Source organism: Saccostrea echinata, unplaced genomic scaffold (genome assembly GCF_033153115.1).
Source record: "Saccostrea echinata isolate AGI-Se365-2 ecotype Australia unplaced genomic scaffold, CSIRO_AGI_Sech_v1 ptg000055l, whole genome shotgun sequence".
Lineage (NCBI taxonomy): Eukaryota > Metazoa > Mollusca > Bivalvia > Ostreida > Ostreidae > Saccostrea > Saccostrea echinata.
In genome coordinates this window covers 234250-306338 of record NW_026889804.1, presented here as the reverse complement: position 1 = coordinate 306338, position 72089 = coordinate 234250, and the positions used below count along the sequence as shown (strand labels likewise).

The 72089-nt window shown below is 33.3% G+C and overlaps 1 protein-coding gene and 1 long non-coding RNA gene across 4 annotated transcripts; both read right to left on the bottom strand.

Annotated features, from left to right (window-relative positions):
• Positions 1–12978: 12978 nt before the first annotated feature.
• On the bottom strand, positions 12979–31039 carry LOC133172861 (inverted formin-2-like). The gene is given in 15 exon segments (XM_061307694.1): positions 12979–13289; positions 13612–13726; positions 13848–13968; positions 14225–14406; positions 14661–14918; positions 20540–20704; positions 21554–21687; positions 21887–22347; positions 22561–22640; positions 23107–23285; positions 23522–23655; positions 23657–23673; positions 23996–24111; positions 30644–30653; positions 30656–31039. Coding segments are annotated over 15 exon segments (2412 nt in total). The 5' UTR covers positions 30995–31039; the 3' UTR covers positions 12979–13188.
• An 18928-nt stretch (positions 31040–49967) lies between these two features.
• LOC133172854 (uncharacterized) lies at positions 49968–67446 on the bottom strand. 3 transcript variants are annotated; one of them, XR_009718966.1, is made up of 5 exons: positions 67400–67446; positions 64526–64621; positions 59733–59837; positions 59418–59515; positions 49968–50378 (listed from the first exon to the last, which is right to left on the bottom strand). It is a non-coding gene; the product is annotated as an uncharacterized LOC133172854 (long non-coding RNA). The 3 variants fall into 3 exon arrangements; XR_009718967.1 differs by lacking the exon at positions 49968–50378 and adding an exon at positions 53270–53291; XR_009718968.1 differs by lacking the exon at positions 49968–50378 and adding an exon at positions 54231–54352.
• Between the last annotated feature and the right edge of the window lie 4643 nt (positions 67447–72089).

Genomic DNA, 72089 nt, shown 5'->3' with positions numbered 1-72089 from the left:
AAGTAAAGTAAACTTTAATCTTTATAAATATCTTTATTATTTATTATTCTATTCCTAGATCCACAACTGACGATATTGATGATACATTCAACAATATTTACATTTCCAAATATGTTTCCTTAAGATTCTTTGTATATAAGAGTATTGTTCATTTTCTCATGAACTACCATGGATGAACATGAATATCTCCATTGTTACGTCATAATTCCGTACTTGACGTCAAAACTATAGTGCAAACTGTTTTGCTTTAAAAATGGCAGTTGAATTGTGGCACCTAATCAGAAAAATAATGTAAATATAAGAAATGAACTTAATTTTTGAAAATTCATGAGGTACATGAACTTCAACGCTTCATGCCGGTATAATTATCATGAATCGCATTAACGCTTCATGAAATATGCCGGCGTGAAGCGTCGTAGTTCATGTCTTCATGAATCTTCAAAAATTAAATTCATTTCTTAAGTAACATGTAACAGTTAACATAAAGAATGCACAGTGGTATGACAGACAATCTAGGATTACAATGTGTTCCACTCACACGGAGTATAAAATGGACAACGAATTCATTATTTTATAGGATTAGGATTATTAGTTTTTATGGTCCATTATTTTTTAGTCCCAGGAAAACTTGAATTTATGCACTGTATTCTTCAATATTTACATTATTTCGCAGATGTTCCTCTTGCATAACAATATCTGCTTGTTGCGTTTTTAACCCTGTATACACACAGGGTTCCAACATGACCACAAGTTCATTGTTGAATTATAAATGATCGACGTGATTCACAATTTCGTCATGAGTAGTTCGACAACAAATTCAATATATACCACCGAGGTTTAACAACATGAAATAATTGAATTGTCATAAATCAGTCACAAATATTCCTATAAGTACCTATTGTACTAAGTTGTATTATTATTGTACTAAATGTATTAAGCTGTATCAAATACAAAATACAAAGTTTCGTTAAAAAATATTCAAACATAATATAATTATTCAGGTTTACTATTCAAATTGTTGTATCAAATTACTAATAAATTGCTTAATTGTTTCTGTATTTTCAGTTTAAAAACGTTTCTTTTAAAGGATTTGAATACCATTTTATTAATCTCTTTGTCTGTCTGTATCTTTCTCTCAGCTATCTGTCTGCCTGCTTTTTAAATATCCGGAGCTTTAATTTAAGAAGTTCTCTTAACTAGAAAACATGGGAAAACTCCAAGAGTTACCATATTCGATAACACAAGGGCATATATGAAAGTTTTTGCAAGTGATAGTTCATTGTAAAGGGTGGATGTTTGTTTCTCTTAGATATTGGAGCCATTCTTAAATTCTATATCATAAAAGGGTGCGACTGCAACGCGTAATGATACACCGTCGATTATGCAGATATTTGCTGTCTTATTAAGCGTCAGTGTTGCTCTGCATTTGTGACGCTTAATGATATAATTCTATCATTAAACGGCGATTTAGCATTAGCGGTTGAGAATGTCAACTATTAATGCAATAATTTATTCCATTAAGCGTTGCAATTGCAACGCTTAGTGATATTTGTATCTTTAAGCGGCGTTTCATCATTAGTGGTTTGAAAGGCATTTAAGGCATTAAGAAACATATAACAAACTCTGTAAGAATCCTAGAGGTAGAAAAAAAAAAACAGTGTTTACCTTGTGTGTAGACGTCTGTCCCCATACTGGCGGTTTTCTTTGTTGATTAAGAAAGCATTGGGGAAATACCTTATACCTTTCTATAAATATAAGCTTGTGTACGTATTTGATGGCTGCCGAAAGTACGTTGCTACACAAAACAATCTAACTTTTTATAGGACCCGCCTCCTTATATATAACTTTAACTGAGCTGCATTAAGAATATTTATGATTTTTTGGGAAAATTTCGGTACTTTCCATACGATTAAAAGAAATCGCTAGGTGTTCCGAAAAGGTGTGTATCAGTTCATCAAACTGAAGCACCTTTTTGCAGGGAATCAGTCCATTTACGGTGATTTTCAGGGAATCAGCAAAATATATCGATTAACTCTTATATGTTGAAAAATCAGTAGAGGTATAATAATTAGTCATAGCTCACAGATATCTGATGTAAGCCAGAGATTAATACTTTTATCAAATCTATATAAGGTACAAATGATCACTTTCTGTTCCTGCTGAAGAATGATTATTTCACTCCCCTATAAGATAAAAAAATATACAGAGTAAGGATCCAAGAGTGCATTAAGAAAATCTTTTCTTAAAAGTCTTTGGAAATATAGTTTTGCAGGGAGGTAAAGTTTCAGTGAAGATGAGAAATTTTTCATGTGCGCAGACCACTGGCCTTTTGCCCCTCCCCCCCCCCCCCCTTTTCAAAAATCCTGGAAAAGCGAATCTTCCTAATCAAGAATTGTTTGAGAAACATATATCCTCCCTCCCCCAGGTGTCAATATTAAAAAGGTTGATTGATTGATTGTATGCTTTACTTGTAAGTCCTATTCGAGAATTTAGAGACGTCATCATACCGGCGAAGAGGTTCAAAATTAAATTTAAATTTAAATTTAAAAGGGTTCAAATATACCCTCGGCACTCAGGGTCATTGAGCAGTAAGGGTTCTTTATCTTGCAGACGCCTAGAGACACAGGACCTCGGTTTTCAAGGTCTCATCTAAAAGACCCATGACTTTCACTTCTAATGCCGGGCGCTTGGCGAAAGAAGAGTCACTGTCTTTGGTTACGTCTTTTTGGTTTAACGCGGCGCGCAGAAGGAGAATCGAACCGGGGCCTCCCGATCACGAAGGAAAGGCCTTAACACTAGGCTACCGTGACCGGTGTAATATTAAAAAGGGAAAAACTTTAATTTAGAATGCCTGTAATGACATTGAAAGCAATTGACCATCTGGTAGTCAGTGGCAAACATAATACTAAGTTTGATCCCTATCAGACATTAAGACCTCCATATATTATTAGGGGTAATGTGCATAATAGAGGGATTACCACTGTATCAGATTTGACGTTTTCAAGCAAAGGGTTCTCAATATATTGAAAATTCAATAAATTCCCAAGTCTGGTTTACCCTTGACTTTTTTCGTGTGTCCTTATAAGCAATAGGGGTCATCAAGGGGAACCAGTGTATTAAGTTTGTTATCTGTCAAACAAAGAGTTATTAAGATATTGAGCTGTCAATATATTCCTATGTCCAGTTCGACGTATGACCAAATACCTTGTAACCTCAAACTCAGGAACCAATGTACCAATTTTGATGTCTCTCAAACAAAAGGTACTCAAGATATTGAACGGACAATATCTTCCTATCTCTAGAGAAGTTTTACCTTGTAACTTTGACCTTGTGACCTCAAAATCTACAGTGGTCATTTATTCCTCAGGGGGAACCAGTGTTCTTAGCTTGATGTTCGTCAAGCAAAGGATTCTCAAGATATTAGCAGAAAAATCTTCATATGTCCTTTTTTACCCTTCGCCTTAGACTTCCTAACCTCAAAATCAACATCGGTCATCTACTCCTCAGGGTAACAAGTGTACTGAGTTTGATGTATGTCAAACAAAGGGTTCTCAAGATATTGAGTTCTCAATATATTTGTATGTCCAATTTGCCTATAGACTTCTGACATTGTGACATCAAAATATAGTGTGTTCATACATGTTCATACACTCATGAGGGGAAACAATTGTACCAAGTTTAAAATCTGTCAAGCAAAAGGTTCTTCAGAAACTGAGTGGTCAATAACATCCTACGTATCATTTGACCATTTACTTTTGAACTTAACTCACAAATAGAAGATTAATTTCTCATGAGAAATCAGTGTACTAAGTTTGATGTCATGTCTATCAAGCAATTGGTTCTCAAAATACTGAACGACAATATCTAGAGTCGTTTGACCCTTGACCTTTAACCTCGTGATTTCAAAACCAATAGGAGTTATTAACTCTTCACTGGGTATATGTACCAGTGTACCAAATTTTGTCAATCAGAGAGTCTTCAAGATATTGTGTGACAACACTTTGTCTACAAACTTACAAATTGACAGATGCAAAGCAATACCCCTTTTTTCAAGGGAGGGATGGGACATAATTATACTGCAAGTGTTTAATTGTCTGATATTTGTTTCAGCAATGCACAATTTCAAATTCACAAGTCATTTACACCCCCTTAACAAACTCAACAATGAAAATCATATGACATGTGAATGTAGGTCTGTGAGACGTAATTAAGATCTTTAATGCGTTCAAAAACATTTAAAATTTAGAATAAAAAAAAATATTGTGTAAAATTACGGACTAACATAATCTTTGCCTTCGGCAAACGGGAAACTCGAGTTTTCTTTGATAACTCTTTAAGTGATATGGTCCATTAATTTGCGTATCTTTAGTAAAAAAAAGTTGACTTTGTTGAAGAATTACTCGTAAGAAAATTATTACCAATCAATACGGTCGCCCGCGTGGCGCAGTGGTTAGAGCGTCCGCTCTAGAGTCGCGAAGTAAGGAGTTGATCCTTACGTCGCGGGTTCGAAACCCACTGTGGGACATGGAGACCGGTCCTTCGGATGAGAACGTATAAACCGAGGTCCCTTGTCGCAGTAGGTGCTTGCACGAAAAAGACCCCTCACTTCTCAATGACCGTAAGTGCCGAGTATAGGACAAAATTTGCAGCTCTCCAGCGGCAAGTGGTGGCGTCTCCATATGAGTGAAAAATTCTCGAGAGGGACGTTTAACAACATACAAACAGACAAACCAATCAATACGCATGTATAACACTAGACTGAAGATCTCTAAAATATATTTAGAAAGCTTTGAGTATCCATATGCTACACCGTTTCAACGAATTGGTGAAACTGTTTGTCAACCACATTTTTTTGTCATTAGAAAATCTGTTTCTATTTACACTTGAATGATTTCTGTAAACGATTTCGTTCTCCAGTTTAAATTTTTTGAGTACAAATAGGGCTCATAAGATTGCCCAACCGCAATATAATTGGCTTAGTGTCCTACATTTAATTCTTAAATAATTCTGAATCACCGCAACTTTTGAATCTTTTGCACCACATTTTTTGGAAAGAAAATTAAACTTGTAAGCAAAGTATTTCCCTCCATCAAAATGTACACAAAGCCACGGATGATATCACTTTAGAGGACATCTCAGTAAAGATTCGGGGAAAACATGGAAAGAAGCGTACTTAAGCACTATAAAGGCCTACAGTTGTATCACAGCAAATCTAGTCATGAAAACAAGATGCCCATGGGTCACAACACTCACCTGGGCCTTTTGTTCTTCATGAGCAGATTTTTGTTCAATATATTCCTATGTAAAACTTTGAACATTTATTGTAGCCACGGGGTCTTGATTTGAACAAACCTGAATCTACATTACCTGAGTATGCATCCATTTTAATATGACTAATCATGCCTTTGTTGTTATTGAGAAGACGATATATTTAAAAATAAATTATCCTATAAATTCAAATGTAAACTTTGAATGTTTATTCTAGTCCTACCCTATCGTCGGGGTTCATGATTTGAACAAATTTGAATCTACACTACCTTGGGATGTGCCCTCATAAATTTAATCGTTTTTGGTTCAGTAGTTCTTGAGAAGAGTTTAAAGTTTTTTCCTGTGTAGAACTTTTATCGTCCATTGTGTTCAAGCCATTCTCTCAGGTACCATGATTTGAACAAATTTTAATCTACAGTGCCGGAGTATGCTTTCACATAATTTCTTTTTTTTCTGATCCAGTGGTTCTTGAGAAGAAGATTTTTTTTAAAATGCCATAAAGGACTATATTCGGTAATGACCAATATTTGCCCCCCAAAATCAAACTTTGACGGAGAAATCTTTGATTATGTTCTTAAACAGGGAGATATCTGCAGACTTCAAAGCACTGAATATTTTCATAAGCCATGACGCCATATGTTAGATATGACGTCAGGAAAATGACATAAATTCAAAATTTTTATGATTTACACAGAAAAAGGTGTATATTACGTCGATATTTTGAGTAAAAGTCACTGAGCGCAGGCCTGCTCTAACTCAATATTTTAATATAATGTGTAGAATGATAATACCAATGAAATATGTAAATATTGTTCTGGAGCAGGCCTGCGCTCTATACCTTTTGTAGTAAAAATTGAACAAATTTTGTCTTTTTTCCATCTTTATGAAAAATAACATAAAATCCAAATAGTTTGTGACGTCATAGAAACAAAAATTGCCAATAACCTACTTTGAAACCATAATATTTTTTGTTCATTTAGATTTCTCATACAATATATAAAATTCAGCACATTTCAAAATTTTTTCAAAATATGACTTTTGGAGGGGGCAAAAATATGCATATACCGCATATAGTTCTTTCTCACTAATTCGTAACCATCTACTTTTTGAACAGGGTATGGCCCTTTATTTGAGCAAATCTTAATCCCCTCTTCCGATGATACTTTAAGGCAAATTTGGTTGATAGCGGCCCAGCGTCTTGAGAAGAAGTCAAAAATGTGAAAACGTTTACAGAGAGACGTAAAGACAGACGGACAAAGGTACACCGGACAAAACGTGATCAGAAAAGCTCACTTGGGCTCAAGTGAGCCAAAAATGAGAAGTATAATTCTAAAAGATACCTTGCGAACGCAGCAGAGGTCTTTGTAGTGGAAACTTCAAGAACGAGATCCTTAAACGGTGACAACTCTTAATAATTTTTATGACAGAAAGGGGAAAAGACATGAAATACGCTTATTAGTGGGGGTGGGGGGGGTGGGGTGGGGTGGGGTGTTTGTCACATTTCAGAGATCATAATGCCTGGCAGTTTTTCAAGAAAATGAAATGCTAGATGGTGTTTGTGTAATACTAGCCAAGATAACGAAGGTTCAGAATATATTGATATTGAATATTGCATATTGAATTGAAATCAAATTTTTAACATAAAATATTGGAAACATTTAGCATCCTTTGCATAATTGATAGTATGCGTCAAAAGTTAGGACTATTATGTACTTGGAAGTGGAGCTGCGACATATACAGAGCATACACTGCGCACTCCTTCAGGAAATATAGGTAACATGTAGCATCTGCATCATTATTGATGGTACGTATTCTTAAAATCATCGTCCACGAAAGTTTATTCAAAGTAGAGATTACATCTTTTTGAAAGTAAAACTGCTGGAAGACTTGTCTTGATCATTCGGAAAACGTTTCTCACAGTATTCAAACCTTTGATATACAGGTAAAATGTTAGCACAACTAAAATATTTGATCAGTTCTCTAAAAGATAATTCAAATCAGGTAGAATTTTCTCATTCTATAATTCATATTCAAATTTTACAACAAATATATTTTCCTTTATTTTTGACCTTTATATGCTTTCTTAAATGTTGATAGTGTGGGGAATCTTTGAAGTCCACAATATACCAATGTGAATGTGATGGGACTTTTTAACAATAAACGGAGACGTAAGCGTAGACATGGACACTGTTTTCACAATAAACCTATTAAATACATGGACGATGTCTCATTTGATCACTGCTACATTATATACATAAATAGTTGATATTAAAAATATGCTTGAGTTTCTGATTGACAATATCTTTGTGGTGTTTGGAGATGAAGTCCTCCAACAATTTGTCGGAAACCCAATGTGTACTGGCGTCATGATTTCATAAATATTATAAATTCTTTGGGCGAATATGCAAGGCGATGGGTCAAACATGAAAAAGAATACCATGACATTTTGTCAGAATGGGAAAAAGTATCAAATGGATGATATAATCTAGTATTAATCGATTGGAGACAATAACCATCTATCCTTCTGTCTTCAATTAAAGAATTAGATTACACAATTAATATGTACTGGTCCCAACTGACAAAGCAGGTAACAACAATGTCGTTATAAAGCCCATTTTTTCTGTTGTATTTTAGAGGAATTTGGATTTAATTCTGCAATTGCTAATCCAGCTTATACTCATAGTTCTCTTTCTAAGGAAGAAATTCTACAAAATCAGTTTTAATTATCTTTAACGTTCCCAACAATCAAATTGAATTTGAATTACCATACCTATACTGGATTCCTAAACTACATAAAATTCTTACAAAAAGATACAGAACGGGGCCGGGATTCATAAAACTTTTTAGCATATTCTTAAGTTTAAAAAATCACTTAATTTTTATATTTTTTACTTAAGTTCCCTAATTATTAAATTTGAAAGAAATACTTAAGTGTAATTCATAAACGTATTTACTGCTAAAGTAAAGTTTCCTCAGGAAGTGTTTTAAGTAGATAAGAAATACTCAAGTTTTCTTTATTAAAATGAAAATAATGGTGCACAGAAAAAATCTTAATATTTCATTAAGAAACCATGCTATTACATCCAACTAAAAACTCTTTTTGCCTTTGATATAATTATCAACTGGTAAGATGCAATACTGTGCAATGTTGATGGCATAGTACATTTCACTTGTGATATAATACATATGGAACAAATACCTCTATCACAAAAGAGTTTGTGTACTAATTGCGACCAGTTATTGTACTTAAGCGAGAAGCTCTGACTTTTACAATCGACAGCTTACGATTACATTTACACAATATTCGGAAGCTCTTTTGCGATATAAATATTTAGCTTAACAGTCAATTAAACTATAATAATGGGTCATTTTAAAGCACATATCACGTTGTCTAGGAAGGGAACGAAAATCACTGTATCCTTAACCCCTTCCCTTCTCACCTTGACCAACTCCTACCAAGTTTTCCTTTCCGAAATGTTTTTTCTTCCTTGTTTGATTCCTTCAGAAAACGCAATTGAAAGGAGATACTCTCTCTCGCGAATACGGTATTTTAAGTTATGTTATTCTGCCTCCCATCGTCTCTTGTGTTAATTGCATACAGGTAAATCATGTAAGTGCCCGTAACACCATACCTATGGCCTCTAGTAAGGTTTTCTTATCTATTATCAATTCCGGACCTCCGTACATAACGCAGATTTAAATGTCCAAGTAAGCCGTCGACTGTAAAAGTTAGTACTTCTCGCAAAAGTCCATCAGCAAAACTATTTTGTATTCATATCCAAATGAACTTTAAATAAAAGACACCACAGAGTCTGACACGTTTGTTTCATATTTGGATATTTTTCTAGAAAAAAACGTTTATTTTAACCTAACAACAAAACTTACTTATGTAGCTGTATACCGGTATCACATGCATATTGGGTTTATGTCTCTCATTTAATTCGATACGCAGGAGCATTCTCTACGTACGATGATTTTTTTTTACAACGAGGCAAGCTATTAACCAACAAGTTGATGAAACAAGGATATCAACGGTCGCATTTCGCAAGTTCTATGGTCGATACAATGACCTTACCAGCAAATACAATCTATTATTAGGTCAAATGCTGACTGAGGTTTTTCATACTATTTGTTAGGCCATTATTTACACACTGAAATTTCTACGGATTTTTCCGTTTACCCGATCATGACAAGGAGCATACAGGGGGTGTGACTGCTCGACAGGGGATGTTTACTCCTACATGGTACCTGATCCAGCCTCTGATGTTTTTGGGGGCCGTGTTTGCTCTGCTCCCGATTCGTATTGTTTAAATGGACTATGAGTTTGAATATTGTTCTTTATCTCCGTTTTTCATGAAGCATAATTTATTTGCTTTTGTTTTGCATGCTCTGGCCTTCAATTCATTCCACATTTAGATAAACCGACGACGTTTTATCCATTAATAATCATTTCTATTCCTACGCAGGGCTCTACATAGCGACTAATTTAGTCTCCATGGTGCCTTAAATTTTTGATTGGCGCCTAAAAAAAATTCATAAGTCGCCAAATTGGTGACCATTTTAAATTGTCTTGGCGATAGTCAAACTCCGGAAATTTTCACATTTTTAACATTTTTCCGAAAAAAAACGAAAAAAAATTTTAAAAAAGAGTAAATTATTTACATGTCGTGTTTTCTTAGGCACGTCATGGGTCCCTATATTATATTATCTTTTAAAGTTGGTGCCCTAGAAAAATTGCCTGGCGACTAAAAATTTGCATTGGCGAATATTTTTTTTTATAAGGCGCCAGCTGGCCCTAAATTTCATAAGCAACTTAGCGGCCTGCTACGTCGCTTAGATATATCCCTTTTATCTCAAAATAAAACATAATAAAGAGTCTGATACATATGTTTCATATCGGGATATATATTTTACTAGACAAAGGCGTTGATTACAATCTAGCAGCAAAACTATGAACAACTTTTATATAGCCAATATTCCTTACTTATGTAGCAATATATTATTATCACCTGAATATGGAGTTTATATCTTCCAGTTGATTCGATACGCAAGCGCATTCTTTACCTACGAATAATTTCTAAAAAGCAAACTATTGACAAATAATTTGATAAAACAAGGATATCAACATTTACTTTTAAAGACAACATTTCGCAAATTCTATGGGTGACACAACCTTTTTAGCAAATATAATCTATCTTTAAGTCGAATGTTGACTGACTTTTACATACAAATTGTTAGGTCATTTTTTTTTCACACTGCAGAAGATACTTACTGCTAAATGGCACCTGATCCCACTTTTGATGTTTTAGAGGTCCGTGTTTGCCTTGGTCCCAGTTTGTATTGTTCCAGTCAAAAAGGTGAAGATAATGAACAGTGATCGATCCAAAAAACAATCCACAAACAACGCAATTTTGCGATCAGGGCAAAAAAATACGGACCCTGGAAACTTCATAGGCAGGATCAGACGCTAAGGAGGAGCAAGCATCCCCTGTTGAACAGACTCACCCGCCTTGAGTCCTATGCAGTGATCAGGTTGACGGAATATTCCGTAGGCAAATTAAAAACAAAACCAAAAACAAAGGTCTATCAATTCGAATGAAAAAATTGTTTACAACGATATTTTTTTTTATATTGTTTGTTAAAATTCGGTTGAATTTAGTGTATATGAATGCTAAATTAAGATACTAAATTCTGTATATAATTTTTTCCCGAAAAAAATAGTCATGGTTACGATAGTAGAAATCGCTGTAAATTAAGCATCTGATGAAGTAAAACCTATATGGTTGAACAAGCATTTGCACTATCAAATTTCCTCCGGCCTCCTTCATGGTTAAATTTTGAGATATGGAGATACCCTGATTTCTAAATGTTATGAATTTCATTTTCATTTACAGACCCTCTTTATGTAGTTTCCCTGTAATGAACCCTAAATTTAGAAATTTTATGCATTGGTCAGTAACTGAATTTTGTGTTGTATTAAATATTTGCAATGCTGACCAATCAGCGAGGTTTGCGTTTTCATGTTTTACTGATCAAGCTGTACTTATAAAGCATCATTTAAAGACCTCGTTTCTCAAGTTTGAGAAATCTGTAGGCATCCTGACCTTAAGCGAATACTGCCTTCCTTTACATTTATGTTCTAGGGAACATGTGTTCCAATTTTGTTTGAATGAAATAGGAGTTTCACGTGTCTTTGAAAATTTAACGTTGAATTTGGTTTCTGTGTGTTGACGTTCTTGCTTTACACCTGATGCTTTTATAATACATCCGTCTTATTGAAACAATTCTCACATAAAAGTCACATATTTTTAATCTACTGCTGTTGTCCATGCATCAGTATTCATCTTCACCTCGATAGTTCATTGCCATCTTGATCTTATTAGAATGATGTTTTTTTTTTGGATATCAATCTTTATCAAAACTCGTTAAAACGAGCCAAAAAAAAAAAAAAATAGTTCTTGTGATTTCAACAAATACTCATTCTCTCTTTCAGCAAATTCAACAACCATGGTTTAAAAACTTCTAATTTCTTCAATTTTAAGTTTACACTTCGGTGTCAATTTTGTTTAAAATGATAAAACATGTAAACTTATATTGTTTAAGCTTTAAACAAATCAATAAAGGAAGTGTTACGATAAAAATGTGAAACCAATTTTTTTACAATTAATTTTCAGAATACCGGCTAACCTTTATGCAGAAGAGGGAAAAGGGAAAAAAAATACATTTACTGTAACTAATAAAAAAGAAAAATAAGTCAGTAAGTCCATCAACTGCGTAACTTGAATCATTGGTGGTCATTCAACAATGACGTTATAATCACACCAGAGATAAGAACGATGGATTGTGATGTCTTTCTTTTAATGTTGAGGGGTATTTCAAAAATGTATTAAACTTGTGTGTGTTTGGACAATTATTTTGGTAAGAGAGATAGATGAAGCATAAAAGGGTCGTTGCACAGCCTTAAAGGATGTTCTATGTGCTCACCAAACAACAATGTAGCAACCCACGTGTTGCATTGTCTTTGTTTCTTGACTGAATGATTAGATTTTTCATGGTTATACCACGGGCTATAATCAAATGCACAAAAAAATTGATTTATTTTAACAAAAAAATACTTTCTTTGGTTGTAAGTACGGGAATTAACGTTGCAGCCCTTGCAGAAAAAAAAATAATGTAATGTATATTTTTTTTCTGCAATAGTTGCAACGTTAATAACCGTACAAAGACAGACATTTTATTTTTTTATATTTATATCTGTGCAAATAATTTAAATGAAATAGTGTATAATTGATATGTACGTCATTGTAGAGGTGATCTGCGTAGTGGTGTTTACTGACTGAAAATCGGCAATTGTTTTTTTTTTTTTTAAGATCTGTTTGTTTGTTTATTGTTTAATGTCCTTGCCGAAAATTTTTCACTCATATGGACACGCCACCAATTGCCGGTGCAGAGCCCCAAATTTTGACCTATAATCGGCACTCAGGACCATTGAGCAGTGAGGGATCTTTTTCGTGCCAGTACCTACTGCGACACGGGACCTAGGTTTATACAGTCTCATCCGAAGGACCGGTCTCCACGTCCAACAGTGGGATTCAAACCCTCGACGTAAAGGTCAACTCTTTACTACGCGATTCTAGAGCGAACGCTCTACCCACTGCGCCACGCGGGCGACGGTTTTCTTAAGAAAAAAAGGAGATAATATTCAGTAGATTTAACTATTTATATTTATTTCAAATCATTGCTAAGCGGTACTGACTGTCATGAATGCATTTTTATCACTATTTTGCTGTAGAGAATGAAGAATATAATACATTTTGTTCAATTGCGTGTTTTGTGTTGTCTGTGTGAGTATGTGTATGCGTGTGATTTAAATATTAATAGGCTTAAAGAAGAGATGTCATTCTCGTTTCGCAACAATGTCTATTGTCGTGTGCTTCGTAGTTTGTGTCCGTTCTGAATATCCTCCAATAATCGATCTATGATACAATCATCCTCCATCTGTTCCCTTTTCGCTGATGTACCTGAAAAGACAAAAAATACACAATATATATACTCTTATCTCAATTAAGATCACAACTTTTCTTAATTATATTGAAATTTCTAATTTTATAATATACTTTTAGCATGTTTCTTTGTTATTTCCTCTTCTTGCTTTTACCTGCGCTCTGCCAGTTTTCCTTATTGTTTCCTTTGCAAATTTTCCTTTTGAAGAGTTCATAGAAATGCATTTATAAGTAAAAAAGAATTCTATTTTTATCAAGATCAATTAACTAGGGATCCGTATTTACTTTACCTTTTGACATCGTTTAATATTATCACAGAATATATTCATGTCGTGTATACACTCATCTATTTTGAAACTTTTCTCTTTTTCACAGAAGTAACAAACAAGTTGCTTTGTTAATTCACTTATTTTCTCTAAACCCTCATCCAATGATGTCATTTCCTTTTCTGCTTCCTGTAATTATCAATATTTATTTGTCCATATGTTTCTAGAACATCAGGCTGACCGTTTAGATTAAAAGAATATTTCATTGTGTAATTTTAATCAAATCTTAAAATGGTTTTATTTTACTTGCCTGTACAAACATTTCAAGTTGCTTCTTGACGTCATCGGGACATTTTTTCAGATCTCTTTTCAGGCTGGTAACATTGCCCTTTGCCTCCTTTACTTCCGTTGTGAGTGAGTCCACTGTCAAACTTTAAAATTCTTAAAGGTTTGTAAAAGGATTTTATTTTGATGTTCAAAGATTATTGCTTATCATCACCATAAAAGGGTTTGCTGTTATGTTAATAACTATGATATTATACATGCTATTATTATACCATTAAGTGTATTTTTCTTTCATTTCTGCCTATAATTTATTTTGTATTATCAATGAAGCGATTTTATAGGATTTTTTAGCCTTAGGAAAAAAAAATGATTATGAATGCCGAGTTTGGAAATTTGACATACTTTGAGGCTATGGTCAGATGTTCAGACATCTCCTCAACAAATGATAAAGCGTCTTTGTTTTCTTTTTCATCTTCCTCAACAAGATAATGTAAAAGAGTTACCCTTGGTTTGTTAGATCTTGTGTCCATCAATTTATTTAAGGAATCTATCCGAAAACCCATTGCGTTGCCTGCATACCCACCCTAGTGATAAATGGATGATTTGTAGTTTTTTTCATGTGTAAAAATAATATTGTTTTTTTCAATTATTTACTTGTAAGAAGTATTAATAATTAAAACATGTAAATGTTTTAATTCTTTTTACCAGATATTGTTGATACAAGTACAAAAAACATGAACTCTATAAACAAACGATTTAAACGATTCTTCTTTTTCTTGATTCACTGTTTTATTTCTATAATTTTCTGGAAAAAATCTACAGCCAAGAAAATACCTACCGCATTCATGAAATCTCCAGTATGTAAAACATATCGTAAGAACACTTTGAGAGATTCATTCTCCAGGAGACATTGGCATGTTTTTACCACAGCGTTGATATTTGGTAGAAGATTGTCCATTGTGACACGAAACTCATCTTTAAGCACAAGACCGTTAATACGGATTCTGTAGGCGGGTAACTCGATCAGATTTAAGTAGAATTTCTCTGCATTTCCAAGTTTCTCCTTATCTCCTTCAAATTCTTCAAGCATGTTAACCTTATAGAAAAAAGATGGTATTTAAAAAAATGATTGATTCGAGCTTTCTATAGGTAGACTTACACATTAGTGAGATGAGAAATGAGAGTAACTCTGTTTACAAATCATATTCCAACCAGAATTCAATGCACTGATACCATGTGAAAAACAACAGATGTGAGAAACGTTTTCCCCATCTGAATAGTAAAAAACAAGTCTAGATGACCATGGACCAAAACTCACATCTGAATCACTTTGGTCCTGCTGTTTTACATCAGCTTGGATGTATTCCCTTGTATTTCCAATCGCTTTTTGTATCCCCATCCTATATACAGGGACCATGATTTGAAAAAAAATGAATCTACACTATCAACGGATGGTTCCACATTAATATAATAAATCATGGCTTCCCTGTTCTTGAGAAGAGGAGTTTTAAAGATTTTGTCCCTATATAATCCCTACTGTGACCCCACCCTACCCCTTGGGACCATGCTCTGAACAATTTACAATCTAAAATACCCCGGAAAGCGTTTACCAATGTTTCATGTTTTCTGGTCCAGTGGTTCTTGAGAAGATTTATAAGGTTTTTCCTACATATTTCAATGTAAAAACTTGATACCCTATTATCGCTCCACTCAACCCCCGGGAACCAAGATCTGGACAAAATATAATGGACACAAACTCAGGAGCTTTTATATAACTTTCATCTTCTCTGGTCCAGTGGTCATTGAGAAGAATTTTCCTATAGATTTCAAGGTAAAACTTTGATCTCCTATTGTGGACAACCCTACCCTCAGGGGACATGATTTGAACAATTAACAATCTAAACGTTTTCAGGAAGCTTTCACAAATATTTAGCTTTTCTAGTTCTAATCCAGTGTCCTTGAGAAGAAGATTTTCAAAGATTTTTTCTTTCTATTTCAATGTAAAATTTTGTTTCCTTTTCTGTCCCCATCCTTGCTTTGTAACAAATTTAGACAAGTCGTTTCTCAGAACAAGTTAAAAATGTGAAAAGTTTACAAACGAAAGGAGAGAGATAGAGAGACAGACGGATAGACTCCGGACAACACGTGATCAGAGCTTTTAGTTCTGGTGAGCTTACAATAGGAAATATGAAAAAAATTATTTTAAGGGTGGAAGATGTAATAGATGATTGGCGGAGCTGCCTTACAAACAACGGTTTAGTGATGCTAAAACAATAAGAAATGATTAAATCATGGAGAACGTAGAGGCTTAGACATACAAACTGGGGTCAGTTGTATTTAGTAGACTTTCAGTTCATGGTGTGCAAGTCTATGTTCTAAAGAGAAATAGAAAACAATTCGAAGGAGATGATTAGAGCAATTATTTTTTTTATTACTTTTTCAGATAAATAAACTAATCCTATCTTTCTCTTCCTGAAAAGTGCTTTAAAAGTGCTTTTACTCGCGTTTGGGCGTATTTCCTACTCTCCATCGTTATTTATATTGTTTAGAGGTCCGTGTTTGCTCTGCTCCTATTTTGTATTGTTTAATTGACTTTTGAGCTTGAATACTGTTCGTTATCTCCATATATTTCATATTAAAGCAAAGTAGTTACTCATTTTCCCAAGCAAGTTTCGGTTTGAGAACAGACTCCTCTTAATTTCTAAACTTATCTTTTTTATCAGTTGGGCTAGTCTCTTCTGTACACACGGTAACTTCTATTTCTAACCACTGATATAAAAGATGGAAATTTCATAGTCTATTTTTGTTTCGTTTTAAGTGGGCTAAATTTCATTCAATGGTAGTTAAACTTAGTTTTGTTTAATGTTTCCAATAACATACTTGCACCACCAAGCTTTAAACTATAGTTAAGACAGATATTTTCATTCCAGTAACATTTTACATGCAGTTTAAAATGCAGAGCAAAATTTATTACATTTTCCCCGAAATAACAGCATAGGCTCACTATTCCACAGAACTGCCGTCATATTGCATATTGACGTCATGTCTTAATAGTTAGAAAAGTGACTGCAATGATAATTAGGTAAGCCTTAAGGTCAGACGAGACGTTCTTCAGATATCTGTTTTGTATACCTTGTATTATATCAAAAGCTATTCATAATTGTCATTCTCTTGTGATTTCTAAATTGTTTTCAATGTTTTGAACGTTTAAGTACACCTAAAATTGTGACATTGGCAATTCAAACGATTACCCTTAAGGATTATAAAAGGAATATCACTCTCTGGTCTCTTGCCCAAATGCCCTGGTAAAGTACGCAGGGGTAATAAGGAAGCATACAAAATATTCTACCTTGACTTAATCAGTGCTACATTATGACGTCATAGTAGGCGAGATGACGTCAATTTTAGAATACAAGTTTTCGTAATATTCATATTTAGAGATGTAATTTAACTCTAGAAAATGAATAGAAACGTGTAAACATTAACAAAAATAAAATGTTTTTATTTTGTTATGCTGTATTTGTCATTTTGATTAAAATCTACCACCGATGACGTCGTATGTGTACTTCAAGTAACTTGGGAATTGATCATGTCGTGTAAAGAGAATTTGGCTAAGACGGCATGTACAAAGATACGTAAAATGGAGTTTAAAAGCAAATATCCTGAATATTTTGTGAAATTCATATGGAGTTCAGTTACTAAAACAGGTATGCTAATTTATTTTCATCGATTGTATTCTCTTCGAAGACAGTCAGCTATATACGTATCTCGGTCGGCCTTTCCTCTGTCATTTGTGACAAAAATAATGCAGCAGAACAACAATAAGCTGTATATTTCAAAACATAAGATTTGTACAGATGGAAAGTTTGCCTCCTAAAATACTTGGAAAGTGCTGCTAGAATCCCGAGTTAAGCATGGTTTTACGAAAAATCTCGGTTTATATGTATAAAATTCAAAACATAGGGTAAAGTTTCGTGCGAATGTGTGGAATTATTATTTTACTGACGGGACAGTGGGATTCTAGCAGCACTTTTTAGGCAAAATAGATGTTTTCCAACTATATTATTTACTCAAAGAAATTATTACACTTCGGGGTATTGTTGTTCTGTTAGCTTTTTTACTAAGGAAAATTTCGCTATTAATAGAAGTCACGTGATGCCGTGGTGGTGGTGCACGTCTTTGCGTTAGACACTCTTTTATCTTTATGCAATAGATAATAATAGTTTACATTTATCAGCGGTTTTGGTAAATTATCAAACTTAATTTTCTTTAAAAAGTCTAAATTTCCAGAGAATTGACTTACAGTACCGACCAGACACAACCTAACACCAGAGCGAACCCAAAGCGCACCCCGGGTTCGCTTTCTGGGTTCGCTCGGGATCCGCTACAGGTCCGCTTTCAGAAATTTTGGGTGCGCTCTGGGTTCGCTTCGGGTTCGCTCTGCGTTCGCTCGGGGTCAGCTCTGGGTCCGCTAGAGCGAACCCGGCGTTCGCTTTCTGGGTTCGCTTTACGCACTCATGCGCGAAGCGGACCCCGCTTTAATCTTGCCGTCAGTAAGCTCCGCCCCTTGTTTATTCCAAATACAGGAGTGAAATCGATCATTGTTGTTTTTGTGGCGATCGATACAAGTGCATGTGCAGTGGCTGCAATGTTATTGTTGACAACATACACGAATGATCACGTTTTACACAAAATAGTTAAAAATATTTAGGATTGGATATTTAAAAAAAAACAACAAAAAACTTATTAGTAGATATTTTAGATTAAAAATATTTACTGCTGCAATTAATCGACTTTGGATAACTGAAAAAAAAATATAGAAAAAAATATTTTTGAAACTACATGTAAATAAGATTTAATAGGTATTTTAGATTACAAATAATTATTAATGTAATTCTCCGACTTAGAATTTTTTTTATCTTTTTGATACGTAAAAATGTAATTTATGATTGAATGCAGCATGTTCTATCATATGATATAGGTTGACTGTGAGTTTTGATTCTATTGGATTTTATAATATGCAGTATGGGAGTAAAAAAATTTTAAAAGTGGCCTAAATAATGAATGAATACTTATATTCATCTTCCCATTTATTAAATTAAAAATCAGCATTTTTTTTTAAAAATTCATTCATCTGCAGAAACTACATTAATAATAAGTATCAGGGATAAAAAGTAACCCCGACAATCATGTGTACATTTGTCGACTAATTATTTATGTAAGTATTGGGAATTAATAATTTTTTTGCAAAAATGTACATTTCTGATGTATTGGTATAAAAATATCATGACCACAATAAGAAGTTAACGGGACCCATCATCAGAGAAAAAAAATAGTTAAACATCTTAAATACGCTTTATTATTATTTCAAGTTACGCTATTTATAAGAATACAATACTGTACGACTTATTATATTGCTTATTTACTACCGATAATTAGTTCGTTCAATAATGTACATGTAAATCGCGCGTTGATTTTTTTTTTCTTTTTATTTCAGTTAATAATAATTAAAAAAAAAAAAAAAAAAACAAGGTAAATCAAGCTTTACATTATTTTTTTTTTTGTAATAGATAAATCAAAATAATACCATAGTAGTTTACGATTGGACATACTGTACATGTACTTTTATGCTGTTCTTTATTTATTTATTTATTTTTTATTTATTTATTTATTTATTTTTTACTTTTTTCAATTAAGAAGATTAATAATTTTGATGTTGATCTGGATTTAAACAAAAATGTAAATTAGAATTATAAAAATAAAATAATTGAATGAAAGCACGTATATATACATACTCTTGTGCAGTATCTTGAGATAATGAAATGTTATAATTTGTCAAAATACTTTTTTTTTTTTAGTAACAATTGTGATAACCATTATTTCCTTATATACATTAAAGAACTTTATGTCTGATAAATTTATGCAATATAAATAAATGGATTTTAAAAATAAAAAATAAAGAAAATAAATGTGTGAATATAACATGCTACCTAGATATTAATTTATAAATATAAATATTTTTTAATCGTGTTAATAATAATTTCACACTGTACATAAACATGCTTTGCTTGTAGAATGTTTTATTTACATCGAATGACAAACTGGCATGCTGATCGGTCGACGCGCTGATTGGTTAACACGTCTTATCGCTAATCCTGATTGACAGATCAGTTACGCAACACCGAAGGCGCGTTCGCTTGCTGGGTTCGCTACTGAATTTGGGGTTCGCTTTCGGCGTTCGCTCTGGGACCGCTGCGGGTTCGCTCGGGGTGCGCTCCGGGTTCGCTCGGGGTCCGCTATAGCGAACCCCAAGCGACCCGAAGCGAACCCAGGCAGCGAACCCGGGGTGCGCTTTGGGTTCGCTTTCTGTTAGGTTGTGTCTGGTCGGTACTGTATATGCTTCCTTAACATACCCGCATACCTCAATTTTTGGTCACGAAACTTGTTTAAGTAGCTATACTTCAATGACAAACTCTCGGGGAAAATTATATATTTTTGAGGAAATTATCGTCTGGCCTTAACCTACCCGTGCGATTTCTGGGACTGTACAGGAACTACTTTGCGTCTGATAGAGTTGTCCCTTGTGGACCAAGAAAGACGTTTCAGATATTGTAATTTGACTGTTTTACATATTTGGTTAAATAAGATTGTACTGTACCTCATGTATTTTATTCAATCGATCGTTTTCTAAAAACATATATGCTTAATTTATAATACCTCTTCTTCCTTTGGAAGTATTTTCTGTAACCCTAGTAAACGCTCCCTGCCGATGACTGCTACATCACCCCTCTCTATCATTGAAACGATTTCCCTATGCCTACACTTAAATTGTTTCAGGAAGATGTTTACGTTCATACTTCGTTTAACATCAAGAAGCAGTATCTGTAAGAAAGTTTTCTTTATGAAGTATTTTAATTGTCTCTCTTTCATCGGAAAAGAAGCGAAAAAATGGAAGGAGATATTTAAAGAAATAAGAACATAAAAGGGTCCTTGATGAAAGAAACACGCAGAAGTAAAGATTTTAGCATTGCTACTGACAGTTTATGTACGAGGTACCTCTCGTTCATCTTGACATGATGTTTAAACTTAATTCAAAAAATATTACCACTTATACGAGCCTGATCTCGGATAAGTGACTTTATTTCAGTAACCCTAGTAATATTTATCTATTCCGGATAAGTTACGTACATTCGGATGAATATAAATTTTCACCCTTAGTCACAAGCTATCATTCCGGATAATTTAGGTCCATTTGTATATAGTCTAGAATGCGACACATATTCTTACGCTCATTCCATTGTTTATCCTTTTGCACATGTAAATTGAAATTCAGGATTTGAATTTGTGCATTGGCTTGTAATTGACAAGCAGTTGACTTGATTGATATTGAATTGATTGATTGAATGATGATTGATTGATTGAATGATGATTGATTGATTGAACTTGATTGATTGAACTTGATTGATAATTGATTGGTGACGTTCATGCACTTGTGACCTACCCAGTGCATGATCCGCCCGATTTGGGTCGTCACATTTGTTGTATTGATTGTTGATTGTGGGGCAGCCCTGTGGTAGCCCCAGCAAATTGATCACCGCGGCCAGAAGCGCCAAATTACACAAGCGAAATAATATCTGTTGTTTGTTTGATTAATAGGGAATATGCAATAAATATATATGATTGGTGATGTGCATTTATATGCATGTACTTGTTACCTATAGTGAATCTTACCTCTGTGGGGAGTTTAATTTTCTTTTCTTTCTTTTTCTGGAATTGCTTCCGGCAGAATTCTTGTTCTAAGGTCTCGTGCTTCACGGGCACTTTATCTTTCATACTGATAACTTCCTTCCAAACATTTCCACCAGCTGAGGGTATAAAGGTTATTACAAATTTGCTAATTTTTTTTAGCAGAATCTTAAATCTATTGATTCAAAAAATCTCCCTTGCAATACTATTCATAAATAGCCAATTCTTATTCTAAATAAAATAAATTTCCACATTAATATTTATTCAAATTCTGAGTAAAATAATATAGTGAATTCATGTATCCATCTTTGCACTTACATGAAATACTACGAGGAGGTATCTTGGTCCAGTTGATTGTTTTCAATTTGCGTTTGGGAGTGTGAGTTCACACATTACAGGACCCCTGAGGGTTTCTTGATGAAGGGGTGACCGCTATACCTGGGAGCGGTGGTGGTGGAGGTGGCGGTGATAATCCTAGTGGTGGTGGGGGTGGAGGAGGGGGAGGCACTGTACATTGTGGTGTAGGAGGAGGTGGCGGTGCTGGAGGTGGTGGCAATAATCCTAGCGGTGGTGGGGGTGGAGGAGGGGGAGGCACTGTACATTGTGGAGGGGGAGGTGTTGGTGGTGGTGGTTGTGGTGGAGGAGGAGGAAGAGTTGGAGGCACCACACTTTCTGGTAGTGATACGTCTTTTCCACAAAGAAGACATTTGTTGACATATGTTACGTCCATCAGAAATGCTTTCTTAACTGTCTTTTCAATAAGTTTCCAACAATCGTCACTGAAAAGAAGTTCGGGTTTAACGTTTATGAGAGCCAAAACGTGTCAAAATTAATCAACTCACAGATTAATTAAAGAAAAAAATCGTTTTTGTCATAGCATAATGAACTACATGTAATCGTGACGTTCTCTTTTTATAATAAAAACTAGTAAACGGAATATATGCGATGTTTTTTTATGAATGTGAACAAAATGAAGAAAAAAAAAATCTTACCTACTTGGGTCTTCTGGCTCCGTGTGTAGGAGTGTTTGTAATATATTCAGAAGCATCTCAGCCAATGGTGTATTGTAAACCTAAATTTAAGGCAATTCTATTTACTCAAAATTTTCACTATTCAATTGATCTAACACACGTACATATGCAATTTCACTTAGCTTTTTCTTAAAGAGAAAGTAATCGTTAAGAAAATTTGATACCAATCTTGTTTGTTTTGAGGGAAAAAAGTCTTCCTATCTTCCTATACTTTTAAATCCAATTTTATGGGTAAGAATTTTGAGCTGGGAAATGGAACTGTTCTAATAAACAGTTTGCTTTAAAACTTTACGTGCTACACCTTGACGATTAAATATGTCTTTAAAAAATATGAATGTTGATTTCTCTGATAATTTGATAAATCACAAAAAATCAATGTTAATTATACCTTATCAGCAGTGTTGCGTCGAGGTCCTTGTACAGATATAAAATATTCCTATTATAGAATTATTTCTCTATAAAAGTGAACAAATCCACAATACAAAAGAGAGAAAAAAAAAAACTAACCTTGTAATAGAGAGCATTGAATACCTCCCTCACACTGTTTATGTCAATCCTGGCTGGACTCAAAGTCGCCATTGCCTCGTCATTTGAGGCTTTCTCGTCGTCAAAGACATCGCACTGGATGATCGTTTTCTCGTCGTCCTCGTTTCGCATATCATTGATCACATCAAGAAGGTTTAAGCCTGAAAATTATAACAAGCATCATTTTTTTTTGTTTATCAGCATTATATCATAGGCCCGTAGCAACAGTTTCAATAGTGTTAAAGGGGGGGGGGGGGGGCAACACCCCCATTAACTGTCCAAATCCTGGAATTTACCCATTTACTCGGTGACCATCAGGTCCACCTCTCAATTAACTGAATGACATAGTTTCATGCAGTTTTACATCATACAGATTAATGATAAATGTACATCTTACCAATAAATTCATTGCGGATTCTTACTCTCTCCTCCAATTCTTCATTTGCCACAATGACACAATTAACAAAAGCCATTAATGGTGTTCTGTAGGGAACCAAGTCTGCCTTTTTCAATTCATTTACGGTCACACTACCTTTGTTTCTTCATCATCTTGAAAACAAATATAAGATGATAGCTATGGGGACCACCTGACATGCATTTTTAATAAAAATGATATTTTGATAATTGACAAAACCATTTAATACAAAATTCATGATTTCAAATATTCTTCATGTTTTTCATTGAAGTTAAAGATACGTTTCAATAAAATTTAAAATAAAATCAGATACTTTTTTTTAAATATTGTTTCTTTACTCAATGCTGTTCACTTACCTGCGTTGATTTCAATTTTCCATTGACATTACCATTATTTTCATTCTAAAATAAAATATTTAGTAATCTAAAATAGATGGAAAATGGCCTATTGATATACCTTATAACTGTCCAGAGCACCCATTGCTACACTGTATCCTTCACTGGAATATATACACAATGCTGAAAGTAGTTCAAATAATTGCTTTTTCACCATTGCATGGCTTGTGCCCAATGCTTGAAAATAATAATGACATATTATCTATATAGAGGAAATGAAAAACAGTAATACTTATTTTTAAACATTTATTGTTTGGCGTTGTTGGTCGTGGCATAATATACATGTATAAGCAGCAAAGGGTCGCCAAGCAGGGCAGACCCAAAATTCAAGCAACAACACAATACAAAGCAAATCAATTATTTGGCTGTTCCAGGTTTACCGCAAACAGTCATTTACCTTTAAGCTTATTAATGTTTTTTAATTATAAAAAAGTTTTGAATAAATTCAAATATAGCAACAACAAGCATAAAAAAAGCAGCACAATCAAGCAGCATTTGTTTGTTCCGGGTTGACCGCGAACAATGAAATAAATTGTTAATGTATTTACATTATAAAATATCAAGTCAATGTTCACAGTTCAATGTCTTCAAAATATCATACACAGTCAGATGCACAAGGTTGAAACATCAATCGAATGGATGGGCGCAAATGCCACATGACCTAAAACTTAAAAGTTTAAGGTCACCCCACACATGGGGAGCCCCATTCAACTGACCCACGACCAACATGTAATGGTAACCACCCATCTTAACAGTGGGTGTCAGGAAATACTGACCCACACCCACTGTTAAAATATTCAAGACCCCCCCTGTATGTTGTTCAAGAATACAGAATTGCCTAACGGATTTAGGTGCACCTTATCACTAGCCAAAAAACACTCTATGTTCCTAATGAGATCTGGGTGCTTGATATAAGCCCCTCCTAGATGAAGTACCTGACAAGCAGCTGCCCTATTCAATCGTACACGCGCCCGTTCCATGGCAGAATTGTCTAATGAGTGTCTGTATGTAAGGCGTGGCAAAATTTGGGACCAAACAAGTCTTGTATTGGGGAGGAGCTGCGATAATTTTTCTATATCTTCTTTCGTTATTGTACTAAGCTTAAACAAAGGTAAATCTGGTTCCCCCAAATCGCCCCCCCCCCCCACAGTGAATGAGCAAGAAGTCGGGATAATCTTCATATTTGACTAATAACAGTACTTTTTTCTTTAAATTAATTAACTTTAAACCTGAGTAGCCTTGCCACCAGAAATCCATCCCTAACCTTTCCAATCCTAAGTGAACCCCTCCTGTCCTAAGCAAGGCGGCCTGAAAGGCATGCTTAACTATTGATGACCCAACACACCAAACAGTAGAATGACCTGTAAAACATAAATTTTACAAACATAATTTCTTAATAGGGCAGCGAATATAAGACTTGTAAACTTGTGACTTCCATCTACCTGCCTCCCTAATATAATCTGGATCACACCCTTATTGGTAAGCAGTAGTTGCAGCCCCGATTCTAAAAGAATGGGCTTTATAGCTACAGCTCTGAAACCCAAGAAGATTTATTGCTTTATGTAAAACTGCTGTAAATTGATATCTGGTTAGAGGACAATGGTCAAGATGGCAGAATGATGGCCTATTGACTGCAGGTCTTATAGACAGAAACTCTAGCATGTACCTAACTGGGCACTGGAGAGTACCAGTTTTTTCAATGCAAATGGTAACCCTTTCCCATACTGGTCATTTTTGGAATGTCTTATGGTCAAATACATTTTAGAATTGTCACATCAAAGTTAATGTCTGACCTATGAATGATAGTATCAAAACTATTTCCCTTTGACAGTGTTAATTCCCCAACTCTCAAAAACCCAAAAAATGCTAACATGTATGCCGCTTGAAAGAGACGAGATTCATACAAATTTGTACAGACTGATGATAATATGTGAATTATTTTACACAGTACAGAAGGGGTAATTGGAAGTCTTGGATCTTTCTTAACTGATAATCTCTTCATGCCTTCTAACATCTTACAAACCAAAATATTCTTTGTGATATCAACTAGACCTCTGGACTTGCACTCAAAACTTATTGCTGATAGATACAATCTAGCAGTTGATGAAGTAAACTTTTTCAGAGATAAATATGCTATAAATTGAACAACATGCTCTGGGGTTGGAGGCCAAATATTTGAAAAGCTAAATTCATCCCTAAATTTTTGAAATGCAGTTATTCCAGTATCGTATGCTAGCTTTGTATTCTTTGATAAGGAGGCATCCAATAGTTTTTCTACTTGCAACTGCAAATCAAATGAAGAAAATTGGTTGGAATGGGTTCTGGACTTTCCTTTGCTTCTGGAGCCAATTCCCTGAACCGCCACCACTGCTTGCGAGAAATAGAATCAGCAATACTATTATTACTACTAATAATGTGTTTGGCTTAAAAAATACAATTACATTCCATAAGCATTAATACCAATTGCCTAACTAGCTTCATTACTCTCTTGGACTTGGAAGTTTGTTTGTTTACTATTCTGACTAAAGCAAGATTGTCAATGTGAAACAAAACCTTTTTGCACTTAAGGTCATGACCCCATAAACTAATTGCTAATACTAGGGGAACTAGCTCTAGAAATGTCATATCTCTAAGAATATCAGTCCTTTGCCATGGTAATGGCCACTGAAAAAACACCCATTTACCCTGAAAATATGCACCACATCCAAGCTCTTCACTTCCTGCACTATCTGTATATAATTTTAGTACATCTGAACTTATCCACTCTTTATCTGGAAAATAGGAAATCCCATTGAACTCCTCTAAAAACTTAGACCACATATATAAATCCTCCTTCAACTCAACTGATAACCTTACATGATAATGAGCTTCTGAGGCACCACTCATAGCATCGTAAAACCTACGATTGAATGCCCTACTGGACCTTATTGCTTTTCCAAAGAAATTTAACATTCCTACTAATGATTCTAGTTCTTTCAATAAAACTGATTTTCTTGCCAAAAAGTCATGTATAATTTGTTTCAGAATATCAACTTTTGCCTGAGGGATCCTAATCAACATATTAATGGTATCAATCTCTAATCCTAAAAATGTAAGTACAGAAACAGGGCCAATGGTCTTATCCTCTGCTAATGGAATACCGAGCTTAATACACATATTTATAAACTCTGACATTAGTTTTTGACAATTGTTTGTTCCTAACCTTCCAGCAAAAATAAAATCATCAAGATAGTGATCCAATGAATCTAACCCTGACCGAACTTTTGTTAACCAATGCAGAAATGTGGCAAAAGTTTCCCAAATTTTGCAACTTATTGAGCACCCCATAGGTAAACACTTATCTATGTAAAATAAAGAATCAATTGAAAAGCCCAACAAATCAAAATCACTTGGGTTTACAGGAATAAGTCTAAAAGCACTTTTGATGTCTACTTTACCAAGCAAGGCCCCTTTCCCAAGATTAGCTATCATTTCAACCACATTGTCAAATGATGAGTAATGGACAGAACATAAATCTGGGTCTATGAAGTGATTTATGCTTTTGAACTTTGGATATGAAAGGTGCATGATCATACGCCACCCCCCATCTGACTTTGGTACTATTCCTACAGGTGAAATATGGAGATTAGCTAATGGAATATTAAGAAAAGGACCCATAATCCTACCCATCTCTACCTCTTTCCTAACTTTATCCAACAATTCCTCATGATGATCAGAGGCTGATGTTAAATTTTTTGACATACAATGAATCCTTGGACCATTGTAATGTAATCTAAATCCCTCATAAAATCCCTGTTTTAATTCAAGTGCTGCAATTTTATTTGGGTATGTTTCAAGACTTTCAATTAACCTGTCTACATTAATTGGTGTTTTTCCCAATTCCCACAGGTCTGGCGGAATATGAGTAATGATAGTTAGTGCTGGGCAAGTTATGCCTTGGAAGCTTTGATCTGGGAATTTGTGCCTGTGGTCCACGGGGGCGAAAACGAATAGGAGCACCTGATGATAAGGAAGGAATTTTGGTATTTACCTGACCATAGTTATTCCCATAATTGCCTGATTGAATTTGAGCTTGAGGGTAAGATGATGCCCGAGGGTACTGTGAAACTGGATGGTTACCTCGACATTTGATGCACACATGGTTATAGGAACATATTGGGCGCACACAAATCCCTTTATAATTGTAATCAAAACATGTGTATGTTGACAGAGAGGGGACTGTGCTTGGGGTTTGAAATGCATTTGTTGGGCACATGTAAATAAGCCACAACTCATTGTCTACATTTCCCCATGGAATTGCTGGATTAAGGCTACGACGAAGACGAAATTGCTCGTCATATTTTTTGAAACCAAGACCCCCAACCCTTGATGCTCCCAACCTAACATCATGCATGTATTTGAATAACCCTTGAACTGAATCAAGGTGAACTGCGGAGTAGATGCTTCTATATATAATAAAGGCATCCGTCCATTTTTCAATGTTATCAATTTTGACAGATGGTTTATTAGTTTCCCTTGTGAGGAGTTCCCCCTTTTCATTAATGTAGATAGATTTTTCTGAGGGTACAGCATTAGTATTGTGAAGCAGCAAAGCAAGATCTACATAAGCTGAACTTATTATTTTTGATTTAATATTTTGTGACACATTAACTGCAAGCTGATGTGTAGTACTTTGAAGCATTTGAGGTGTACCTTGTGATTCACCCATGGCATTCTGAATAACCGACTCTGAGGTACAGGGGGTGATGTCGCAGAAGATTGCACACCTGCAACTGTCGTTGTAGGGCTTTGAAAACCAACAGTCTCGCTATTTTTGTTGAGTTGTTCAAAGACGACTGGAACCATCTCAGACTCTTTTTCAACCTCTGCTGGGGCGACTTTGGGTTGTTTAGGTCTTGGCTTGGTTGCTTGCCTTCGCAATGTCGTATCCTTGGTCCTCTTTGATTTGACCCATGGCATTGTGATATCACAAACAAAATAACAATAGCAAAAATTACTTTTTAAATTTACACTAAAATTTTCTACAAAATATATAAAAGATTTAAAGTGTACAAGCCGCGTTTGTTCGAATTTTCTTAACGATTTCAATCCCACGAAAATCACCCTTTAAATACAGCTAAACTAAGCCATCGATGTAAACAAACATCACCAATGTGTCTAAAATTATTCTTTCAAACAAGGTTTTAGAAAAATAAAGCAGGATTGAGATTATTTTTTGGAAATTTTCAAGAGCTTAAAATTATGCTACCTTTCAGTTCGAAGCGCATGTAAAAAAGGATGCGTATACCTAACCCGATTTTGTACGCCGAACTCGAGCAAAAAAATTCCCCATAAGATAAAGGCATCTATATTATATTCATATAGATGCTGTTATTTTAAAAAAAAAGACAGACAAAAAGAAATTAAAGAGAATAAATAAATATAAAATTAAAAATAAAATGTAAAATCATCAACATTCTGCGTTCAACATACATATGGAACTCTGCTTAAATCCATTCACAGTCGAATGCAATCGTGAAAAAAAAGTTAAAGAAAATGAACAATCCGCACAAAAGATATACGAATACCACTTGATGATATGATCTTAAATGTATATTTCCTAATCTTTATTACTAGTTTCATATTTGATCAGTACATGTATTTTGACTCGTGCTAAATTCAGAATTGGCAAGAAAACAGAATTGACAGTAAAAAAAAAAATTTTTGAACCCAGACGATTGATATTATAAAATACTTTCCAAAAACCAATAAAAATGTAAGGTACATATAGTTCAACAGATTCGTAATAACAATTAAGGACAGGGATTTATCAGTCTATTTGGGAAACGCCATTTTTGGGGGGAATTGGGAAAAAAATTATCGGCTTTTTGATGAAATTGGGAAAAATTAAAAATGTTGCTTAAATCATGTATTCAGGTGTAATTCATTTAACATTTCAGCATGAACTCTAATATGGGCAACTAAACAGACAATTAAATATGATTCAACTTCATACAAGATCAATTATGAATAATAGACTAATAAAAGTAAAATTGACTTCAATGAGTATTAATTAAGTGTTTATACAACTTAGGGTAGTACATGTGTGTATGAGATTCCAATTTAGGTCATTATAGAATCTGTTTCTGGAGATTATAATCCTCATGCATCCTCAAATTATACTAAGTACACATTTTCTCAAAGTCCTCTTTTAATATGTATTGATGCAAAAAATATATTTTTTTTCTATTTGAAATAATGCCTACAGTCCTTACCATTCACTCGTAGATCAATTGAGTAGGTAGAAATAACTTAATAAATTATATAATTACACAATATTACCATTTTCAGAAAAACGGAGGAAATTCGGATTAAAAGTTGGCGATGTTTTCAGTGTTTTTAAACATCTGTTATGACTGTAGCTTTGCTAAATGAGTTGAATGGATGAAAATTACAGACATTCTGACAATTTTACTTCGTGTTTTTCCAAGAATATTAGATATAAAATCTTTGTTCACCAATTGGGAAAAAAATACTGCCAAATTGGGAAAAACTGAACTCATTTTTAATTGGGAATGGGGCCGAATTTCGGCTCCTGAGAAGGTACTGATAAATCTCTGAAGGAAATCTCACCGCATTCGATTAATCTGATTTGATGGGGATGTAATTCATAATTAAGTGACACCCTCTATGTCTGCTTCGGACATCTGACGGGAAAAAAAAACTATACCTTTGACAAGCTTCCATTCTGAACAAAGAAAGATAACACCTCCTTAGAATTTACCAATTTAGTAACACAAACAACAAATTCCAAAAGATTTACGGCTTCGGAAAATTTTGTAACTCTCCGGTTTCCGATTACGTCGACGACATCTAACAAGGCATCAAGTCCGCCTGAATTCAGAAACTCTAGCGTCCAATTTTTATCCAGTTTCTTTATTTTCTTTTTGAGAGCGGACAAAACATTAAGGGAAGGGTCCTGCAGCAAATTTACACAAATCTCAGGGTCAAGTTTACGTATCTGACGAATAACCTCTTTCACCACTTTTCGAAATTTCTCTTTTCGGGATATTTCTTGCATATTTTCCTCGTCTGACGACGACGACGATGAAGACGACGTATTCACAGACGATGTTTCCTGTGATGAGCTCCTCCGATCATTCATTTTATTTTTATCTACATTGCTTGTTACGCTAGAGTGGAACTGGTTTCGCTTTTGCCGACTCAATTATGGTGTCTGATTGTACATGTACTACTTCAACGAAGAAAATAGCCTGAATGTTTCATTAATGATATTTTTGTGCAATCCAAGCTGTGTCGTTCAATTCACTTAATGACATACTTGAAATCTGTTAGGTTTGCCGAGCCACGATATACAATGTATATAGTCATCAAATTGTTTTATACCTAACAGAAAAAAACCTGTGCTTTAAAGCCGACCTTCACCTGCAGATACATTTACGCCTGGGGTTATATATAAACAATCGGTAAAATCTTAAAGATGTCGAAAGGTTGACTACTTAAGTTGAAAGAGATTTATTTTGTAGGAGATTAAACGTTTTAGGAATGTTTTTGTTAATATATATTAATGGAATTAATTTTTTCTTAATCAGGGAATATTTCAAAGTTTTTAATCAATAGAAAGAGAAAAGGTAACCATTATTTTCTGTATTTTTGAGAAAAAACAAACAAAGAGAAATAGCCGAGTTTAAGATGCACTAAGCTTACGTTAAATTAAGTGATTTTGAGATACTAGTATACAAATAATGTAATTTTCAAAATGAGCAATTGTCTGTTATATATAGTATTAATTAACGAGAAAAAAGTTTGTTTGTTTGTTTGTTTGTTTTTTTTTTTTTTTTTTTTTTTTTTTTTTTTTTTTTTTTAATTATTTTTTTTTATCATATATACTTGTATCAGACTTGTCGCATTTCAAGCTGGATTTCCAATTTAACAAACTTTTTCTTTTCCTTCAGCACAGGTAAGAGAAGATTTGCAAATGATATATAAAAATACTTTTAAAAAAATCAGATATCGGGATGGAACGTCATAGAGAAAGGGGAAAAAAAGAAATATTTCTTTATTGTTTTGAGTTTGAGTTTGAAGTGTCTTTAATTTTACATATGTAAGTACATCTAGTATTGTGAACAAAACATGTAAACATTTAAAATCTCAGTGCACATTTCTTCCCTGTGTATAAGTAGAGCTAATATGATTTATAAATAAGCTCTTTACTTACAATATTTGTAAAACAGTCTCTCAGTTACCAAGGTTGCCCACAGGGTTAACTCCTCGTTCACTCTCAGTACAAGGGCTGTTCAGTGTTATTTTTTTTTTTTTCAAAAAAAAAAAAAAAATCATTTATCGTACTTACTGGTCTACGTCTTTTGTGTAAAAATATATAGATACGTTAAACAACCAATAAAAATAAATGAAAGCAAGAAATATTTTTACTTTTTTCTTTAAATAAAATGTTATGAAATGACAAATTAATTTGTCAATGAATGGTCTACCCGACGCAGTCACGAAGTCAGGTTTTGAAAGTCTGTAACAACTACATACAAGAGTACAGAACACTGAATGCAGTGGCAAAATGATTTTGACGCCAAGGCAAAACAGTAGACATAGATTAAAACTTATGTAGAAATTTAGAACAAGAAACTGCCAAGACAAACACAGTGTGAACCCCCCCCTCCCCCCCCCCCCCAAAAAAAAAAAAAAAACAAAAAAAAAAAAAACGCGTGTCTTGGCCTTTAGTTGTCATTGGCCAATTTTTGACATATTATTCAATGAGAGAGAGAGAGAGAGAGAGAAGTCGGACGACTATCAGTTATAAGTATTATAGACAAACTAACTCCTGTAGTATTAAAAGTCGGAAGAAGATGATGTGCTTCAGAATGTAGTAGATATTTCATGGCAATTTCACATTAGGGTAACAAGAACACGCAAGTTCTTGACGTGGAATATAATTTTAAACAAAAAATAACCAAAGGCTAATACTGTCCATTATTCACATATGGAAAAAATGAAATAAGTAATGCACATAGCCACAGTACGCAGTGCAACAAATTGGAATTTATTGTTGCGCATGTGAAAAAGATGCTATTCATGGAAAACAAAACTGTATTTACTCATAATAAATTATACGTTATTTCAGATAAAATTATTTTTTTTTACAATGAAATTATTTAACATCTCATCTTTAATTAAAATATTTCATGTATATAAGTGTAAAATGTAAAATTGTCATCCCGCGAACACCATTGCTGACCGAAGGAGCCGAGCTCGGCTTTGCAAATGGTTTTTCAATGGATAACAATTTTCCTACTACATGTTAATATTATACCATTTTTGGTTATACTGAATGAGTCAAAGTGAACCGTACGCGCAAACAGTCTGTGCAGTTAACAGTTATTTTAATATATGTTTCCCGTCGTTGTGCATTTTCAACCATTTGCTATGTAATGTTACCTGGAGGGCGTGGCTTATACACTTGGTAGGTTAAAAGTACTCTTTATCAACGTTTTTGAACCAGTCAAATTTGGCTATTTGTCATGGAAATATAACAAAAATAATATAAAATTAATAAATAATATAATTGTGTCGCTACTCAGTAAGATGGACACTGACCCCAAAATTTCTTTGCGATTTTAAGTCATGCTATATGAGCAGATATCTAAAATAAACGTCTCAAAAAATTCTTGAATAAAAACTAATGTCAGGGGGTGACATACATTTTCCTTAAATTAAAAAAAAATCCAAACATCCTCTGTCGAAACCATTCTTTTATTCTGTCTAATTCCTCATAAAGCTGAAAGATCCCCTAACTGGTTCCTGGATTACCTTTGAAAGACACAGATTTATTTCGTTTTTATTCACCATTAATTTTATGTAGTATTAGAACGGCAAAAGTTGAATGATTGGGTCACTTTTAAAATAGTATGTGCTTGCCCTTTCCCGACTGAGGATGAAAAAATTGGGTCGGTAGGTAGGTGAAAGAAATTTTCCCCCATAAAATTTCAATATCAATGCTGAATTTTTAAAATCTATTTTCCAGAATGCATAAAAAAGTATTTGCTTCCTGGAGATAAAAACAAAGATGAGTCGAGCCATTTTTAGCCAGTCGGCCGGGAGAGGACAATCAAACAATTGTTTTTAAAGTTGGCCTTAGTGTGTACAGATAAATATTTAAAAAAAAATCAATGAATTATTATTATCACGATTATTAGTATGAAAAGGAATAGAAGAACAAGTGCGTAGAGATTTCTTCAAAGACCAAAGCTTCATTCAACACGAGATATAAGTGGATAGGTAGAATAGAGAATGATATGCATAATATAACAATTTTTTTGTGAAAAATGTTCATTGTTTATAATCATGTATAACCCTGAGAATGTATATCAATGTAAAAAAAAAATTATGTATGCAAGTTAAGTAACAAACACACATCTACACTAGTTCAGAAACAATAAGATTTATTAATAACCTTTGATGTTTAGAGATTGAGTGTGATTTCGGCAAGAATCCTCGCATTCCCCAATAATGTATCTCTTACTCTGTCTGTGCTTAAAAGCTTAAAAGAGGCTCTTTCATAGGACTAATTCATGCAATGTGATTAAAAACTTCTTTGAAATTGAAAATTTATGACTATCTGCGTTCCATTTCTAATATTTCAAAAAGGTTAAAAAAATAAATCTAAATGAAATATAAACAGTAATTGCACAGCATTTAACGTTTGATCAAAATCCTAATGACGCTTAACCATCATCGTAAAGACGCTTCATTATCATCCCAATCGGCAAACCTCGGCTGACCCCGCTACGTTCCATACAAACCTCGGGTGTGATTGGTGGAGGAAAATGCATCAAATCGATACATGTACACTTTTCCGCAAGAAACTGCCTTGAAACTCATTTCATATTTCGCTCTGCATAACGTTCTTCAAAAAGTTTTTTTAACATGTCTAATTCTTCCTTGTAAATTTGTTTATATTACCACCTCATGTTAATAGTCTTCGAAAGCATAAACAAAGTGTTGGGCGTGCCACAAAGTAACTCCGAGTGTTATCTTCTTATTGATCATTATCCTATTAACTCTTGATCAATACCCTATTGACGCTTGATCATCATCATAATTGTTCCCCATTACAGATGTCTTACTGATAAATTTAGGATTTCATAGGACCCACCAATGTTCTGAAGACCAGGGACCGTTAAGGAAGGCGGCATGACAGGCGTCGAACCACCAGCCTCCTTTAAACATGTAGTCAGCAGCACAATTTAATTGTTCTACTCCAGTCGTTTTCTCGGTCTGACGTAGTAAAGAATATACCTGACATAAGGATTACGAGGATTAACAATGCTGTTACCTGCATATAGAGATACCAATGAAAGAGAACTGTGAAAAAACGTACATATACCTTTGTTATGGATGAATTTGAAGTGTCTGGAAAGAACAATACATTTTTTTTTATTTCATACAAATTGAAAAGGTGTGTTCAAAAGAAGGTATGTTTCTTAAAATTTAGATCAATTTATTTCTTAAAGTACCTGCATCGTTTTTAATGACAATTCTATCCTGTCATTTCGGGTGAGTATCTATTTGTGTCATGCAAGTATTCTATGATATCGTGCCTGTATTCTATAAGACCTTCCGTTTACTTTTTTAATATCATGCACTTATCACCTTATCAAATCGGTACACAAATGAGCATGTAATAAAGCTATGATAAGAAAGTGGAAAACTGCTAAATTTTTTTTTTTTTTTTTTTTTTTTTTTTTTTTTTTTTTTATGCAATGAATCTTTAATTCGGTTCTTTTTTATAGGAAAATTGACGCTTTTAAACTTTGTTAATTTTTAAAATTAGTAAAAGTAAGTAAAATAAGCAACATATTAAAAATCTTAACAATATCTAAGTAGTCTAATCCAACAAACTGATGGAATTCCGCTGGGCATTTACTGGGTTCCTTTATTAGCCGACCTGTTTTCTATATATGTGAAGAGGATAACACTTGCTGTAGCATACTAAAAAGTAAATTTTATTTATGCTTCCACTACGAGAATTTCTATGAAAAATAACTGACTTAGATCGACATAAAAATAATGCTGCAGAATATATAATTCGAGCTGACATCCCTCTCCCAAAAAATTAATAAATAAAAAAATGAAAAAAAAAAATCGAGCTTTTTTCCCCCGGTTGACGACAAATGATAAACGGTTTTAATAATCAACGCAAAGCATAGTAAACACCAAACACAATAAATGCAAAACCTGATAAACCAGAAAACAATAAACGCAAAACTCTATAAGACTGGTAATTTAAATACAGACAACAAATTGAAAAATGAAATATCAGCTATATATATTTATGTTAATGTACTTATTATTACATGTTATAAATAAAGTATATTAATTTTACCATTACAAGAAGAAAATACTTTTCATTTATAACTGAATTGCGGCTTCGGTGATTTTTCAATGGCCATGCAGTTCTCTATTTCATATTTACAATTTTGTTCTGCTCGTAACTTTCATTAAGCTTTTATTCTGCAATACTGTCTTGTCAGTTAGTATTCTCTAACGGTTAGATACCATAAAAAGTGTTTTATTTGTTACTCAAGGTGACACACGAGGGAAATTCTAAATAGTTGAAATAATCTACACCCTTATTAAAATTTTAAGAGGTTATAAATAAAATTCAGTATTCAATATGTAACAGACTTGTGTTGATGATAATATGATGATGAAATGCAACAAGTTTGAACAAGACGGATCTCTTTATTATGATGAAACAGTTATACCAAAGTAAAGTAAAGAAACCCTGTAATGAAATAACAAATTATAAATATGCAGCATAAGAACTATAGAATAATTATTGATCAATATACAAGCAATATATATAGCTTTGTCAGAATCAAAGGGAGATAATACAATTATATGAAATGTACACAATCAAATCTCCCATTTCTTTAATCAATATATATTTATCATAAAAACTTTACAATAATTATCTTGACAATGTATATGTACATTATTAATTATTGTTGCTCATAAAAGTAATATTACTCATACCATTCAATGGGAATGGGCCATACAGCAGCACATATCAGCTGCATACAATATACAGCTGCTATAGTAATAATATCTACAAATTAACAATGAACAACTTTGTAGATATCTACACTGAGCATAAAATAAAGTTTACTTTAAAAATATGAAAAAGTGAGACATCCATGATTTTACTATTTACACATAAATTTGTATCCACAGTCTCACTCTCACTATTCATTTACTCCAGGAAAAGTGACTTTAGGAATTAAGTGCAAAATTACAGATTTCACATTTAATAAAGTTAGAAAAATATATATTAACATTAGTGTGAAAGAATTACTTACCATGCAAGTGGAAATACAAGTCTCAATGTCAAAGGTCTTATAGTACATGAAAGACTGAGTCACCTAGACATGACCATAACTTTCCACTGCTAAATCAGAATTAACCAAAAACACAAAGAAAACTTGGAGGGAAAAACAAAACCCAATCCAAAAGCATAAGACAAACTAAAAATACCAATGAAATTAAAAGATACAAAATGACCTTGGCCAGAATATAATTACGGCCCTGAGGCTAACTCTGGAATAATTATTTGATTCAGCTGTAGAATTGTGCTGCAAATAAAAATATATACATAATTAGATCAATGAATACATGCACATGCAATATGCATTGCTATGCACATGTGCATAATATATAAAAACATGTGTCTGTGACAAATACATTACAGTGTTTTGTTGATAAACATTGTCACCTATACATTACATCATTTTCATTTCCGTGCATTTATTCTTTATCTTCCACCTTTTTTTTAAACAGTGCAGTACGTATTCTACCTGTCAGGTACCTTAGTGGCATTACCTGACATAAAAAGTTTATACTTATTCCGCTTCATTAGATTCGGAAAATCGAGAGTACACCTCGAAGCGTCTCCATCATTCCATTAGTTTCATAAAGAGATGAGTATTTGCCCTTTGTTAGGCGATAAATTGCGCATTTCCTGCAAGGAGATAGTAAGGAGATATATTTGAAATCAATCAATAAAAGTTCAGTAACACCACTGGTTTCTATAAGATTAAGTAGCATAAAATATCAAGCTGTACTTCAGAATTACTTTATTTATAAATGTTTAATGTATTATTTTTCGATGAATTAATGTTAAGAAATCTAATTCGCATACAGTCATAATGATATCCCCCCAGTTACCTTTATTTTCTTTTTCCTCTTCGTTGTAATTGAGAATTCAGTAACAAGCAGAAAGTGATATGCTACTGTCACCTGACATTGACAATCCTTCTGTGGCACTTGTTCTGAAAGATGTCAATCCCCTTTTCCTCTGCCTTGGTGAGCTACCATGTCTCAGGGTAGCGTTCCACTCATTGGCTTGCTCCAGGAAGTTTCTAAGGATGAAGATCTGATTTACAGTCCCTCTCTGGATCCCTATCTGTTCTAAGGGTGTGGTAAACTCGGGTCTGTATTCTGTTGATGAGGATTCTACTGAGCACTTTTCTGCGTAGGGGCAGCCCTATAAATTGCATTTCTTGGAAATTATGCAGATCAGTCCATTCTTTGTGCGCCTTCTCCTCCTTCCATATCTGGTCAAAGGTGTGCTTCTGTTTCTGACTGATCAGATCGAGGTCTAGCTTTAATATAACTGTTATTTGGTCTGCTCCAGAGGCCTTACTATTCCTAAGCGTCTTTAGTGCATCACTGATTTCCTGTGTGGTGAGTGGCTAGAATGAGATGTCTAGCTCTTTTCTCCAATCATGTTCGTCTTGTGGTGGTGATTCTGGAATGTCCCTGTTGAGCTCTTCCTCTAAGTGTTCCCTCCATCTGGCAAGCATCGCTTCTTTATTCTCTTTATTCTTCAACAGCTTACAGCTCCCTATCCTTGCTCCTCACTGCTGCTGTTTGTTTCTTTTTCTTGTCAGCTGCTTTACGATGCTTTAAGTTCTTTTTGTCTCCTGTTCTCTACCACTTTCTGTGCTCTCTTGGGTTTTCCCTGCCATCCATCTCCTCTTGTCCTCTCTAACATTTATCTTGACTGCATTGCCTCACTCTTTTTGTCTTAATAAAATAAACGAACTTTATTTTACCAGTTACCTTGCATTATGAGTCTACTTGCATGCAGTTATTCCAACAAATTGAGAAATTAAAAAAAATGTTTTCATTTGCATTTGTCTTTTGACTTTTCAATCTATTGTACAACGTGTCTATCCTTCTGTCAACAACATAGGAAAAACATAGAAAAAAGTTAAATAAATATAAGGTTTGTCTCCATCCTGCTTTTATTGATTTACTTTTCACTTGACTATGATTACAATTATAAAAAAAATATCTCATAATTGCTGAGCTCCTATCGGTGAATGTAAGAACAGACAGTGTTTCAGGGCCATAATTATTCAGAGAACAAGGTACGGTTTCAATAGAAAGTTTTCCCTGTGTTTTTCTTAAAATTCAAAGATTTTTAAATCTTTGAAATTCCATGGAGAAAGATCATACAAATCATTTTCTCAAATGGCCTTCTAACTGCTAATTGCGACGTCATAAACTTGTGTATTTTCCCGTATTTTCTTAAAAATTTGCAGAAAACACCAATTTTCAATGGAATTTTCTTTCAGATAATATTGTCCACATGTAAAGCCCACAAAGATTTTGATATATGTGATTTTTCAAAGAATTTTACACAACACATTCGAAAATTCAAATTGGCGACGGCTGTGGACACTATTTTCTTAGGGAAAATAACATTTTGAGGATTTTTCTGTTTAAAATAGACATCATATTTCCAGAATGGTGCTCCTTCATGTCATATTCTTTCCTAATTTATCACAGTCATATACTCACTAATATTTAGCCAGGTTCAAAACTTTTTGAAAACATTAAATTTTTAGGGCACAATAAAGGTAAAACCGTACCTTCTTCTTTGTACCTGATCTGTTGAACTGCAACTCAAGCGTATGATATTTTTTTTTCGGAAATAATGCTGGATATTTTCATAAAATGAAACTTGGAAAAAAGAGAATGCTTTTTTATTTCATGGGCTCCTCCAGTGCCTTTTCAAATTATGTCTTCCTTGCTTAAGATTTTTTTCTTCATTTTTTTAAAAATACTTTTTCTATTTTTATTGATAATTGTATAATAAAAAGATGTATATCTGCAAATTTTAAACATTTATTGTATCGCTATAATATCGCAAATATACCCTATCATTGGGTCCTTTTTGGCTGATATGTTTCATATCAATTAATGGGCATTTGTGTTTTTTTTCTTTTAAGGTATTCAATGTATAATGAAAGGATATTGAACAATTTTGAATCATTTTAAACAAATTAAATATGTATTGCTAAATAACATTGAAAGTGAAATTAACCAAATTCACATGACTGTTAACATATAAGAAGCCGGCCATTTTGCACCTTAAATGTTTTTGAAGAGTTATCTACCCTTGATAAAAAGAAGAAAATTTTAATTTTGTCAAAATATCTGTGGTAAATGTTTAATTTTATTTCAGATTTTGATAAAGAGAGAGTTTATGCATATTTTCACCAAGAGATATGTATGAAGTTCAAATTACTTTTTACAATATCGTCATAACACCTGCGCTGCCCATAGACTTCAATGTAAAATTCAAGGTGCAATTAACTGGACAATTATCAAAATGTTTGTAAATTCCTTTGGTGGAATATTTTTATTTGATAAGACCTTCAAAATGCTACCATGAATAGAAATATCAGACCATTTATTTATTAGGTATAAAATATGGTCGTTATACATAGAATACCTAAAATAAATAACAGTCTACCTGATCAGTACATAGGGGTAACAGAGGGTGTGACCGGGCAACAGGAGGATGCTTACTCCTCTTAGGCACCTGATCCCTGATTAAATGTGCTTTAATGTCGTTTTTGCTCTACTCTCATTTTTTGTTAATTTACTCGTCATTCGAAGAGGATCCTTATATTTCATACTTTTAAATATACAAATTTACATATCGTATTCATGTAAGATGCGTATGCCATGTAAAATAGAGGTTAATTGGAATACTGACTTTAGTTCATGTAACGTGCCCAGTAGGCTGCTCCCACGTTTGAAGTCTGTTGGTAAGAAAGCGCCAATTTAAAGACTTTTGGGAAAACATCATTATTTTATTACTACATATTGTATTATATTATTAAAAACACAACAAAATCTAAGATTCGTTTATTTCTTTCATCATAACATAAAATTGTGCATTGTCTTCAGACATGTTGGTCATTCTATGGTTTTGTATTACCTTTATTTTGTAGGAGACCAGGAGTAATGAGATTCAATGACGAGTTGTTATTTGACCCTTAATGATACTTTTTTGCAAGCATAAAAGAAAGAAAAATTACATGGAATGTCGAACCACTCTGCTGTTAAGCTCAAAATTGCAACACAGTTTTCCTGTCCAGCGAAATCGTTTGGTTCACCTGGATACCAACTAAAAAACATCAAGGTAGAATTACTTCCCCTCCAAATAAAGTTACCATCAGTGTCGATTTCATTTCCACCAATCCAAACCAGACAATTCAACACACTTTGGCACTCGCCAGATGACGTATCTCCTATCAACGGCACATTGAAATGTTAGGAAAACAAGCAGTGGTAAATTTCAAAATTAATTTCAGCAGTACAAAACAAATTTAGAGCAGATCTTAAGCAAATTGATTCACTTAGAGAAACTGAAGATGAAATTTTGTGCAAAGGTAAGCATCCAATGTTGACCCCCCCCCCCCTCTTTTTATGCTATACAGTTTGTTTGAAAAGTATGAGTCATCATTTGATCAAGTATCTGGATCTTTAAAACAACAAAATTTGTGGAATGTTGACTTTAAAAGGAATTATGCATTGAAATGTCAGATTTTAACTTTGGTTTTTAAAGACAAGCAAATATTAACAAAGAGGAAAGAGCTGCATACAAAATGACTCTAGGTTGTTTTTTGAAAGAGAATTTCAATATAACCGAATGACAAATAAATAGGATACAAGTAGCTACTATATCAAAACACAAAGAAAATTCCAACACAGCTCGGTTAAGGGCGCCAATAGAAAATACACAATAAATTATTATCAGAAAAAGTATACATTATAACATATTTCTTAAACAGTGTGTTTTTAATTTATGGAAATTTTGCTGTTTGCTTTTGTATAGAGCGGGTCTCTGCTAAATTCGGCCATAGCGACGTCAATTACACCACCTGCTTGTAATCTGACAGGTTTCGTATTTTAGAGGTGCTTGGACACAGATATGAAGTTAATATTTTCTCAAATTTTCTGTATAATTTTATGACTCATATGTTGCTATAGCATTTCATACTAAAATATAATAAAAATCTTATTTCATCTCAAAGTTATTAAAACTTCAAATTTCTGGACGCGTTGGATTGACACATCTTTGCGCTTTCACATATTTTAATTTTATTCTCAATACTTAAGAAAAGTGGCAATTTTGTAGTGTATTATTGAAAATATTAAAATTATAACCCAGAAAATTCAGAGTAGAAATGTTCGAAAGCAAAACCTTCTCACAGTATTGTAAGTCCGTGCTCAGTGGTATGTGCAGAGTTTAACAATTGAGCACACCCGGTGAATCGTAAACATTAACAATAACAGAGCTTGCGTGCCCTGTTTACAAAAAGTTTACGTTTCAGGAGTGTGTTCATTTTGTTAAACGCTGTACACATCACAGAGCACGGACTGACAATACTGGTGAGTTGGTTTTGCTTTCGAACATATGTACTCTGAATTTTCTGGATAATAGATGTAATATTTTTCATTAATACATAACAAAATCGCTTCTTTTCTTAAATATTAAGGATAAAGTTAAAATTTGTGCAAGTGCAAAGATGTGTTAATCAAACGCGTCCCGGAATTCGTAGTTCCAATAATTTCTAGATAAAATAAGTTTTTAATTATATTTTCGTGTGAAATATGCTATTGCAATATATAAGTTGTGATATTATACAGAAAATTTGAGAAAATATTAAGTTCAAATCTGTGTGTAAGCACCTTTAAGAGGAAATAAATGCACATCTACAAGGATCGTCAAAATTCAACGACAAACGGATATTTCTTTGCCACAACTTGATTCTGTTTTCTTTAAAATTCCTTAACCTGATAATTGGCGTCCCCATATGAGTGAAAAATCCTCGTGAGGGACGTTAAACAATAAACAAACAAACAAAAACAAAACCTGATAAGTGCTGGGAGCACGATCGGGAATTAAGTATAATTAAGCCGTCTTTCTATACACTCTGACAAAGATAAAATACGGACTGAAAAATAACATTTTACAGAATAAAGTAAAAGCATACGAGCAGCTCATAACCATTTCCTAAATAGTAGGGATAATACCTATACATGTTAAACACCTCTGAATATTTAGTGAAGCGGCTATCGTTTATCTTTGTGGATAATATAGGGGTTCTCTCTGTCATTCCTAGTACGTTACGGAAGTGTGCCTTCCTACAGCTTTATAAAATTAATACACATTTTCAAAAAAAAATTGAATATAATACTCTAAATCACCAAATTTTCGCGACACCTTATTTTTGCGAGAAATATGTTCGGTATTTATAAGCGAGACAAAATTTTCACGAATGCTGTTTACGGCTGTATATATTCTGTGCTATAAGAATATACGCGAAAATGAAATTTTTGCGTGCAGACCCTCTCGCGTAATTACGCGAAAATAAAATATTCTCGAATAAAAAGTAATTTAAAATATGTGAATTGATACATTTAAGAATATGTCTTCATCCTCGGCAAAGAATTCTTACTTCGTATAAACTTTCATTTTTACAATGCCTCGATAAAAAAAATGAACCGCTCTTGAACTGCAGAGATACTACGTGTCGACCTATTCAGTAACGTTATTTCAATCATTAAAGATCTAATACACATTCATTCTATATTCGATTAGTGTCATTATGGCAAGATAGGATGCAAATAATTAATCTTTATATTATTTATGGGATATCGAAATATTTTACTGTGGATGAAAAAGAAAATTCGTATTCTTCATCAATATTCAAAATAACAGGAGATTCCATAAGGTTTGTTTCCTTCAGTTTTCGTCTAAAATGGACTTAATTGTAAAATCATTTCTAAAAATAAATAAAATAAATATTAGTAGGCTCTTTTCCTTCAGCTTTCGTCTTAAAATATTGAAATAAAATGACATTTTAATCAATTCAATTTAGGATATTGGCTTAATTGTGAAATCATTTCTAAAAATAAATTGTAATTTTTATATATGGCTTATCTTTTTCTACCTACTCATGATCAAATTAAAAAAAAAAGAATTCAAAATGTAATTTATAAAATAAACATTCTTTCAATTAATAATGAAAACATACAAACCAAAGAGGTTTTCCAAAATCCATGTGTTCTCTTGCAGAGAATTTATATCAGTCAGATAAGAGTTATGGTTTTTACACTGAATCTTTAACAAAATAAAATTGATGTTTAATTCACACGACAACATTATTATTGTGTATTCATTTTATGAAACTTTGCAATACATGGTGGTTACTTTGCTCTACCTTTTAACTAAGGAATGTATTCTCTGTGTACACTTCTATAAATACTAACCTCAGCACCATACCACGTTGTTTTGGTTTGATTGAGCAAATAACAGTAACCTGAATAGAACATCCAACCTGGGTCACACACTGAAATGTTACAGGGATCATATGTAAGCATAAATCAGCAACATTTTGTCAATTTTATATAGCTTTTTCTTTTTTTTAAATTTTATCCTCATATTTTTTTCAAACACTGAGCTGACACTGCTTCAAATTATATCTGTCCTTGACTTTCGGAAAAGAAACCATATAAAATATCAACGAAAACAAAATCTCATCCTATATTCCAAATAATGTTAAAAAAAAAATTGAATCTGCTAAAATATTTAAGAACACATACCAATAATCGTCCAGTATTCCCAACCTTCCTCCCTATTACTTAGCGACGTATCATTTATATGTGTTTTCAGTAGTTTACACAATTTAGTCAAACCGTTAAACAAGGCTCCAATGCAACACTTTTTATCCACTTAACACATTGTAGCACATCTAATGCGACTTGTTTCCTCAAACCGGTGATAGAAAACGTTCTCGTCTGATGGTAAGATGTCATCAAATCTAGGCAATTTTTCAAGTCTTATTCTCTCACTGTTGGCAGAATAGATTAAACAAATTGAACTAATGATAAAAAATAAATCTGCACTAAAATGGTTACGTTGTTGAACGCCAAGCTTCCACATTGTCTTTTATTTTGCTGTCTGTGATTTGCAAAGTAGTAAATTGTTTACTTCAGCTTGACATTTTAAAGGAAACCGCGTCACTGATTTGATCATTAGAGAAAAAGAAACTTTCTCCATGCACTATATACATGTAAATCCCATATCCTTTATTTAATGGTCAATAATTCACAATGCATTTCCTTAAATAGCCTGTTCTTCGATTGATTAAAGTCTTGGATTATCGAAAGGATTTCATTGGGACTTCTAATAAAGAGATGCATATTCATTTTTTTCCCCAAATTCTGCGTCTGGAAGAAAATTACTGAAAACGCCAATTAAATTTTATAACCAATAAGATCATTTATACTGACTGAAAAAGTAATTTGCACTAATAGAAAAGAAGAAGAAGAGAAAACTGGTCACTTTTAGTTCGATGAACTTATTAACCAACATTTAAATAATTGTAGCTATAAAAATACTAAATTGATAAAAGTACATTCTTAGTTGAAAAGAATGAAATATTTTTTTTTATATATATATTTGGTCCTTTTCCTATATGCAGTAGAACAATAGATAATTGAATATCGAATTTAGTTTTCTTTTGGGTTAAACCTATAGAAGAAAAGTGTGAAATCCTTTTCCAATTGCAAGGCTCAATGTAATTAAAAACAAATATGCATTTTAAGAACATGAAAGAATTTTCAATACATTGTACGTTTAATAATTTTTTTATAGAACCACCTTTTCACTTAACAATGAATTAATCTGAAATGGATTTACTGTATTTGCTGGAATCGTAATGCTTTCTCCTACACGAACAAACCTGAAGTATAAAGGAACGTTTATTTTCATCATCATATCAAGGTACGCTGAGGAAGTTTGAGGTCTTTTAAATCTTAAAGCTACAAATTCTTTATAATGATCTTACAATAAAAGTTTCCTTTATCAACAACATCTTGGAATATGTAAGAGACAACTTGCATAATAGTCGTTTTTTTTTTTTTTTTTTTATTTTATTTTATTTTATTTTTTTTTTTTTTTTTTTTTTTTTTTTTTTTTTTTTGCTCTCACGTTAAAAAATATCATTAACATGACCAAAAATAATTTCAAATTTAATTGAAAAAGAAATTCCTTAATTTTCAAAAAAAATATGACCAAGATAAGACAGGGACCCCTACCAACCAACCCCCCTCCCCCCCCCCCAAAAAAAAAAAAAAAAACAATATTGAGGCAAACTAATTCAAATATTGGCAATTCATTTTATTATATATATATATATATATATATATATATATATATATATATATATATATATATATATATAAACTCTGATTTAAGGACTAGGGAGACCAGACCATTATATATGGCTTAAGGAGACAATATACAAATTTTTTAAATTTGCTTTTTTCTAAAAAGAAATACCAGATCAAAGATCTATAGAACACCATTTAGTCGACTCTTGCTTTATTTTTTCATAATAAATGCCTCCTAAAAATATATGAAAAAAATGGTCTCCTTAATATTTTATGTTTCTCTCATATGACTTAAAGAGACCAGTGTATATTTTTTATAAATATAACTTGTGGTTTAAGTAGACCATTTTTCTTTCATAGTAATTTCACTTATTATGCATTAATTAACATATTGTTTCCAACCAGAATAGTTGCGGATGGTCATTAGTCAAGGTCAGCAGAAAGATATTTGTGCTAATGTGACTCAACATGATCAGTACAAAACTTTGAATTAAACTAAAGTCATTGCACAAGTGACTTAAATAGAGAGTAGTTGCCCCAGTGGCGCAGTGGTTAGAGCGTCTGCTCTAGAGTAGCGAAGTAAGGAGTTGATCCTTACGTCGCAGGTTCAAATCCCACTGTGGGATGGGGAGACCGGTCCTTCAGATGATAACGTATATAACGAGGTCCTGTGACGCAGTAGGTGCTGGCACGAAAAAAATCCCTCGATGCTCAATGGCCGTAAGTGCCGATATAGGACAAAATTTGCAGATCTCCACCGGCATGTGGTGGTGTCTCCATTTGAGTGAAAAAATCTTGAGAGGAATGTTAAACAACATACAATCAATCAATATATAGAGAGTATAAGCCCAGAGTAGCTTGTTCTGATATCCACATTTAACTCTCAATGCTGTCGCCCACGTGGTGCAGTGGAAAGAGCCAATGCTCTAGAGTTGTGGAGTTAGTTGATCCTTTTCTCACATGTTTGAATCCCACTGTGGGACGTAAAGACCGGTCCTTCGTACAAACAGAGGTCCAGTGTCACAGTAGATGCTAGCATGAAAAAGATCCCTCACTTCCCATTGGCCCTGAGTGCCGAGCATAGCTCATTTGCAGCTCTCGATTGGTAAGTGTTGGCATCTCCATATGAGTGAAAAATTCTCCAGAGGGACGTTAAACAACAAACAAACTCTCAATGCCCAAAACAGTTTAACCTAAAAGTGAATGCAGACATAGATTATTCTTTAGACCAAGTATAGTATACTCCATATTGTTTTGTTGAGGGCACAAAGTTCACAGTGGACATCAAGTAGTTTTTCCTGCTATTTATACCAAGCTTCTTTTAAACCATATAGTCACTGAGTGCATTCGCTTTCCAACTAATTGAAGTTCTGACCTATGAATATATTTGTTTAAATTCTTTCTGATTTAAGAATACATTTGACCAGTTGAAACCAAGAGTACATGTACTACATAAAATTTCAAGGTTGTGATTAAGATTCAGTAAAAGTTATGCCCCATCCAGTATAGCAATATGTGGATGCCATGTTCAATATACATATTTGCTATCATTAAACTTGCAGAGACCATGAATCAAAATAATTCAAATGCTTAAAAATCATTTTATTTTTACTGCTAGTCAAAATACAGTCACTCAAGCATATCCTTTGTTAATTTGAAAAAAAAAATGATAGTTTAACATTTATTATTAATACCATACCAAAGCACAAGATAGTGCACTTCTTACATAATCCAATGATTCATGCTGTGATTTTACCTATTTAGATGTTTCTTATTTACAGTTCAGTATACATGATATACCAGTACAATGTGACACTAACCTAGTATCAGTTAAATGGATCATTACTATTCTGTTTTTAAGAAGTTTGCAGGGTAAAAAGTATAATAAAATAAAAATGTTGATACATTTATTGATTGCATATGCTAAAAACTTCTTTAAAATATCAAACATTGTATCATAACAGCTTTTACAAATGAATTCAATACATTCAAAGGTACAAAAATCAAATTATTTTCATCCACAGTTTTATCATATTCAGTTGAACAACAGCTACATCTACTATATAAAATGTATGGTAGTTGGCACTGATGGTATATATATCCTGAGCAAAGAAAAAACATACCTAATCAAAGAATACAAAGCTCACTTCTATAAATGTTATCTACTAGTAAGGCAAAGTCTCACTCAACAAACACTCTGGTAATGTATATCACCTGGATCCAAAATCTGTGCAAGTTGGTCTGGGTTAGATTTAACTGCTCAATAACCCTGAAAATGTATGTTACATCCAGCATCAGAAGCAGGATACATCATCTATGTTTACTGATCACCAAAGAGTATATTGTTACTTTGAATGAACCTTCTCTAAAAAACTGGTCATTAATCCAGAAAATCTAAGTCAAATCAAGGATTGGTACCCTAAAACATTTACATGTACATACATCATCATTGCAGGTTTGTTCAACATAGAGTTTATAATTACATGAGAATAGGACTGCTCAAAACACTTAATCTTGTGGAGTCCCCCATGTGGCGCAAAGGATAGAGTTTGTAATCTAGAGTCGCGAGTAAGGATATAATCCTCAAGTCTCAGGTTCAAATCCACTGGGGATGTGGGAACCAGTCCTTCAGATTAGATCATATAAACCGAGGTCCCGCCTAGCAGTTGATGTGGGCACAAAAAAGATCCCTTACTGCTCAAGGCCCTGAGTGCAAAGTATAGGTCAAAGTAGTGGCATCTCCATATGGATGAAAAATTCTTGAGAGGGATGTTAAACAACAAACAAACAAAAACAAAAAAAAAAAACACATGAGGAAAATGTAGATCAGGTCAAGCATCTGAAGTAAATCTGTTAATGTGCTTTAATCCATGCAAGTTTGTCCAGGTAGAGCTTAGGAATGAACCTTGCTCCTTAAATTTTAACTGGGATGACAATGCTAGGTATATAATAAGAACTCATCTAGACTGTCCAGAAAAGCTAAAAAATATTTAGCAATTTCTTACTTGCATGATTTAAAAAAATCTGCAATCTAACATTATTTAAAAAAATTCAACACATTTTCTAATTTTCAACAAATTCAATGCACTATGAGACGATTTAACATTTCTTAACCACAAACACTGTACTTAAAGTGCAATATACATGCATTATACTGTATGTTAAATCTTTACAGTTTTCTTCAAGTACTCTAATAGTATATGAAATATGAAGATTACCAACAGTGATCAAGCTTTAAAGTCCATTGAAACAATACATAATTAGAGCAGAGCAAACACAGACCTCTAAAAACACCAGGTGCAACGGAGGAGAAAGCATTTCCTGCCATGTGCTCCTTGACATGACTGGGCAAATGGAAAAATCCACAAACAATTCAGTGTAAACAATTTTGATGAAAAACATTAGTCAACATTCAACTTAATGATCGATTGAATTTGCTATAACAATTAATTTACACGTAAGTGTACACACATGTATGCATACTAGATGAATTATTTCACAATATCCAAAATTGGACAATAATAGTTTCTAATCTAGCTAGACAACAGGAAATTTTCATTATTACTTACATTACATGAAACTATTGAAGTCTGTGAGCTACAAATTATATCTAAAAATTATACACATTTTAACAAGTGTTTACAGTTTAGTGTATTTATTATACACAAATGATGACTTAGTAATTATGACATACTAGTAAAGTCCACAGATTGACTTCCAGATTTCAGCTCAAAGGCTTGAAGATTTTTAGTGGCTCTTTCATCATTTTTTTTTCACTGAATATTTTCATTTTTATTTTCAAGACGCTGTTTTTGTTGAGGTCTTTTAGCAGTTTGATGCAATCCAAGAACTCCAAGGGCAATTTAAGAAGTTCTGAATTTCTTTCTTACCTGGAAAAAATAAAAATTTAAAAGTTTAAAATATATTCAACTTACATGAAGAAAACTAGTAAAACTAGTGATAATGTAATAGACCTTTCAGATGTTCCAAAGCAGCTACATGTATCTAATTAAAAAATATAAAGTTTGAAGTATTTAGAGTCAACTGTACTCTGAACATGGGATATATGTATTTGACAGACAGATGAATGAATAGACTGATCACTATAGAGCACCTTAGTCTTTTTTCAATAATCTTTATATTAGTGAAAATCAAATAGGAACTAGAGTGTTTCAAGGAATGTATATGTCACCTGCTTGGTATCGTCATTAAAGAGGTAAATAAATCTATGAGTGGTCAGCTATTAATTTAATATTAGCATGGAGGTTCATGCATTTGCCTGCAAGGAAAAAAAAGGATCCAAAAGTAAAAGACTGGGATAGAATCTGGCAATCAAAGAAAATATGGTTCCCCAGTCCTCAAATGAATAATTTAATTGAAATTATGAGGAATAACTATTTATCATTTTATTAATACACATGTAGGTGCTTCCAACAATCCTCGGAGGAAAGGAATTTCAGACTGTCTTTACTTTAATTGTCACTTTGTCAGTCAACACGATTCATTGTGGAATACTGATCCCAATGTATTTTCATAGTATTTAAATATAAGTTTGTGTGGTAACTGAATTTCATACAGTTTCAAAGTATAGTATCATGAGCTCAAAAACATATATAAATGCTAATTATCAAAACCCTGCCTCTCAAAATTTTGGAGATATAAGGTGTGACAGACGGACAGACAGACACCAGATAAAGTGATCTCTAAGTGTCGTTCTGCTCTGCAGTTGACACAAAAATGAAAGTTAGTCAATTTTTGACCATGTATATCACTTCAGTGATGAAAGGAATGCTGAAGTGGTAAGTCTATCCTAATTATTTGAAAATACGGCAACCCCATTGGTCAGAATATAATACATATGCTGTCCAGCCTTAATTTCATTGGCATAAAGCAGCACAAAACACGATTTGATTGGATGGTGCAACTTGTTTTTCTAGGGGGCGCTGTTGCAACCCTGGAAAAGAAAACAGGACTGGGGCTTGCCCCTAGGGGGCACTTACTGACCGGAAGTAAACAAACAACAGAAATAGCAATACACTAGAAATATGTCCATAGGACATGTATGACTGCCGAGTGTATAGTAATGCAACATGAAATTTTGTGTTAGTGTATGAAGTTTGATGAGAATATCTTGAAAAGTTTCTTTAAAATTGAAATTGAAATCTAAAAAAAATGGATATAGATGATAAATTCTCACCAAATTATGTATAGATGCATAGCCTTAGATATCAATATTTTAAATGGTTTTAAAACCATGAAAAATGCAAATTGAAGGAAAGTGAGGTCAAGGTCACAGGAAAGGTCAAAAGTTTTTGAAATAGTTGAATAGGTCTTACTAATTATATATGTATCAGCATATTAAGTTCGATAAAAAATATCTTGAATGATTTCTTTAAAACTGAGCTAGTCACAAGCGTGGCGCCATGGTTAGAGCGTCTGCTCTAGAGTCGCGAAGTAAGGAGTTGATCCTTATGTCGCAGGTTTGAATCCCACTGTGGGACATGGAGACCAGTCCTTCAGATGAGACCTTATAAACCAAGGTCCTCTGTCACAGTAGGTGCTGGCATGAAAAAGACCCCTCACTGCTCAATGGCCATGGGTGCAGAGTATAGGACAGAATTTGCAGCTTTCCACTGGCAAGTGGTGGCATCTCCATATGAGTGTAAAATTCTCGAGAGGGCCTGCAAATTACCTGTAATGATTGCGCAGCTATGTTTAGGCTTCCCGAAACTTTAAAATGGGCTCAAAACATAATATGTCATTGCGAGGTTGGTTTTAGTTTTAATTTAAAAGTATTGAACTTAAGTACTTCCAATTTATATAGAGGATTTCCTCGGCTATGTATTAACATATTTGTTATGATATCACATGACTTTGCTGATCACGTGATGGTCATTTATAATTTTTTGAAGTGTTTCATATAAATCGCTTCGGCACAGTTGATTTACACAATAATTATTAACATTTTGTTATAAAAATAAGCTCATCGTATCCTTGTGTATCCGAAATGTGCTTGGGAAAAGTCATAGTATTACTTAGATACAAAATATTTCCAGAGAAATTCAACTTACCTACAAATTTGAGGGTATTTTCCACACAATATCGTAATCTGTATTAAAACAAAGCCAACACACATTTTTCCCAAGCAAGATTCAGTTAGAGAACAACCTCTTCTTACAGATTTCAACAAAAATTCTCAGATTAATCCTCATTCTTCACCTGCGCCAGACTCTTTTATACACACTAAATAAATTCTACCTCCAACCACGGGTATAAAACAGAGTACATTTCAAAAGTATATTTTTCATAAGCATTTTGAACATGCTGAATGTCAATCAAGGGTAGGTAAGCGGTGTATTTTTAAAATATTCTGACATATACGACAAAAAAACCTTTAACGACCCGTGAATTTTGCAATAGCTACCTAGCATTTTACATGCAGTTTCAAATAAAGTGTAAAGTTCATGACACTCTCCCCGTCATAACACCTCAAGATTTCAGTGACTTGACGTCATTTTCCATTATGACGTCATATTTTGGTAGTTCAGAGATGTGAAGGCACAGAGTGCACTGTGATATTCTATGGGAAGCCTAACCTACCTGCGTGACCAAAATCCCTACTAGGCTTTAAACTCTTCATTCTTGACCTGTATTTCGTCAAATAAGATTTTTCCAGTTAATTAAGGTAAAATTACTAATTGTTGAAACTGTAAATGATTTTTTTTTTAACCTGAGCCAGATTTTTACTTTTCTAAAAAGTGTCTGTATTTGACTGTTGGTTCCACCTATCTCAAGGAAATGATCTGTAAAAGCTAGTAAATGTTAGAAATCATAATCTGTTCTCTATCTACTATAATCATGAGAAAAGGTGTTGAAAATTAACAGATGGAGATAAAATCAGCAGTCATATTAAAGGCTTTTTTCAATAATCAATTTATTAGTGAAAATCATAAAAGTATTAGGCAAAAAGGAAAAATAAATGTTGTCATTAATTAACCTTGCAAATCTCTACAATTTTCTGATAAGAAAATTATACCCGATGGATGCAATATAATCACCCTTTGCCTGCCCCTAAATTAAATTATGAAATTTTGATAGATTTTGATCTAGTAAGCAATTATTTAAAACAAGGTTCTTTTAGAGGTGCCTAGGGTCGAAATTCATAGAAAAAAAACTACAAAAAACGTGAAAACCTATTTCTATCATGATACTGGTTTATATTTATTACAGATGTCCTCATAGTCAGCATAGCCCAGAACGATAGACCGCAGACTCTCACCATGAACATTTTTAGTGTCCTGGTTCGAAACCATTTGTTGGCACATTTTTATTTTTTCAAACTTTTTACCTGTATAAACACTAAAGAACGAGTGCACTTATGGGCCCCGGTAAAATGTGACAAAATGAAGAATTAAATTAAGCATAATTTTCCATCTCGGATCATTAATTGATATCTAAACCATAAGATTCAACAAATTTTATCGCTGAAATTCATGAATATACAAAGAGCAAAGCCATACAATGTGTAGGGGTCAGCCGACATTCGTGATTTTTTATAGTAAATCGAGGACGGTCATTCATTTCAAAGCTTTTGTTTATTGTCAGCCTAACATTGTACAAACTTGTGCGATTGACAAAAAATGCATTATACATTTATAAAACTTGTGTGAAAGTAGGAAATTTGTACATGATTAGGCTTGTACTTAAAATATTAAAAATGTATGAAAAGTTCAATGTTTTTCCTATAACAAGCAAGAGCTATTTACCTGTATGACCTATGTTGAACCCACCCGTGGAATAAATTATTTAAAATACTGGTAGTCACGTGAGTTCTACCCAGGTAAACATTCCTCAAAGATGCTCACTGTAAAACATAACCACGTTTTGTATCATTATATCGAAGTCAAGCCGCATAGAGAAGTTTGTATGTATTTGGTTTTAGGAACACGGGATGGTTAGGAGAGTTTAGTGTCGTTAAAATGTCATCATAAATAAAAGTGTCAAACATTTTTAACATTCATGCAAGACAATGGTACTGGTATTGAAAGCCACCTAAATACACTTTTTTTCATTTTAAAATTTAAAGGAACTAATGTTAATAGTTATTGTATTATTTCAAACGCAAGCATGCAAATTTCTTAGTTTGATCACTATGGATACAGGTATCTATACAACTTCATTCGATTTTTTTCTCGGGTAAAATAGCACAAGAAGTATCATTCGGCAAAAGTGGATGCTCTTGTGTATCGAATCAACTGAGAGATATAAACCCCGTATGCAGGTGATGAAGGTATATTGCTGAATAAGTAAGGGAAGTTGACGATTGAAAAGTTAAAGTCATCACGTTTATCATAAAGCTTGGTTGTTAGATTACCATTAATGTAGAACTAAAGCAATACATGAGAAACAAGAAACTACACACATGTGACCTAAAGTCAGTGACCGGAACATATATCGGTAAGCTTTTTCTAAAGACTGAAACCAATATTGGTCCTATAGGTCATCTCATATTTTTAACTAGAAGTGTTCCTTTGATATACTATATTTTAATTAATTTCTATAGACTTACTATACCCTGAAAAAAAAGGAGGAAAACAGGAACTACCTGTTTAAATGACCCCGACCACCGAGGTTAATCTAAAGTTTGTCCCTGCCTACCTGAAAAACAGACTGCCTCGGGTAGTCAGTAATTTCCAACTCTGGTTATGAGATGCTAAATGTTTAATATTTACAATTAAATGCTTATATTTACATTTTTAAATTCATGATAGATTGAGAAAGTCGATAAAATCATTTCTATATGAAGTCTGTATACTGTATAGGGGGAAAATAACTCGCGGTGTTAATATTCGCTATATTCACGGTGTGAATAAATCCGTGAATTCAAGAAACAGTGAATAAGTTTTCAATAACCTACATGTTATATTTGGAAATTTGAGAATATACTACGATATCATAGGTAAATATACGTGCAGTGCATGGTCATTTCAGTAATTACGAATCGTACTTGTCATTCAATTATTTTAATTAAAATGCTTGACATTAATTTAGATCACCCAGCAGATAATAACCTGTATTTGTTTAAAAAAAAACTGTTTTAATAGCCAACGCTACATGTTTCATCAATCAAAACACTAGGGTCATGGGTTTTTAATACCCGTACGTAACTATGTTACGACGTGTATTTGTTACCTGCATTATCATGTTTTTATCGACATTTTGGTTTTAAAAAATCATTCAAATAACTATTGAACTTGCTGATGTATATATAAATCTACCCTGTTGTTCGTGAAGTGAATACATAACGCTGATTAATGCCTTCTAGCTATGCTATGGATTAAACGGATATAGACATTGAAGGGAGGTACATGTAACCTTAGTTATATACCGATTCTGCGAATTCAACAAACCGCGATCGTGTCAGAGGAGAGAAAAACATGAAAATTACAACCCCTGAAATTAATCCCCTATACAGTACTTCAACCGAGAAATTAGTTGAAACTGGTTCCAGAAAAGAAGCTGAAAATGTTCAATAGTTTACAGACAATACTTGACACATGATGACTGAACAAGAACAGATAGCAATAAGTAATTTAAATGACTCAGGTGAATTATAACCTGTTCAATCTTAGATCCATCTTTTTTCTAATACGAGGGTTGATCCAAAAGTTCATGGAATTTAATTATTTCTAAAATTTTATTGTGATTTGATGAAAGCAAACAATAGGCATATTTATAATATAGAGTCATTATGCAACAATACTGGAAAATTTCACCACGTTCCAATTACCAATAAGGTCACATGAGCTTTCTGAACACTGATAGTTGTAAAATCCGGGGGAGACTTCGACGTAACGTCAAGTTAAGTATGTCATGTCATGTTATAGGAGCATCTCACCCTCATGTTCAATTCAACTAAGTAATTCTACAGAATATTCTGCCTTTTTGTCTTTTTTTCTCTCAAAAAAAGCCTGGGTATCCACCAATCGACTTATCTTTATATTATACTCATATTTCAAAAATACTCCCCATCTTTCCATATGATGTTCCAATTTCAGTAGCAAAGTCAAGCACAGTACGTCAGTGGTCAACATCCATCAACGCTTAATTTGTCTACGAGAAAAACAGACCCTCCAAAAGCAGCCACACCTTTAATCAACCTCCATGGAAGTTCTATTGTTCTTAAATTTCTCATGCCACTGGAAAATCAGTTGCTAAATGCATTTTTCTCCAGCCTGTATCAGTAGTATACCCCTTTAAGTCAGAGTGTTCCTAAGATTTTAACAAAACTTATAACTTGACTGAAATGTGACGTTCTCTAACAATTAAAATATGAACAAGAAATCATCAACTAATAATCTAAATATCAAGTTAAATCAGTAAAACTCTCACAGACAGGTATATTAGTGGTCAAGCAATCGTAATAATGACAAAATTCTCATTTTATTTGCCACTTAGCGCAGGTTTTTTCTTATATCACGTATTAAGAATTAAAATGATAATGAACGAGTAAATGTCTCCCCTGCATTTTAAAACATCCTTTGCTATGGCAACTGCCATAGAGTTACTATCATTAATATTTAAAATATTTTTTTATTAAAAAATTCCACAAGTGTCTGTATTTTTATTTGTAATTTTCAACCACTTTCACTAATAAATAAATAAAATAAGAAGAAATTCCATGAACTTTCAGATCAATCCTCGTACATGTCAGTCATTAAATTTATATAATATTAATACAGTATGCATAAGGGAGACCAAATGTATTATTACTGCATTAAGGAGATCAACTACTATCCATATGTAAATCAGTATTCAACCACTTTCACTAATAAAAAAATAAAATATGAAGAAATTCCATAAGCATTTGGATCAACCCTCGTACATGTCAGTCATTAAATTTATATAATATACAGTACGCATAAGGGAGATCAAATGTATTATTACTGCATTAAGGTGACCAACTACTCTCCACATGTAAATCAGTATTCAACCGCTTTCACTAATAAATAAAAAAAAAATATGAAGAAATTAGTGATGAGACATCGGTTAATTTTCATAATCGATCATTGGTTGGAATTGGTTACTGCTTCTGATGCGATTTCACCGATTATAATCAGATTTCTTCATAGTTTTGTATACAAAAAGCAGACTATTACAATAATTTCATTTATTTCTTTAACATGAATATATAAAATACATAATATATTATTTTCTTTGTTGTTTTGCTTATTTTACACTTTCTAGACCTAAAAATATTTACAGTTGACACCCAACATGGCTGCCTAGCAGCAGAAAACGAACTTCAAAAAGTTGTGGGGGGAATTGATCACTCTATATTTAAGGTAAATGTTGACTAAGTTGCATATTTTATATCTCAAATAAAAGATACAATTAAAATTTTTTTAATAAAAAGAATCAGCTGATTGATCAAACCAAAGAGCAAACACAGATTTGGCAGAAAAAAAATTCACCCGGGGGTAAATTGAATGGGTTGGTCGGGTTATTACAGGAAACAAAAATAATTTTTTTTAGGCCCTATATATGCATCTTCGGTTCTTATGCAATCACCTCTGCTTCGTGCTAGTTGGCTAGTATCAGATGCAGATGCCATTTTCTTTCATTAAGAAGAAATAAATTTTAAACCAGAAATGGATAATTCCGGAATGTATTGTATTAGAAGTATGTTTCCGATGATCGATTATGAAAAACTATAATCGATCATCGGAATCAGTAGCATTTTTTTTGTCGACAATCGATGTTTTCTGATTATCGGTACAACACTAGAAGAAATTCCACGAACTTTTTGATCAACCCTCGTACATGTCAGTCATTAAATTTATATATTATACAGTATGCATAAGGGAGACCAAATGTATTATTACTGCATTAAGGAGACCAACTACTATCCATATGTAAATCAGTATTCAACCACTTTCACTAATAAATAAATAAAATATGAAGAAATTCCATGAACTTTTGGATCAACCCTCGTACATGTCAGTCATTAAATTTATATAATATACAGTATGCATAAGGGAGACCAAATGTATTATTATGCATTAAGGAGACCAACTACTCTCCACATGTAAATCAGTATTCAAAACTTGAGATTTTAATACCTTAATAATTTACATGTTTAGTTACATGAACTAAATCTATTTACCTTTGTCATAATGCAAGAACTGTTTTACATTCAGCCAACTTTAACATTACACATGCATACAGTGTATGCCATGCATTAGGAAGACCAGATGCATTACTTCAACATTAAAGAAACCAACTACAATGGAACAATTAGACAGTATTCCAAAAAGTTCATTCCAATACCATAGTAATTTCCCTTAATTTGTTTGTATTTAGATGACTTAAATCAATTTATCTCAGCCAGAATTGGAACAAAAAAACTAATCATAAAAGTGGCCAAACACATGAACAGACAGATGGACATGATGATTCCTATGCTTATATACTCCCAAAGTTGCCAAAGTAGAGCAGACGCAGTGGTTAGAGCGTCTACTCTAGAGTTGCGGAGAAAGAAGCTGATCCTTACATCGCGAGTTTGAATCCCACTGTGGGACGTGGAGACCCGTTCTTCAGATGAGACAGAGGTATTAACCGAGGTCCCATGTCACAGTAGGTGCTGGCTCGATAAAGATCCCTCAATGCTCAATGGCCGTAAGTGCTGAGTATAGGACAAAAATTTGCAGCTCTCCACTGACAAGTGGTGGCGTCTCCATATGAGTGAAAAATTCTCAAGAGGGACGTTAAACAACAAACACTCTACACCCAAAACTTTGTTTGCAGAAGATTTTGTGATACATGCTTTACAAGTATACATATTGTTCATAAGGGAATAAAAATGCTATATCATTAAGGAAAGCAACTGAAATTAAACGTGCACTTCTAATTGAACTAAACAAAATTACCCTTTGTCAGAATGTAGATTTATAAACAGGAAGGCTGTTTTTCTTCATTTTTTCCATGTCAGATTCAGACTGTTCTTGAAAAAATTCTGGCATTCACCCTGTAAAAGTGAACAGTGCAGATAATAAAGAGCTTCTAAATAAACTGCATAATATTTAAATGATCCACTTAAAAGGGATAACAAATGCATTTAACTCCATCAAGGAGACCAACTGATATCCATATATATATATATAAATCAGTACATGTATTTTAATTGTGATATTTTAATATCCTAGTAATTTACATGTTTAGTTTCATGAAATAAATCTAGTTACCTTTGTCCAATGACCAATGAGCACAAGCACTGATTTTTCCTCTTTTTTCTTAATGGAATCACCAGGGCCAGTCTGCGGTCCATATGATTCTGGCATATGTACACTCTGTAAAATGCATATTTGTACCATGTACAGGCATATGAACAATATTTCTATACTACATACATGCATCATTAAACTTAATAATCTTTTTTTTCCAAAATTCATTATTCATAGTGTTTTGCTGTTAGCAAAATTCAACAAAAACTATACCGTATATATACTTGCCTATAAGGTGGTCGACCTATAAGTCAGTTGTATTTTTGGAGGTTATTTTGGAGGGATTTGCTATTGACCCGCTTATAAATTGGTACAACTTTTTGCCAGAATCAATTGACAATTTCAAATCAATGCTCTGATGTTTTAACCTGGTTTCAAAATACTAATCTTTTTATGACTCACCTATAAGCTGGACATAGAATATATACAGTACCTGCATTATACATGCATTAGGAAGACCAAATGCATTATTGCAATATTCAAGAGACCATTGTGGCAAATGAAATCAATGTATGAATTGTATTCAAAACTACGGGTGTACTAATTTGTCTGAAGTATATCATGATATAATGTGATACACAAAGACTTTAACAGGATATGTACATATACCCACATGCCTAAATGTAACAACAGGAATTATCGTTCTACAATAATTTATTGAAATTGCCAATATGAATAAACAAAAGCAAACTTTGTTTCGATTGTATGAACTTTAAGTTTTCTTTTTCCACTATGGTCAGATAATCTAACTATCCCCACTGGTTGGCTACCGGGTCCTTCGTTAGACTGCCTTATCGGACATGATATTTACTGAAGATTTGATTTTTGGTACTGACTTTTATACTCAAAATAATGTCTTTAATTGTTTAATTTCTTGAGGTCAATATCACTTTGATGTGTTCAGTGTTTACTTTGATATGTAATGATGTGTATAAGCGTGTATTTTCGATAATTTAAATTTCTAGTACAGTAATCGTCCCCAAGCTGCTGTTTCATTATCGTGTCATAGTATCTCTGAGAGTGCATTTTATTAACACCCCCAAATCAACTGGCCTGCGTAATTAAATTTAACTACCAAAAACAACAGCTTGGGACTAATAAGGTGTGATTATCAGCAATGGTCCCATGAAGCCTGTGCTAGACCTAAGGGAAATGTTCAACAGACCATAAAATTAGCATAATGGGATTATTGTGTACTAAGGTGTGAATTCAGTGGAGCGAGAATTTGTTGGACTTCGAGATAACGCATGTGTTTATAGCACTTGGGACCGTAAATCTACTTCGAGATAAGCGAGGTATTCCGTTTTTCCGTTTTCGAGATACCAGGGTTTTTTTAAAATCATAAATATAATAAAAACGGCTGGGATCGTTGATTCACTTCGAGATATCCGTGGTATTCGACATACCGGTGTTCGAGATACCGAAGTTTACCTGTATATCGATACATATCTAGATTAATGAATATATCGTATCAAAAACAAGAGGCCAATGGGCCACAACACTCACCTGAGCACATTGGCTAGGAAAAAGCACAAATCACTTCAGTATTGAAAAGTTTAAAGGGGAGGGGGCTTGGATTTTGAACTACCTGAGGATGCTTCCATATCAATATAACAAATGGCTTTACTGTTCTTGAGCAGAAGATTTTTAAAGATTTTTTTCCTATATATTCCCTTGTTAAAAATTTGATCCCCCATTGTGGACCCTCCCTAACCCCCCCCCCCTTCCATCATTTGAACAAACTTGAATCTACACTACCTGAGGATGCTTCCATATCAATATGACTGAACATGGCTTTTCTGTTGATGAAAAGATTTTTTCCTATATATTCCTATGTAAAAATTTGATCCCACATTGTGGCCCCACCCTACCCCTGGGGTTTATGATTTGAACAAACTTGAATCTACACTACCTGAAGATGCTTCCATATCAGTATGACAAAACATGACTTTGCTGTTCTTGAGAAGAAGATTTTTGAAGTTTTTTCCTATGTATTCCTATGGAAAACTATGATCCCCCATTGTGGTCCCACCCTACCCCCAGGGGTCAAGATTTGAACAAACTTGAATCTACACTACCTGAGGAAGCTTCCATATCAATATGACAAAACATGGCTTTGCTGTTCCTGAGAAGAAGATTTTTCAAGTTTTTTTCCCCTATATATTCTTATGTAAAACTATGATCCCCCATTGTGGCCCCACCCTACCCCCAGGGGTCATGATTTAAAAAAACTTGAATCTACACTACTGTACCTGAGGAAGCTTCCATATCAGTATGACAAAACATGACTTTGCTGTTCTTGAGAAGAAGATTTTTGAAGTTTTTTCCTATGTATTCCTATGTAAAACTTTGATCCTCAATTGTGGCACCACCCTAACCCTGGGGGTCATGATTTGAACAAAGTTAAATCTACACTATCTGAGAATGCTTCCATATCAATATGACTTAACGAGGCTTTGCTGTTCTTGAGAAGAAGATTTTTCAATTTTTTTTCTCTGTATATTCCTATGTAAAACTTTGATCGCCCCTTGTGGCCCCACCCTACCCCAAGGGGTCATGATTTGATACAAACTTGAATCTTCACTACCTGAGGATGAATCCACATCAATATGACTAATTGTGACTTTGTTGTTCTTGAGAAGAAGATTTTTCAAGTTTTTTTTCTTACATATTTCTTTGAAAAATTTTGATCCCCCATTGTTGCCCCACCCTACCCCTGGGGGTCATGATTTGTACAAAATTTAATCTACACTACCTGAGAATGATTACATATCAAAATGACTAATTGTGGCTTTGTTGTTCTTGAGAGAAAGGTTTTTAAAGATTTTTTTTCTATAAATTCCTATGTAAGATTTTGATCCCCCATTGTGCCCCCCCCCCTGCTGGGGGGTCATGATTTTGTACAAACTTGAATCTACACTACCTGAGGATGCTTCCATATAAATTATGACTAATTGTGGCTTTGTTGTTTTTAAGAAAAACAATATCAAGATTTGACCTACATATTTCTATGTAAAACTTTGATCCCCCATTGTGGCCCCACCCTACCCCTGGGGGTCATGATTTGAACAAACTTGAATCTGCACTACCTGAGGATAATTCCATATCAATATGCCTAATTGTGGCTTTGTTGTTCTTGAGAAAAAGATTTTTAAAGATTTTTTCTATATATTCCTATGTAAAACTTTGATCCCCCCTTGTGGCCCCATCCTACCCCTGGGGGTCATGATTTGAACAAACTTGAATCTACACTACCTGAGGATGATTCCATATCAATATGACTAATCGTGGCTTTGTTGTTCTTGAGGAGAAGATTTTTAAAGATTTATTCCTATGTAAAACTTTGATCCCCCATTGTGACTCCACCCTACCCCAGGGGGTCATGATTTGAACAAACTTGAATCTACACTATGTAATGAAGGTCTCACCTAAGTTTCAACTTTTACAGCCCAGTGGTTCTTGAGAAGAAGATTTTTAAAAGATACCACTAAATTTTCACTAATTCTTAATTATCTCCCCTTGAAAGAGGGTGTGGCCCTTCATTTGAACAAACTTGAATCCCCTTTACCCAAGGATGCTTTGTGACAAGTTTGGTTGAAATTGGCCCAGTGGTTCTTGAGAAGAAGATGAAAATGTGAAAAGTTTACGACAACGACGACAGACAACGGACAAATTTTGATCAGAAAAGCTCACTTGAGCCTTTGGCTCAGGTGAGCTAAAAATAACTTAATTCCAATACATTTTGGGCAGGCAGTTTTTTTTATGTAATTCTGTGAAAAACTTGGGAATTTCAATCACCAAAGATTATATTTACCGGTAATTGTTTTGAATTAAAACTGATCAAAAATGATATAATCATTAGGCCAAATAAAAAAATATGTGTGGTTCCGGTTACCCGACCTTCCCTATTTTATACCCCCGACCCTAAACTTTTTTTTGGCAATTTTCATATTTTTTCCGGAATTTACCCCGATTTCCATCAATGGCTCCAGTTTAAGTTTTAGTTTCAGCAATGACGGCCTCCTTGCAAAACATAGTGCAAGTGTTTAATAGTGTGAAATCCAAAGCAAGCTAGCATGTAGGTGTCCCCTACCAATATTGACTAGTATATTATCACACCACATCTAAATGCCATTTGCAAAGCAGTGATAGGTATTATTTAGAAAAAATGAAGAAAATCATTTTGTTAAAAAAAAAAAAAAATCCCTACCTACCTACCCTAATTTTTTTGGAAGTGTAACCGGAACCACACATATTTTTTTGTTTGGCCTTAAGGAGGTAGCACATATCTTAAATGATTATTACAAAATCATAAAAATACATAGACAACTTTACTTAACATGTTGATTTTACAGTCAAGAAAAGTTTGAATTTGAAGTGTAATTTTTAAAGACGGTGAGACAAAAAATTAAAACTGAGAAAAAAACAATTATTATTTTTATAAAATTCATGCATAATGATTTATAAGACTTTTTGATAGAATTGTTAAAGAATTCAATATATTGCATATCGCATTAAAAAATGTCTTTCTTTCTTTTTTTTTTTTTTTTTTGCTCAATACACAGCCCTAGCAAAAATGATATACAACAAGGACTTTGATTGGATTATTAACATTCATTCGATTGATCATAATTATTAACTGTTATTGCACTTTCATTTTCAAAATGTTGTTAGGTACATTGTTTGTTCACTCTTTTGCATTGATATTATAATTTTATAAAAGAGTATTTTAGCAGAAAAAATTATCAATTTACCTTTCTTGGAATAAAGACATGTTGACCCTTGAGCTGAGATTTTCTCTCTTTCCATAGATTTGTTACACTGGGGTCCACATGATTCTAGCAGAGACCCTGTAAAAAAGGACTTAACTATGGAAAAGCATGAAGAATATATGCCTATTATACATATCTTAAATTCTAATGAAAACAATGTTTTTTAATTAAGATCCATATATTTCTAATGATTGACATAATACAAATTCAAAATAAAATATGCATGTCTATATTATACACTGTACCTTAAGCAGACCAATTGCATTATTACATCCTTCAGGAGACCAACTTAAATCAATGTTTGAGAAGTACTTGTGAGAACAATAAATTTGTCTACTTTACAGTACTAAATGTACATGGAATCTATAGGATCATGTTACTTTAATTGACCTGCCTTAGTTCAACACAGTAATCTAACAAAGAAATTGAGCCAAAACAACATTTTAAGACTTTTTGAACAGTGCATGTTCCTATCATTTCAAAACCATTACCAGTAAAAATGCTAATATAGGAAAATGATGACAATTAATTAATATTGTACTTTCAGGTATATTAGATGAATTAATCTGATTCGTCAAGAAACATTTGTTAAAAAGCACTATTATCCGCTGAATAATGAAGCCATGCCCAGTGTCGCAACAGTCAACATTGCTTGACGACGGGTGATATTCCAAAAAATAGTGACTGCGCAGATTTATGTGCTCAAGGTTCACTATTATTTGTACTTGTATAAAACATTCAGTATAATATAATAAATATTGCATGTAGTTGAGTGTAATATTGAAAATTTTCACCCCTCGAAAACCAAATACGTCAAAAAGGGGATGGGTTTCTTTTCCAACTTACACATAGTTTCGCCCCTGCAAAAACTGGTATAGACCTTGGAAATGTTTAAACGGGCTAAGAGAAATGCATCAAGAGTACTTAATTGTTTTTACCCAAGTTACATGCCAAAAAAGATTCAGAGAGACGTCACATAAAGTTAACGTTGATTTGAACTGAAGTTAGGGTGTCAAAAGTCATTCACGTCCAAAAGATTGATCATGTGTGGTAGATAATAAACTCCTACGGGCTAAATATGCTGCCATAATCAAGTGAGGATCTTTCCCTAATCCTATATATAAATCCATTTAGTACAATATTATATGCACTTAAGCAGCTGTTTATGACATTGTAAAATTATATAAACAAGACCGGTTTATATAATTTATATCAATTTATATAATTAATAATATAATTTATGTAATTTTATCAAGATAAGTGTATGGGGTAGAGGGAACAGACATTGAGAATCAATGTTGTCGGACCTCATGAAACTAAACTAACAGTCTTCCAAATAACCCGGGAGTCCAATGCCAGGGACCTGTTAAATTTGCAGCCGGGCATGTAAAAATTGCCAAATTACATGTCCGAAGAGGGCATATGTGAATCTTCTTTCATTGTACGATCTTTACTTGCCATTTACTCTGTCCTACCCCCATTATTCGCTTAAACGTTGCTATATGTAATGTCGATGGATTGCCTGTCTACATTCTCGATACGACCTGTCAAATGATTGTCAATCTAATCATTGAAGTGTTTAGTTTAACCTATTTGTTTTCTCGAAGTTGCTTGCTAAATTACGAGATGTTCATCAATGCCACATACTGTGGCACTACAGTCATGATCCCATTTCTGAAATTCAGTTCAGCTAAACTGGCCAACAAATGACCAGCATGCAACTCAGAAGTTATTTATGAACAAAAACGCTTTAGAAAATGGCAATCACAGGCCATGGTTGGTTTACGACGCTGAAAAAATTAATATAAAACCTTTATACCTAATGGGTTTTTTTTGTTGCACAATACTGGTAAATGTAAGAATTTTGAGTAAGACATGTACAAATTTGAATGGGCTGGGTAAAAATGATAGGTCTACATGCCCGAAGGGCATGTGCTGAAAAAGAATTGTTGTGAAGACTGAACTAAAGCGACAGCGCCGGGTGATCATATAAAGTCCCCTTTATTACATAATAATTTGGCAAATTATCAACACATCAAGCTAAAATTTCCAACATATCTTAACGGTGAGAATTTTTATTTTTTAAGTTGAAACCTCGTGTCCTGTGAAAAAAATGAAATTTGTATCCCATCTAAAGTCTTAAAATGTATTAAGGTAATTTTCGATACAAATTTGCGGTTGGGGTTATAAATAAAGGATAAAACCAGAGACCTCGGAATGGAATACTCGGAAGTCTCTGGTTTTATTCTACCCCCAACTGGAAGTTGTATCCCATCTAAAGTCTTAAAATGTATTGAGGTAATTTTCGTGGAATAAATGAGTGCTTTACAATAAAGAGACTCGACCAGAGATGTTTGAAACGATTTATTTGACAAGAAAAAAGTCTCTTGAAGCGAACGATGTCATTTTAAAGTAGGTTAATGATTGATAATGATACATGAACAAAATACGAGCTTGAAGCGGGGGTGCCTGAAATTGAGTTAGATACCTTGTGGTAAAAATAAGTAGGGGTGCACCGTATATGAAACAAGTGCCTGTGATTGATAGTCTGAAATTTCTCTTCACCTAAATATTAAAAGCTTGCAGTGATCGCTATAAATCTATACAACAGTCAAGTTACATATGGTAAACTAACATAAAAACAAGATTACAACAGTCATGATTACAGAAGGTATATTTTGAAGACTCTAGGTCAGTGGGTGAATGTAAACAGGTAAACACACGTGGGACAGTCACCGCAAATATGAACCACAAAACGACTTATAACATTAAAATGTAAATATTCATCTGCACACAGATTTTTGCATAATAATAATAATTTTTAAAAGTGTAAATTAAAATATAAAATAAACAAACCTCAAACCTTGTAACAAGGCTTGTTTCCCTGCAATCTTATTCTGGTTCTCTGTGGTTCACTGAAAATTCAGGGAACCAGGCTGCGTTATTAACTCGTACACAGATTTGTTGATACGAATAAACCTATAAACATATATACGAAATAAAATATTATCATAAAAAATGAAGAATTTCAAATTGCTTGAAAAATTATCTTTATGTAGTTTATAATAAATGGTTGTAATTGTTTAATAATTTCTATCTATCCATTAAAATTTGATACGTATATCAGCTTAATATGTATCCGTCTGAACAATTATTGTTATTACACTCCCTGTCACATCTTCATAGTTAAGCCTGTAAGCATGGTAAGTAGGAATCAATTTCAGTTGAAGGGGACCAAAACCAAACATTTTTCAGTTTCATGTGGTGGGGAGGGGGGGGGGGGGGATATAAACCTCAAATGATTATTTTATCTCTGTCACTGAACTGCTGAAAATAATGAAGGGAACTAGGCTGCGACAATGATTTGTTGACAGAATTAAAATACGAAATAAATTATCATACATACGAAATAAAATAATTTCATGAAAAAATGAAGAATTTCCAATTGCTTAAAAAAAAGAAGCTTTTCATGTATGTGATTTACAATAAATGGTTGTACTTTTATATTTTCTATATATCCATTAAAATTTCACAGTATCAGTATTTCACTATTTGTAAACATTAACAATAATATTAAATAAATGTTACACTCACTGTGGCTTTGACTGAGTTACTGTCACATCTTCATAATTAAACGAGAATATTCCCTTCCGTAAATATTGCTATATATATCTGAACTGTTACCAATTCATCTTTCTTTGGTGAAAGAAAACCTCAGGGATGGAGAATAGGCCCGTACGTAATTTAGTTGGAAGGGGGGGGGGGGGGGATGAGCACAACCAAACAACATTTTTCAGTTTCAGGTTGGGGGAGGCTGCAAACCAAAAAAATTTTTAATAAGCAAAAGAAAAATACATTATCATGCAGAGGTTATTATTGAGGGGGCCCAAGCATAAAGGAGCAATGTTTTCTATAGTATACCTAAATTTCAGCAAAATTACAGGGGGCCTGCCCCCCCCCCCCCGTTCCTTCAGCCATGTATTGTATCAAATCTGCTTCACCCTGATTCAGATTTTTTTTACAGCATATATATTCTATTAGCAGAGGACCACATTATATTAATAAACAATTATTAAATTACAGCTATTTTTTTCTTACAGGGTCTGTTTCATTTATACTATATCATGATGATCATGTCCTGCATGATGTTTACAGAAAGTTTAATTTAGATTTTTAAGCTCGAAATAGCTGCGTCAACTTGCGAGACTATTCTTTCAACGTTCGGCCTAATCTTTAAATATTTAATTTGTTTGTGGACTTGCATAAAAGAATTAAAAAAATATAGGGGCCTATCATTTAACTTTATTTCGAATTTCCTTCAGGATTTTATATACCGAACTATAGTCTAACGATTATTTAAACTCATACTTTTTCTCTTGAAAGCTAAATTACTAGGCAAAAAAAAAAAAAAAAAAAAAACAAACGAATGTTTGTCTTGTGTATTCTTAATTACAACTTATTACTGTATCATTTTAGTTACTTACCCAAATTTCTCAACATCCATGGTGTTCAGAGGTCATTTTCTGAAAACTGAAGGGGCATTCCGATGGCATTCGGAACAAATGACGGAAAGCACTTGCTAAGAATTCAAAACATGGTTCATAAATTTACAATATTTTTCCTTTTTAGGTTTTTAACATAAAACATGGAAAACTAAGTTAAAGAAACACTCATTTGAACAAATCAAAAGCGGAAAAAATATATATGTTATATTTTTTGTTTAATTGCATGTTTTTCATGGTCTCCAAAATGCAGAAAAATTATCCTTTGAAATTATACGTAGGTTATAAATTCTTTTCTTTTTTAGGGAAGATGATAGAAATTAGACAACTTTTGAATGTTAAATAACAGAGTTAAAGATTAATAATATTTAATGGCAGACTGTTTATTTATCTATAAAAAGACATTTGCAATACTGATGAGGTCAAAATAATAGGGAGACCGAAAAAGGTCGCCTTAATCCAGTGGTCTCCCTAAGCCAGAAAATATATCCTCCTTGGTCTCCTAAAGCCATATGTCATATATATATATATATATATATATATATATATATATATATATATATATATATATATATATATATATATATATATATATATATATATATATATATATATATATATATATATATATATATATATATATATATATTCATTATATGCTCGATGGAGTACTTTTTGAAACAACTCAAGACATGTTCTTTCTAAGACCAGTTTTAGCTGGATAAATAAGATTAATACTCCTAAGACTGCATTCTGATTGTTGTGATTGTAACCATTTTTGTTGTCAGTTATTTTACGGATTTCTTTAACAAATTTGATGCAAAGTATTTATCTGTATAAGAATACAGACAGAGACTTCCATCCATCAATTTTTTTATCACCGCAATATAATCAAAAATTCAAAAACAAAAACAAAAAAAGAAGAGGAAGAAAAAAAATTGAGCATATTCCTGCAAAGTGAATGAGTTTCAAATACAAGACCTAATTTCAAATAGATATTTTTTTTATTCCATATTCCGTAAAAAAATAATCATACAATTCAAGTATTCTGGAGTAAATTTAGAAAACTTCTTGTGACCATTGATTTTTCATTAAATTTATGAAAAAAATGTCTACAGAGCGAAACATTGAAATTTGAATAGCTGTCTTTCTCATTAATGTGTGCCAATCTTACATTCTTAACATTGGAACAACTGATCTAGCACATGTGTCACAATGTCTATCCTAATCTAAAATTTTCAAACAACTCATTCTAAAAGACCATATTATATATATTTATACATATTGAAAGACAACTTAATTCTGCAAGACATTTATATAACATATTGTGCAGAAGGATAGCAGATTTTTTTTAGTGAATATAATATAAACTGTAGACGAACCGACAAATTATTCAAATAGTTCGTTAAAAAAAAAAAAAATGAAGTACACGGGTGGGTCTCTGGAGGGCTGGCATTGCCATAATAAATTTTTCTTGCACCACCACATCTTATTTTCCAGTTAAACTGTACAGCACACTATGAACAGTTTAACGATTTTTTGTGTTTTAAGTTTTCTTTTTTCCTCTTAAAAACTACTTACAAAATATGTCATTATAATGAATTTCGGCTATTGCATTGTTCAAAAATGGTTTTCGCGGGATAACAATTTCACATTTTACCCTAAAAAACATGTAATATCTTTATAATTTGTGGATCAAGTTGGTCTGTGACACAGTATCAGGGTTTCTCTGCTGCAGTTGATAATTTTACCATTAAAAGAAATTATCATGTTGGACTATACAGATGAAGGCCTTCAATGTTCAGATAATTTTTTCTTTTCTCTCTTTCTCTGATTAATGCCATAGCACCATGCATATTTTACAGCCATCTTCCTTTGTGGGAAAATCTCCGCCTCCTGTCATTTCTACCAAATAAAAAAAAGACTTCTTCCAATAAAAGACCGTAGAATTTATATGACACTGTGACAATTGTCTCCGGTTCCGCTTTGTGATTGATTTTCTCCCTCTAATGACTTGCTATTGGAAAGAAAAAAAGTACAGAACCCTGGCATATTATATATATTTATATTCATTACTTTTCTGTTCAAATAACTTAGCCAACAACATTCTCGATTTTAATAAGTGAAAGTCACTGTGTATTAGAGTTTTCTTTTTTATTGGGGAAAAAAGGTGGAGAATATTTTCACCTGTGTGAATTATATTTTCTTAAATGTATATCTAGAACTAAGTACTACGACTGTAATTGACACAGATAAAGGCACTTGTAAGCATAGTTTTAAACTACATTCCGGAGAGTTCTTTTTCTCTTTTCTTTATTAATCTAGTTGTTTTTTTTTTAATTTTCTGACTTTCCTCGTTATTGAATCTAGATTTCAACAGTCGTGACAAGGTGACTGACTCTACAGCGATGTCTACATTTTCCACTTACGTTCATAAGTCAGGACCCTCTGATGAATCAACCTTCATGAAAAATCTCGCACAACACATACAAACATGAGTTAATTCCCCGTCTAACACTCGTGCATACTATGATCAAACCTCAAATCGTGTACTTGATTGCAGTTTTCCATCCAGTAGAGTATGTGACTTATTTTCTTTAGAAACATAACACCCTTATAGCCACTATTCGCTCACACACTGTTACTACTCCTATTGAAACCAGTAGCTCACATGTCATACCTCCCCACCTTTAGAACTGTTTTACTTTTGATTATGAAGCTTCTTGCTTTACCCACAAACTTACCCACGCTTTGAGCCATTCCAATACTGACACTCCAAGTTCTTTCCATATAGAGATTACCACGACTGACCGAATTCTGACTACATATGGTGAAAGTATATACCTTTTTTGCATTTTTATTTTCATTTTAGTCATTCAAATATTCATTCACCCATGTGTTTGCATTCACAGAAGTAAGAAAAAAATTAACAATCATCGTGTGTTATCTTTATTGAATCATGACGATATTGTGAATGATGATAATGATGAGGAATTCAATAGAAAAATATCCACAAAGGACAGCTGATAATTACATTGAAATGA